The sequence below is a fragment of the Vipera ursinii genome (assembly GCF_947247035.1).
Source record: "Vipera ursinii genome assembly, chromosome: 8".
Lineage (NCBI taxonomy): Eukaryota > Metazoa > Chordata > Lepidosauria > Squamata > Viperidae > Vipera > Vipera ursinii.
In genome coordinates, this window is record NC_139519.1 from 4,969,521 (window position 1) to 5,040,692 (window position 71,172).

General features: G+C 46.6%; 2 protein-coding genes across 2 annotated transcripts in view; both read right to left on the reverse strand.

The window, feature by feature from the left end:
• Window positions 1-1,575: 1,575 nt before the first annotated feature.
• On the reverse strand, window positions 1,576-52,038 carry SNRNP200 (small nuclear ribonucleoprotein U5 subunit 200). The gene is made up of 45 exons (XM_083368322.1): window positions 51,842-52,038; window positions 50,099-50,262; window positions 46,274-46,445; window positions 44,181-44,373; window positions 43,526-43,581; window positions 42,514-42,612; window positions 41,778-41,930; window positions 39,527-39,626; window positions 37,778-37,914; window positions 37,161-37,244; window positions 36,868-37,041; window positions 36,640-36,777; window positions 36,214-36,369; window positions 35,633-35,803; window positions 35,093-35,286; window positions 31,780-31,903; window positions 31,450-31,599; window positions 29,232-29,342; window positions 28,364-28,495; window positions 28,020-28,208; window positions 25,730-25,927; window positions 24,462-24,614; window positions 23,650-23,730; window positions 22,508-22,591; window positions 21,977-22,083; window positions 19,602-19,720; window positions 18,859-19,013; window positions 18,483-18,672; window positions 16,845-17,018; window positions 15,481-15,641; window positions 14,311-14,535; window positions 12,399-12,590; window positions 11,492-11,670; window positions 11,178-11,329; window positions 9,498-9,606; window positions 8,546-8,654; window positions 7,643-7,832; window positions 7,330-7,494; window positions 7,102-7,223; window positions 6,525-6,668; window positions 6,199-6,375; window positions 5,292-5,452; window positions 3,778-3,859; window positions 3,558-3,650; window positions 1,576-2,062 (listed from the first exon to the last, which is right to left on the reverse strand). The coding sequence occupies exons 1-45, from the start codon at window positions 51,884-51,886 to the stop codon at window positions 1,919-1,921; spliced, it is 6,408 nt and encodes a 2,135-aa protein (XP_083224448.1). The 5' UTR covers window positions 51,887-52,038; the 3' UTR covers window positions 1,576-1,918.
• Window positions 52,039-63,237: 11,199 nt separating this feature from the next.
• The window catches only part of LOC310643783 (pituitary homeobox 3-like), an 18,042-nt gene continuing 10,107 nt past the window's right edge, over window positions 63,238-71,172 (reverse strand). The window contains exon 3 of the mRNA XM_083368354.1: window positions 63,238-63,877. Coding sequence (XP_083224480.1) covers window positions 63,371-63,877 — 507 coding nt within the window. The 3' untranslated portion in view covers window positions 63,238-63,370. The remainder of the gene's footprint in view (window positions 63,878-71,172) is intronic.

Consider the following 71,172-nt stretch of genomic DNA (forward strand, 5'->3'; position numbering starts at 1 on the left):
AGCTTGCTTCCCCAGGATCAGAATAATCATATAGCTTTTGTATGTTCCACACCTGACCTGAAGGGATGAGTTGGGAGTGCTTAAATGTGAAACAAATATGCTCCAGTGAAAGCTCTTGATGGAAAAACAACACGCTATGTGAATGTGGAGACGCAGAGCACAGTGGTTAGAGGGCAGTATTGCAGGCTAATTCACTACCCACTGCCAGGAGTTCGATTCTGACCGGCTCAAGGTTGACTCAACCTTCCGTCCTTCCGAGGTCAGTAAAATGACCCAGATTGTTGGGGACAACGTACTGACGTTGTAAACTGCTTAGAAAGGGCTGCAAAGCACTATGAAGCGTTATGCTAATGCTAGTGCTATCTGCTGGTTGTGTACTGATAATGACTTATCTTTGGCCACAGACAAAGCCAAAAGGGTGGCTTTATTCTGACAGTTTAAAGTTGGATCTAAACACAGAAGAAAAAGACGTGCCCAATAGCCTTGCTGTAACAATCAAGCAAAAGTAATTTAACGAAGTCCTCTTGAGTCTCTCAAATACCCATTTGCAGTTAGTTCTATGATCTTTTGTTCCCCTTAACACGTAGCATTTCTTCCACTGATGCCTGTTCCTTGTAGCAAGAAAAACTATTTGCACGATCAATTACTGCAGTGGCCGAGTAATCTGCACCTTCTCTGGCATCACCTTCCTTTGACATAAAGACATACATGAAGCGGTACCACTTCCTGAGCCACATAAGGTAGTTCCGTAAAGGCTGTTGACACTGTTAGCACTGAGTGTCTCCTCTCCTGGATCCTAAACAGTTCAATGATTATTCCACTTGTACCTTTATAGTTTCTCATCTGATAGCTGTTCAATTTCCTGACATGCTTTGCTTCCTAGAATTCATTAATAGAATTTTGCCACTTTCCAAGTATTATAAACAGCTTTTTTCAAACCCTAACAGCATCTGTTCACTCTCTTATTACTAAGGAGCTGTTAAGAGCAGGCATGTCAAACTGCCCGCCCGCGGGCCGGATGCGTCACACCAATGGGGAAACAGTCGCAATACGTTGCATGACGTCATCATGTGACGTCGCAAGTTTGACATGCCTGTGTCAGAGTCAGGCAAAAAACCAGGAAGAGAGCCAGCTTTCAGCAGCATTGTAAAGCCTGCCTATTTGGTTTACTTGAATTCTGCTAAAACTGATGTAGATAGAATGCTGAAGATATACAATCTCTTACAAAATCTGCAGAGAACTGTTTTTTTGCTAATGAAAAGCAGCAAGGGAATAATTTTGTTAAGATTTAAAAGTGGTGGCTGCAGCTTCTTTACTTAGACCTTCTTGCCGAGAGGAATACTTTACTCAGGAGGGCAAGACTATATTTAGTTTCCTGCAATTGAGATTCCCCCCCCCCAAAAAAAAAGGATTCTAACTTTACACCAGATAATGAATAGCAAAGATTACAGATGTTCAAGACAAATGCAAATCCATGTAGTACAGAGGGTTGGGAATATTGAAAAGACATCAACAGGTATGCTGAACAAATATAACCACCTTCGCTTGCTTACCCTCCCCAAAAGATGATCTGAGTTAATTACTGGAAGTTTTTATTTTGGAAAATTAGCAGGATCTCAAAACTACTATCAATTCAGCTCATTTACTCAAAACATTGTACATAAAGCTACTGTTTGTTTTGCTGAATTTAAAAAAAGAAAAAGGTCAAAATGCTGGAAGAAACACAAAACAAGGGAATCCCTTCTACGCCTGTCGGTTGAAGCTTAGACGATGCAGGAAACCAGAAGACAGAGAACATCTACAGCACACATACAAAAACACCTTCCCAACCACCTATGGTGGTCCATCTGCTCCAAGAGAGTCCACAATGGCTTTATGGGTCCATCACAGATGATGATGATGATGTTCAGCGTGTCACTCAGTCGGAGTCGCTGTCACTCTCTGCCTCCTTTACATCCACGCTGAACTTATATTCCTGGTCACAGCCCATGTAGGCATCGCTCATGAAGTAAAGTGTGTAGTTGTGCGTCCCAGTGGCCGGGGCCACAAAATCCAGTTTCACCTAAATAGCATAAGAATAGGGTTTTTAGAACAAGTCAGATCACAAGGGACTGATGTGGTGAGAGTTTGCCTGCAAAAAGCTCACAGTGCAAAAACAGCTCAAAGCGATTGGTGTCCCTTTGGGAAAAGCATGAAAAGCAGGCAGGTTGAATCAGCTAAGGGCTACAACAACATCAGGGGCACTTCGTGCTTTGTTTAACTTCTTAAGGTTTCACCTTGACATTTCAGTCCAGATGTTTTTAAAACCTACAAGCCCACAAGCAGGACAATGGACATTACAGAATGTGAGACAGGAAAAAGTGACACAGGGGACAGAATTCAGCTTCAAAGAATCTTGGTTTCAATAGAAGTGAATAGGTTGAACTGACGGGTCCTTGATGCTCTCTGAATTTGGTGGTTTTCTGGTGTGAATGTGTGTGTGCGCACGCGCACACACACACACACACACACACACAAACGTATTTGAAGTTAGTAAAGATAAAAACGATGCTGCTCTCTGAATTTGGTGGTGTACATAAACGTAAAGGTTCCCCCGCACATGCATGCTAGTCGTTTCCGACTCTAGGGGGCCGGTGCTCATCTCCGTTTCAAAGCCAAAGAGCCAGCGCTTGTCCGAGGACGTCTCCGTGGTCATGTGGCCGGCATGACTAGACGCCAAAGGCACACGGAACGCTGTTACCTTCCCACCATAGTGGTCCCTATTTTTTACGTGCTTTCGAACTGCTAGGTTGGCAGAAGCTGGGACGAGTAACAGGCGCTCACTCTGTTACGTGGCACTCGGGATTTGACCCGCAAAACTGCCGACCGCTGTTGACATCATCAGAGCAAGGGCTGAATGATAAGGGAGTCAATACACACACTTGTATGGCAGTTACAACGTTCGAATTGTGGAATGTGGGTGTGGCCTGTTCGTGACAAGCTCGTGTGTGTGTGTGTGTGTGTGTGTGTGTGTGTGTATGGCTGCACTGTCTGATAAGCCTGTGAATTTTAGCTTATCACTATCCAGCAAACCACTTCCAGAAGAAAAGGTCTGTAAATGTAAAGTCTAGCCCATCTTCTTCCTTCTTCCTCCACCGATTTCCTTCCCTGGTTTTCTACTGTTATTCCAAAGCATCAGCATTACTGAAAAAAGCACTGGAAAAAATTCCAATGGCCCTTGAGTAAGATTGGCCTTTCCCTGATCACAAGAATATATTGTTCAAAAAGCTTGCTTTTATAGTCAAGATTAGCCTTTAACATAAATACTGAAAATCCTGCCTAACGCTGGTCTTCAACTGCTCGGCCTCCTGACCACCAAGGCTCACCACTAACGTCCTATCACGCTCCCTAGAATGCCCTGGCTTTTAAGCTTACACCCGTGCAAGCCGTGTATCAAAAGAGTATCGAAAGGCTTTAAGGGAAGGAGAACGTAGCAAGGCGAAGAGAGAGATGCTGGTTCCCCACGTCTTCAAAGCGCCCCTGCCTTTTGCCCTCTCTGCAAGCACTGCTGGTCTCACCTTGGCCTTCTGCTGCAGCGTCAGTCGCTTGATGGAAATGAGGCTGTTGGATTTGGAGTCACCAATCACCACCCACCAGCCTTCCTCGCGTTTCTGCAGGAAAGAAGCAGCAAAGTGGGGCACGCAAAGTGTGTTCTCGGCCCCGACAGGCCCTCGGCCTCTTCCAGAAGCTGAATCGGCCGTAGGCTTCCCAGAATCTTTCTCCCAGGACTCTACTTACCTGTGGGAACAACGGGGCAATCACTGGCCCGGTCACTTCCTCCTCTCGCTCCAACTGCACCAGCACAACCACAGGTCCTCCACTGGAGAAACAAAGAGAGTAGACTCGCACGTTTCCACGGAACTGTTTAGCCTTTACTCCCTTCCCAGTCCACTACAGGCAAGAGGCTGAGGAATCCACAGAGTGTTCTGTTCCAGCCTACGACCGGTCCTGTTTGTGTGTCAGGGACAACCCCTTTTTTCTTTTAACAATCAACAGGCTGGAAAAAACCCAACCCAAATTTATTCCAAATAATAAAGTCTTTCAAACAAAAAAGCAGGAGAATATTTTCTTCAATAAATGATTCAAAGCATCAAACAAAAGTGAACAAACAAGAGTTAAACAGAAGTAGCAAGAACAGACCAGGATTCCCTTAGAAAGTCTCCAAACGGTTGCCTTCAGCAACCAGCCCCGCCCACACCTTCCCCTTTTATTATCAGTCCCAAGGCGTGGCTTCTCACTGCCTTCTCCTCCTCTCACTGAGTTGCCTCATTGATTTTCTCTGCCCTAGTGGATTGCCTTCTGCTTCTAGCGTCTCTGAACAGATTCAGCTGTGACTCCTCTGAGTCCGACACCTCGTACTCACATAGCTGAGCCTCATGAGGAACACGACTGGAGGGGCCAGGCTGAGAGTCCTGAAGTGCATCAGAGCCTCTCTCTGACACCGAAGGCTCTCCAAACCCCTCCTCCTCCTCCTCCTCCTCCTCCTCCTCCGATTCTTCAGACTCAGCTGCTGGGAGCATAGGCTGACACTGAATCACAACACAGAGTGCTAAAACCTTGGCGGTTTCCAGCATGGAATTCTGTCCCATAGATTTTTTTTTTGTTGGTGCCTTCAAGTCAGTCTTGACTCCCAGGGACTGCCTGGACATCCCTGCAGTTTTCTTGACAAGGTTTTCCAAAGTGGTTTGCTGTTACCTGCTTCCTAGGCTACCCAGCTGGCTTTGTGCCTAAGACAGAACTAGAACTCACAGTCTCCCAATTTCTAGCCTGATGCCTTAACCACTATACCAAACTAGCTCTCACAGAAAGTTTGTCAATTTGAAGGTAGACAAAGAGCCTCTGAATGCCCAACTTAATTTTGGGGGAAAAATGGAGAACCTGAAAAAATGCATGACTATTAGGGAGCATCTTAGAAAGTCCAAAGCATTTCGTGTTCTTCTAAAACTAAGTTTAAAAGTTCTATAATAGTTCCTCAGTACAAATTGCTGCAACGCTGGTTACCAAATTTGTCATTCTTTAGCTTGCACCACCCACTCACCCAATGACAAAGTAGCTCACTCTGTAACTGAAGAGCCAATCCCTTCCTTTAGCCTCAGGCCCTGTTCTCCCCTACCTGTCTCTCCTCACCAGCAGCAAAGCCCATTCAACAAGACTCGCCTCTATCCGTAAGCAACGAGAATAGAAAAAATGCAAACTGCTACTACAAGCTACATCACCAAAGTCCTCTTGCAGCCTTCCCCTGGCTGTCTTACCTGCGGATGCCGTCCTTTTCCACCACCTCATAGGAGAGTTCAATGTTGGGGTAGCGGTTGCAGAAGCGAGCCACGTCTGCAATCTGGGCGTCGGAGAGCTGAAGCAGGGCGTTGCGGTCCTCGTCTTCCATCTCCATAATGTCAAACACACTCTCCACTCCCTATGCAGAACGGCAGGTGGAGGATAAGCAGAGAATGGCAGCCCAAGGGGAAAAGCTGCCGGGTTACAGCGTCATTCCAAGAGCCCCCGACACCCACACCGCACTCAGGATCAGCTGACCCATGGATGAGGATCAGCTGGAGGCGCTGTTGAGGTCCCACCTGTGGGATGACTCTTAAGCCCACCTGTTTTTGGCAACGGCAGGGAGGGAAGAAAGCAGGGTGAACCACCCACCCACGCCTGTCATTCTAGGAGCAGTCAGGCAGTTTCTGAGAATAAATTCTCCAGGCTGCAAGAGGTTCATGGCACTTTGGGTAAAAGAGACCTCCTTCGGGGTCAGACCAAGCTAGAGCATCTTGAATTGCTGCCCTTTGGGAGGACCTGCTCCCCAAAACGCCCCCCCCACAAAGAGCTAGCAATGTTCCACAAATTGGGCTCCTCCCTGGCTCTCAATCCTTCCCCAGGAAAGACAAGAGGCAGCGGAAAGCTGCCTGCTAACTTCGGCACTGGAAAATAGACAGCTGGAGTCCAGAATGCTATTCAAGCAGGCCGGATATAAATCTTGTAAAGAAATGGGGCTGGTGAAAAATTCCTTTTTTTTTTTTTTAAACTCTCATTGCAACTGGGCCCTCCACTGTGAACCGTGTCCCGCTGTGCCCAGTCGGCGGGGCCTCTCCTGCCCTTTTTCTGGGCTGCTTCGCTGCTCTTCCTACCTCGCCAAAAGGGGGGGGGCGGGTCAGTCCTCACCTTCTCCGTGCAGCGCTTGATGTGTTCGGAGGTGAAGTGGGGCAGCTGCTTCAGGTAGGAGTCCTTCGACCACATGGCCTGTGTGACCATCTGGGCCAGCTCCATGGCAGCCAGGGCGGGGCTGAGCCAGCCGTTGCTGGAGAGGACGTCGACGCAGGCTTGGATCAGCCGGATGGCCTGGGCGGGGGCAGAATCGGCTTAGTGCCCCAGGTGCAGCAGGAAGAAGCCCCCGCTGGCTCCCCGGCTGGACAAGACTCCTGCCCCAGGGCACGTTTCCGTTCCCCCACCCCTCTTCCCCCCACCCGTCCTCCCCCACCGCTCTGCACCTTGCTCAGAATCTCCTCGGTGTCTGACTGGAGCTCTGCGCTTAACTGCATCCGTGACAGGTGTGCTTGCAAAAGGAGGTTGGTTTTGACGTGGGGGTCGTTGAACTTAGGGTTATTCAGCTTGTGGGGCACTTTCTGGGCCAGCTGGAAAAGGAAGGGAAGCGGGAGTCTTCTGAGTCATCAAACACAACTGTACACTGGCGCGAGCTGCCCTCCCCACGTGCTGCCCACCGATGCCCCTCTTACGAGGATGGAAGCTACTGAAATTGGGAGTTTAGATTAGGCAAAAAATACCCTGGGGGAAAAACAGGTGGGGTTCTGCAATAAATGCACAGCCACCTCTCTGTTGGTGAGCTTATCTGAGGTCTTAAATTTATAAGCTGCCCATCTCACCACCGAGCAGTAGAGAATTCCTCCTAAGGACCCCACCCCACCCCCAGGGCTTTCCTTGCTAGGGAAAGCCCCCCGTGGGCTGGCCATAAGAGGCGTAACGACTTAAGTAACTCACCAAGCAACCCCAGAAAACCTGTAAGGCAACCAGGAACTTCCCTTGGCACGGAGATCATTCTTCCCTTACCTGCCGCAAGAGATTGTCCTCGTGGTGCCTGATAGGAATATTCTCATATTCTGCAGCATTGGAGATAATTTCAATCAGACCTCTCACTTTGGTCTTGGCATTCAGGGACATGCTGAAGAGTTCTAGAGGGAAGAATTTGAGGAAGAGAAGTGGCCATCAGATGCCAAGCTGCAGGCTCAGGCTGAGGCAGCAAGGGACACGGGCCCCCCTCTTCCCCAGACTCCTTACCGATGGTGGTATAGTTGATGTAATAATAAGCGGCAATCATCCCAAGATTCAGAGGTGCCACGTCCATCTCGTCTTCGACACTGATGCACTTGGACTGTTCCAGATCACTCAGAGTTTGTTCCACTAACTCGGAAAGGTGATCAGAGAGATGCCGGTGGGACACACCTGGGCAGAGGACAAATCCAAGTCAGAAGCCGCATATTTGGGAAAGGCTGGGAAACTGTATGGGAGCTGCCCAGAGCGGGTCAGGGGAGACAGTCAGGAAAAAAAACCCAAAACCCCACAAATAGTATTGGGACACCGCCCCTTTCACCTTGCAGATTGTAATAGTTGGGGTTCTGGGTCATCCTGCGGTACAAGAAGGTCCAGGTGAGGTAGTCCACGGCGTCCTGCTTGTTCTCAATGGTCTTGGTGACAATTTCAGCATTGAAGTGATCATGCATGCAGTGGTCAAGGTGAGACTCCACGGGAAGAGGCTCGTAGAGGAACTTTTTGAAGAAATCCTTGAAGGGAAGAGCCAAAATGGTATTTAGCATGGGAAAAACAGCCCGCTTCTTAAGGTTCTGCTCCAGGGCAAAGGACTGCAGACTGGAAGAGAATCTGCTCCAAACAAATCAAGCCACTACGCATCCTGGAAAATCAATGAAGGATCCCAGGGGTGCAGGCTTTTGCAGCCAGTGTCAGTCAAGCAGCGATGAGTGTTCAGGCTGAATGACCACGATTTAGTTGTCTGATGTCCTAACATTAAGAGCTATTTAATCTTGAAGTGGCAAAAAAATAAATAAATTCTACAGCGGCATCAGAAAGAATATCTAGCACTATCCTATCTCAAAGACGAGCCAATCAGGAACCAGGTCTCTTGAGGTTCTCAAAAGCAGGTCAGTCAGAAATCTACCTATGTAAAGAACCAATCAACGGTCGGGTTAAAGGACGGCCCAATCAGGAACTGGTTCTCTTGGAATTTCCTCAAAACAGATCAATCGGAAGTCTATCTAGAGAAGGAAGCAAACTGCTTGGGCTCTGGGGACAAGGATCAATCAGAGATCGGCATGCTCCCTTCATATACAAGAGCTCGGTGTTGCCTACGAGCTGCTGGCAAAACATGAGGGCCCACCCAGACTAAAAGCTCTTCCCAGCAAGAAGGATCCCACGTTCTAGGAGCCCTACTGAGCTCCTAAGCAGCAGAGGAATCCACCTGCTTCCCACCTTTGCTCACCTTCTTGGACCCTTGGCACATAATAACACAGCGTCCCTCATCATCCTGCAATGGGCGGTTAGCACGGCCCACCATCTGAAGAACATCATAGATTGGATAGTCCACATACCTGGCACAAGGAGAACAATTAAGTCAGTTAAGAATCTCGTTAACTGTTTGGGGGAGGGACTGGAATCGAGCTGGATTGAAGGATGTTAATTAATGTCTTTGTACGTGACAAAGGTCAGCAGTAAACAGAGAAAGCGGCTGTGATTTCAACTAATTAATGAAAGCCCCACTTACATTCTGTGACCTCTTTGTGAACAGAGGAGATCATGCACCTTTAACTGCATTAACCCTGAATCCATGTTTTTACACATGTCTCACATACTCCAACGTGAATATTTTAAAGGTCAAATCGCATTTGCACCTAGAGGCAACTCTAAATCTTGCAGCAATCACTCTGGACATTATAATAAAGATGTAAAGCACAAGGGTCTGTATTTTAATCTTAATTAAGTGAACTGTCAACCTGAAGGGAGACCAACTTCCAGTTCACTGGACCAGTATTTCAGCAGCAAACTTTTAAGGATTCTTTGGGGGGGAAAAAGAGAGCCAGTTTGGAATAGTGGTTAAGGCAACAAGCTAGAAAGTTGGAGGCTGTGAGTTCTAGTTCTGCCTTAGCCATGAAAGCCAGCTGGGTGATTTTGATCCAGTCACTCTCTCTTAGCCCAACCCACCTTTTTGTTTTGGGAAAAATAAGGGGTGGAAGGTTTGTGGGCTATATTTGCCACCTTGAGTTACTTATAAAGATAATAAAGGCAGGATATTAAATAAATAAAAATTAAAAAATAAATTTAAAAAAATCACCAAGTGAATCCAATTAACTCCCTCTGAATTCCCCATCACACCCCAAACTGCAAACCGCTTAGTGGCAGCTTCAGACAACCCTTTTCCGGCACCCTTCACTCACGCGTGGATCTTCCCATTGTAGTACTGCGTGTCCATGATGATCACCAGGTGGGCTGCTAAATTCATTCCCCAACAGAGGCTCCGGGAAGCCACCACAACCTGGATGGCCCCTAAGAACAAACCACAAAGAGGGAACACTCCAGAGCTGAAACAACCACCATGGGACATATTCATTCAGCTGCCTGCAAAGAAAAGCCCCTAATAGCCAGAGTACAAATAAACTTCCATAGCTTGGAGGAAGTATGTCAAGTCTGCTACTACCTAGAGCAGGGCTTTTCAACCTTTTCACCCATTGTACCACTTTTAGGATATGGCAACATCCGAGTACCAACAGTCGCCTAGCAAGGTGTCAAAAACTTGGATGACCAAAAAAAAAAAAAGGAAAAAAGTACAGGTAGTTCTCGACTTACAAGAGTTTGCTTAGTGACTGTTTGACATTACAACGGCACTGAAAAAAGTGCCCCCCCCCAAGCCACAGCTGAGCAAGACGCCTGCCTGCCCGCCCGGCGACGCTCTTCCTCCTGTCCGAGGTTTTCATTGTTGTGAGCATTTCTGTTGAGGATTGGCAGCGGGGGCGGGGTGGGGTGGGGGGTGTTTGCAGCAGGTTTTGGTCACTTCACATGACCCTGGGACACTGTGACCATCATAAATACGAATCAGTTGCCAAGCATCTGAATGTAAATCACAAGACCCTGGAGATGCTGCAACATTCCAGCTGATGGGCGCTTCTTCTGGGCTCAACAAAGCGCCAGGATCAGCGCCAGCTGGATCCTGGCGTTGATCCTGGCCCTTCCGCTGAGCCCTGACAGCCCTGCAGCTCCAGCCATCTGGAGTGCTGGTGCGGTGCTGCCACCAGCTCATTCCCCTCCCCCGCTACCACTTTTCTAAGATGGTCACGTACCACCTACCAGGTGCCAATGTACCACAGGTGGTACCTGTACCACTGGTTGAAAAGCCCTGTTCTAGAGCAGCACCTTCATTTCTGTTACGGCTGACCAGAAGCATCTTCCAATATGTAACTGGTGTTCACCCACTGCACCTCACAGCTACCAAATCAGCAAGATACAGGTAATCCTCGACTTGCGACCACCAGTGACCCCCAAAGTTCTGTTGTTAAGTGAGACATTTGTTAAATGAGCTTTGCCCCATTTTACGACTTTTCTTGCCACAGTGAATCACTGCAGCTGCTAAGTTAGTAACAGGGTAGTTAAGTGAATCTGGCTTCCCCATTGACTTTGCTTGTCAGAAGGCCGCAAAAGGGGATCACGTGACCCCGGGACGCTGCGACCGTCATAAATATGAGTCAGTTGCCAAGCCCCCGAATTTTGATCATGTGACCATGGAGATGCTGCAACGGTCGTAAGTGTGAAAAAGGGTCATAGGTTTTCTCAGTGCCATTGTAACTTTGAACTGTCGCTAAACGAACTGTTGTTAAGTCAAGGACTAAATGTACACTTTTGATTATTTCTTCTCTGCAGATTGTTTATTTCCAGTGGAAACTTAAAAGCATACCCTCCTCGCGGCCTTTTCCTGCAACGTTAACAGTTTACTAGCTAATCTTTCCAGCAGAAGGGATTTGACATATTAAGTTGTTTCCCTGTGAATCTGATGGGTTGTGGTTTTTTATTCCAAGTAAGGCCTATTTGGGCCCAACTGGCTTTGCTTTTCCTTGACGGTTTACCTGAGCTAAACAGCTGCTCCACCACTCTTCGCTCCATTGAGGTCAGCCCCTCGTGCAGGTAGCCCACCCCGTTCACCACCGTCTCTTTCAAGGTATTGTCGTTCAGTTTGTCCACGTACGGAGCCACGTCCTTCTCAGTGCAGTGCAGAAACCTGTCGAGACAGGAAGCCAGGCAAATCAGATCAGATCAGATAAGCCAGATCTCAGCCAGCTTTTCCTTTGCAAAGGAGAACGTGGCTTTGTCGAGGGCCGGACTCTGCCAGGCAGAAGCAAGCAGGAACGGGAGTCGAGTTCGAAGCACACTCAAAGTCTACCTGTGTCTCTGGACATCTGAAGCGCAGGTGGTGAGGATGTCAATGGCCGTCAGCCGGGTCTGCTTGCGCGAGGGAACGAACACAATGACCGGCTTCTTCGGAGAGTGTTTCATGATCGCATGGTAAACCGGCTTCGCCATGGAGAGCAGGCGGGTCTGCGTGTGGCTGATGTTGAAGCCCTGAGCAAAAGAAAGGAAGGAAACCAAGGCAGGATGACAATCGCATCAAATCTACTGGCTGGGCAAACTTTAAAAGGAAGAACTGCAATTAAAGCCCACTGACAGCATGGAAGGGGAAGCTGAGGTTTGAGTAGCTCCAGAAAGGAACGGAAAGGGAATCTGTGTCAGGTCCACCAGCGTGTCCTGCCATTCTGTGGAAAGGTGGGGGTGGGGGGGAGGAATGTTTGCTGGCATCTTTCACATGCTTTCACTTTTGCTATAACCGCTTGGGAATTAGGGAGGGAGATTGTCTTCAGAGACGGAGCAGACTCTCTCCCAGCCAGTTCCAGCCTGGCTTCAAGGCCGCCAGGCCCTGAGGATGCCCTGTTATCTGCCTAGCACCTCAGCATTCTCAAAACAACCTTGCGGCATCACACTGGCTGCTGATAGACCGGTCAGGGGATGGATTTGGGGAAACGGAAGAACTGCTTTGAGCTTTGCGCGGGGCTCTCGGATTTCGCCTGACTTTTCTCCATCCACTTTCTCTCAGTAAAAGTTCTTGTGATTCAATTCGACAGAGCCAAGAGTTTTGCTTTCCTGAGGGACCAGCTGGGTAGCTCCTTACCCTTTGCTTTGCCTAATAAGATGCAAAGCATCTCTCAATCAACGAAGGTGGATGCAGAGGTAAACTGAGTAATGGACTGATTTTCAGGAGCTCCGTGTGGGTGGAGCTGGCCCACTGGACTTACTTGGATGTGCAGCTCCAGAGGTACAGGGCGCACATTGGGGTGGAAATTGAAGGTGGCTGTAGCACTGCAACCAAGCCAATGGGCCACATCCTTGGCATTGGACAAGGAGGAGCTGAGGGCCACAATTCGGATGGGCCGCTCGATCTGGGAGGAGATGTAGCGCATTCGGGAACAGATCACCTCCAGGACTGGCTGTGAAAAGAAACCAAAGAGAGATAAGTTACATCAGGGACACCCAATCTAGCAATTAGGGACAAGTGAGGAAGAAAGGCATGCGATGAAGTGCTGAACTTCACCCAACTTTCGCTGAAGAAATGAAGAAATCACCCAGAGCTCTATCAATGAGCAAGAACTGCATTAGGTCAGGGGGTGGAGGTCAACAATGGATTATCAGTCACAATCCCACACATCAGTGTTTCTCAATCTTGGCCCCTTGAAAATGGACTTCAATTCCCAGAATTCCCCAGCCAGCATAGCTGGCTGAGGAATTTTGGGAGTTGAAGTCCACCCCTCTTCAAGGGGCCAAGGTGGAAAACCATTGCCATACATATCTACACATTTTCAGTCTCTTAGGAAAACAAAAGAGGGATTCAAAATGGCAACTATTTAGGCCATCTACAATCCTGTCCCCGAAGGAACGAAGGGACTGCAGATGTGGTGAACTGGGTGAGATGAAACTCTCTGGCTGTTTTCTGGAAACTTAATTTACAAGGAGAGCTTGCTTTCTTAGTACTCAGATCTTTACTCATTTGAACCTATCTCCGACATAATACATTTTAAAAAGACTATATCAGATGTCCTTTTAATAACCTGGTTTACTGAACAGTGGATTTCATTCCCGCAGTAAGGAAGAATCAGTTGTCAGTATCCAGGTAGAGATGTGCTACCACAGATGTGCTACCACAATTTTAGACCAGAGATGACTACATCCTCAATCACATTATGCAAAGCCATTATCCTTGAGGAAGGTAAATGTGTCTTATTAAACAGCGTTCCCCAATGTTTCTGGCTTTGTAGACTTGGTGGTGGGTGGTGGTGGTGATGGGGAATGGTTCACGCAAGTGGCCAGCGTGTGCCTGGGTGGCTCCATTTGCACAAGCAGCTTTCACATGTGCCTGCCGCTCACGCAGAGCGTGTCTGCACACACTTGCTGGATGCTGGCACAAATGTATGCACGCGCACGCTCGCTGGCTGTTTCCACGGCCCAGTTGCAAACCCCTCAGGGCCCAACAGGTTGGAGACCCCTGGTTAAAAAAAGCCTGTTGCTGAAACACGCCACACACCTGGCAGCAAACCCCAATGGCTTCCTTTGCAAATTGCACTAACATCCAGAGGAGAGGTAGGAGTCCAGATGAGACAGATCCCTACGTGCCTGCTTTCCTCTTAAAAGAAGCAGTGGAAGTGTTTTTCAAGCAGGAAAAATAGGGTGGCTTGGAGCAAAAACACCCCCGTGTGCACCTCTCAGTAAACTGGGGTTGATGTCTTGCAGGTCATTACACGGCGTGAAGTACTGCCCCAGTTGGTTGGGGAGGAAAGAAGGGAAATTGCTCACCCGAAATTTCTAACACAAGCACTGAAAAAAACCTTTCACAGTCGGAGACCTGCCTTTCTCTACCACGCGAGGCAAAATTGTCCAACTAGGTTGGAGGGAAAGAACCAAAGCTTCAGGATACAGGCATCTTCTCCATGAAAGAATAGAGCAGGGCTCTTCAAACCTGGCCCTTTTATGGCTTGTGGACTTCAACTCCCAGAATTCCTCAGCCAGGCACGCGTGCCTGGCTGAGGAATTCTGGGAGTTGAAGTCCACAAGCCATAAAAGGGCCAGGTTTGAAGACCCCTGGAATAGAGCAAAAGGAAGCTGTGCCCAACACTCCCCCTCCAAACAGAGCGATTTTCTCGGCTGGAAACTCACCCCGTTCTCGCCTCCAATGAGGTGGACTTCGTCCACAATGAAGAGATTGACGTTCTGCACGTTTTTGCGCTGCTTCCATCGCCGGGACAGGATGTCCCACTTTTCCGGGGTGCTGATGATGATGTTGCCCTTGCCCAACAACTTCAAGTCAGTGCTGGTCTCCCCCGTCAACAAGACGACTTTGAGCAGCCGCTCTTGGAATTTCTCGTACCAATCCAGGAAGATCTGCCTCAGAGAAGGAAGGAAGGAAGGAAGAGGAAGATGAGAACATCTCAAGAGGTCCTCCAGGTCGAACCTCAGCTAGCTGGGCCCCTTCTAGTCTCGCCAAACCCCCACCCCACCCTTCCTCCTTTTCACATCTGCTGCCTACGAGACTCTCTGTAGAGCAGGGCTGGGGAACTGTGGCCCTTGTATGACTTGTGGACTTCAACTCCCAGAATTCCTGAGCCAGCCACGGGTCAAGAAGGGGCCAAAGTGTTTTCCATGCTGGCTAGGAATTCTGGAAGTTGAAGTCCACGAGTTATACAAGGGCCAATACGGTTCCCCAGCCTTCCTGCAGAGTGAGCAACCTCCATTGAGTGCTGATCTGTTCCCTTCCGTGTGTGTGTGTGTGTGTGTGTGTGTGTAAAAATAAATAAAAATGGGGAGAGCGGATACTTAATGTTACATGTATTGACAGCAGCGAGAATTATGTATGCCCAATATTGGAAAAATGAAAAGTTACCGACTGAAGAAGTATTAATGAAGAAAATATTGGATTGTGCAGAAATGGATAGATTAACCCTAGAGATTAAAGAGGAAGGACATTCAGTTTACTATAGAACTTGGAATAAATTCTATCAATGGCTAGATAAGGGAGTTAGAGAGAAAGGAATGTGACATGCAATTTTGAATGTATTTGAGTAAGAATAATACCATACATTGAAAACTTAGTACTGTTTATGATAATCTATTATGCCTATCATTGTTATTATTACTTTTATTTATATATATTTACCCAGACAATATGCTGTTTGCCAAATATTTAAAGTTACTGGGGGAAACCCCAACCCTCACCCCCAACCTTCCCTGTACCCTACCCCAAATTTCCATTCCCTTAGCCCTCTCTTTAACCTATAAAAACTAATAAAAAAAATTTCAAAAAAAAAAGGCTAGCCCAGAGCTCGGCACCTGTTCGGCAAGCGCCTCCATGGGAGTGATGTAGACGCAGCGTCCCTCCACGTTCTGCAGCAGCATCCTCAGGATGGCAAACTCCGCACAGATGGTCTTCCCACTGCCGGTTGGCGCGCCCACAAAGACGTTTTCGTCACTGTTGTAGACGGTGTTGAACACTAGACATGGAAAGAGCCGGACTGAACGCCTTGCAGGCATCACTGGGTGCTGCGGTTATGCCACAGGTGCAGCCAGGTGAGCGACAAGCACCAGATAGGGAAGCCATGCTCCTGTGCTATAAGGCAAGAGTTTTGACCATCTGCAATTCTGCAACGATGCGGTGGAATCCCCGGCTGACGGGGAGGGCCCTCTCTAGGGGGAGTAAGGAGACATTCCAGCTTGGAGTTGGTTCAGAGGAGGAAATGTATCAGTGATGGCGAACCTTTTGGAGACCGAGTGCCCAAACTGCAACCCAAAACCCACGTATGTATTGTTGGTGCCAGGTGGGTGTGGCCCATTGGGTGGGTGTGGCCCATTGGGTGGGCGTGGCTACGGTGGTAACAGTAGTCTGGGTGGGACTATAAACTTCACAATCAATTCCAACTTTGCGAGATCTTTTTTTTTCTGCAAGAAGCTGAAATTGATTCATTCTTTTTCTTTTTTCACACGGCAGCGGAGGCCTAAAGCGACAAGGTTTTCTCAAACCCAGCTGAAGGGCTAGGACTGAGGCGATGGTGCACGTGCCCACAGAGAGGGCTCTGCGTGCCACCTGTGCCATAGGTTCGCCACCACGGAAATATATCCCCAGGTCTACATCTGCTACTTCCCAAGGGACGGTGGACAATCTGGCAAGATTCTTGTAATATAGGTGATCAACAATGAAATATCCCCTTGAGCCTATTCGTGAGCTATTCTGCCTGCACACGCCCGACACAGAGGCAGACTTTGTGCCGGCTGTCATTTGAGTCTTCGCAACTTATGGAGGAAGCAGGAGGTGATTTAATGATACAAACCATGACCCTAATTTCCACTCCTTGTCAACGAAGGCATCCAGTCTTGGCTTAAGCCACTCACTTCACCGCTATACCCTCTGAGCTTGATTTTCATATTTCTCCAACCTTTTCTACCCCACCTTTTTTTTAAAAAAAAAAACACTTTGCCTGAGGAGAATCCCAATCATCTGCACACACTACGACCCGCTTTGCTTTGTCTTAATAAAGATATTACCCAGCAGTCAGTTTTGGGTATTAATGGCTTAAAATAGCTATTGGCTTTAAATAGCTATTGCTTATTTAGATATTCCTGTGCTGTCTACATTCATTCTCCAGGACGCTCTCCACGGCCAAGAAAATGCTTTTTTTTTTTTTTTTGGCAATGCCTACCTTGGGTCTGGATTGGATTGAAGAAGGGGAACTTGTCCTGGTAGAGGCTCTCAAAGGCGCTGTTCCGCAACGCAGAGACCGGCAGGGGCTGTAAGTCCAGCAGTTCGGTCGGAGGAGGGTACTTCTCTGGAAGGATTAAGTGCCGGAAGGAGACGGGCAGCTGCGTCTCGCAGGCTGGAATGAGCAAGCAGAGAAACCCAACTGAGCAGCAGGGACACTTGAAGAGCCCAGGCACCAAGAGGTGGAGGAGAAAACAAGCTCGCATCAGCTCTCCACGTTTCTCTCTTGCTAGGCCAGTCCCCTTTGGAGGAGAGACCCGGCAGTCAGTTTGAGAATCCTGAACCGTGTTTTAGTCTGGCTGCCAAGGCGTCTGCAGGGGAGCCCAGTGACGTCAAGCGTGTCATGAAGTTATCACACAGATTGCACTCTTCGCATCAGTCATGCAACAATGTCACTCGGGATGTCATTGAGGCTTGTGCCGGACACCCGACGGGCTGCCATTAGCCTTCAGGAGCCCAGCAGGATTAGCAACAACAAGGCAGACTGGACTGATATTTCTGTCTCCTTTACATTCACTCCTCATGGGCTCTGACTTGTAACTGTATATTAACTGTAAAATATTATTTTGCCATTTTTAGCTATAGGGCTCTTGAATTGGTGTTAAACTGGACTTTTTTTTTACCTTCTTGTCAGAACCCATTCCTATTTCATTTCATTTCTATCTACCCTCTCTGATCTAAGAATAAATCCCACCTTTTCCTGGGTTTTGCCATACTTCCAAGGGGCAGGGGGGAATATGCCTGCAAGGCTATTACTTTCACTTCCCCTATTCACTACAATGAAATCCTTTACTTTGTTTATTGGGTCTGTATCCTGTTTCCTGCCTTATCTCTTTTAAACTGTCAGTTAAGAACAAAGGAGGAAATAAGGAATGTATAACCTCAGTGCCTGGTTTATGTCTACGCTCTCCGAGAAAGGTGTAAAGAAGCCACGGGCATGTTGAGACGCCAAGATCTGAATTCCCCTCCCTTCAGCACCTAATGCCTGGCACAGTTCCCTCCTCCAATTAGCAGTCATGAATCACGTTCTCCAATTAGCAGGCTGAAGGGCAAAGCTTCCCTTCCGTTCTATAAAGGGCCATTTCTTATCTTATTAAAAACAACTGGGGTAGCATTCTCCTCCCCCCAGCTTCATCTAATTCTAAGAGCAAAACAATTTAAAGGAAGAGGCCGCCTCTTATATTGTCAAAGCAAAAACATCCAAGGTTTGCAGCGTTGGCATACTGCTTCACAGTGCTTTACGGCTCTAAGTGGTTTACAGAGTCAGCAAATTGTCCCCCCCCCCCAAAAAAAAACAAGCTGGGTCCTCATTTTACCAACCTCAGAAGGCTGGAAGGCTGAGCCGGCCTTGAGCTGGTGAGAATCAAAATGCTGGCAAATCGGCAGAGTCAGTCTGCAACACTGCATTCTAACCACTGCGCCCGGCTCTTGCAAAATCCAGGCTGGACTGACTTCTTGCAAGAAAATGCTTACGCGCAGATGGAATGCCTTCCTAACCTATCCCCCCAACACTGCTATTTCCATAAATAGAATAAACCTGTTTGGCAAAAGACCCCTACCCCCCTCTCCACGGACTTACAAAGCCAGCGATCCGAGACCACCCGAATGAAGTACTGTGGAGGAAGAGGCTCAAAAACCGGCACGAAGAAGGTGATGAGGTGCTCATCTTGGGCGTACTTGGCCTTCAGAAGGAAATACTCGTGATGGAGAATCACTTCGCTGTCCACGTCTTCCACCAAAATCCAGAAGGCCTCAGAGGAACCATGGACCTGCCCCCAAAAGGAGAGAGAGAGAGAGAGAGAGATGGGATCGTATCAAGGAAGCAAGAAGAGTCACCAGACCAAGACTGAAGAGATTTCTCCACCGTGAACTGCCCCATCCACAGGTGACCCTCAGATCCCAGCTCCTCAACATTACTGGAGGTTGTTCCTGCAGATTCCATATTGTCCGTTTACCTTTTCATCCCACTGGAAATCAGGAGTAATTGTTAGCTCCACTTTCAGAGTAGACCTAGTGATGGGCTGCAAGTGGACAGACAGCTCCAGTTTGGGGAAGAGGTGGACATACTTGTGGATCGTCTTTCCCATCTTGGGCATCCGAATAAGCTCTCCTGCAGGAGGACAGTATTGGTGAAGAGGAGGAGACAAGGATCTCCTCAGAAGCATTAGAATCAGGGCTGGGTATTCCCCATGGCTGGGTTCATACACCGTGGTAAGCTTTTGGCATGGTTCTGGTTAAGCGTTATCATGTGAATCCAGCTGTCGGATTTATAAATCCCGGTATATGACTTGCCATGTCATGTGAGCTAAGGCATTTGTAGTCTGCTCATTCTTCAATGTGAGGTCAATCTTTGTGTCACTTCAAACACAATCGAACAGAGATCTGTAATCGTGTATTCAAATAGTCTTCAGGAGTTTACTGTTTTAATTTAATTTACGTAGAAATATCAAATTCATTACAAATGGTATTTATTCTGGTGATTCACATAACGCCAGGTGACTTCTGTCTCAGCTTTTGGTGTCTTTAAATTCAGCCGTAATCTAAACATTTAATTCAGGATCAAAGATGTGCACTCAACTATGTTGTGAATCAAAACTGAGCAATGCGCACCTTTCAAAGGGATACAGTACCTTTGTCAGCCTACAGGAGGAGCCCTCCCCTACGCAACTCCCTCCTGTCTGCCGTCTCCCTCACTGACCTATTTCGTTGTGATTCAGGTCATACAGCCGCTCAAATGGGAAGTTTTTCTTCTCAATTTTCTTCACCACCTCTTCAGGCAATTTCCTGAACTGTCGGAGGGGGCACATGGACTGCCACCTGTAGGAACAAGAAGGATCCAGCAGATGCTTTCCTTCAATTGTCGCCATCTCCGGAAACAATGCGAATCAGTGCAGGGAACTGAGCTAACTCCAGTATTGCATCTCTCAAGATCCAATCCTCAACCCTGGCTAGAAAAGATGAAATACTAGAAAGCTACAGTTTAGTTCCTTTCATCTATTCAAGGAGAGAAGCAACCTGGAATTAAGGAGAAACTTCCTAACAGTGAGGACAATTAACCAGTGGAACAGCTTGCCATCAGAAGTTGTGGGTGCTCCATCACTGGAGGTTTTTAAGAAGAGACTGGAAAGCTTCCTGTCTGGAATGGTATAGGATTTCCTGCTTGAGCAGGGGGTTGGACTAGAAGACCTCCAATCATTTTAGGTGATAAAAATAAGTTACCAAGTACAAATAAATGGGCAGTGGCTGCAAGATGGAGCGCAGGAACGTCTGGATGCTTTTGAATGGTAGCCTTCCCTGTTTAGTTACTGAGTGGTCTCCATCAATAGATCATTTTTAAGAAGAGACTGGAAAGTCACTTATCTGAAATGGTATAGGTTCTCCTGCTTGAGCAGGGGGCTGGACTAGAAGACCTCCAAGGCCCCTTCCAGTTCTATTCTATTCTATTCTATTCTATTCTATTCTATTCTATTCTATTCTATTCTATTCTATTGAATCTTTTATTTTTATTGGCAAAAAAGTGGTCCTTTGCGAGGGCGGTGAGACCCAACTTTGCTCGTTCTCATTTACAAGACTCCCTAATTTTACTATCTTGGGGGTGTGCACATGTTCCTTATGTGTGTCTACATGTGCAAAATAGAACATTCTCTTCCCAACATCTAATGTGGGAATTCCGAAGCCTGCACTGCTGCAGTCACATTTCACGTTTTCTAACAAGACCTCTTGGGAAATAGAGGAACTTATTAGAATATTAAAAAGGTTTATAGAAGGTTCTGGTGGCAAGGACTGCTTTCAAGGTTGACTCAGCCTTCCATCCTTCCCAGGTAGGTAAAATGAGGACCCAGATTGTTGGGGGCAATAAGCTGACTTTGTAAAAATGCCGCTTGGGGGGGAAGCCCTAATAAGCAGGCATATACATAGAATGAAGGCTATTGCTAAGCACATTGATTTGTGCTTCTTAGATTGTAAGCCGCCCTGAGTCTTCGGAGAAGGGCGGGATATAAATGGGATTAAAAAAAAAATGCTGATCAAGGAATATGCCAGAACCCAGCATACTTAAGGATACAAGACACCCATGCTGCCATTTCCACAACGCAACTGCTTTCTCCCTGTTAACCCTACTTAACACTACTGACAAACTGTTAAAAACTTTTCCTTTAAAAAGTGTGTTCCTCCCCAGAGACAAAATTCAGAAGACCAGGACACAGATATCACAATAGCCAGTTGCATCATTTGAGGGAAACCAAAGTATGACCGTCTTTCACACCATCGTTGCAGCATCCCTGGGGGTCACATGATCAAAATTCAGACGCTTGGCAACTGACTCGTGTTTATGACGGTCGCAGCGCCCTGGGATCACGTGATGCCCTTTTGCAACCTTCTGACAAGCAAAGTCAAAGGGGAGGCTTCGTGGTATCCGTAGCAGAGCAACCAGATTCAACCACAGTTTCATTCCACACAGCATTAACCTTGTGAACTCTCAAGCTTCCTCCTTCCGTTATGTATTGAAGATGGACAGTATTTAATATTTTATTGTTACGTATATGTAGGGGTGTGGGTCTATAGATACGCTGTACGTGGTATGTTTTAGGTGTGTGTCATGTATGTGTTTCACTTTGAGAGCAGGCAACTAAATTTCATTTTTGATGTGTGCCGTTGTGCCCATAGTAAAAAAAATGACAATAAAGATTATCTATCTATCAGATTCACTTAACCACCGTGTTACTAACTTAACTGCAGTGACTCTCTTAACAACGGTGGCAAAAAAGCTGGCAAAATTCACTTAATGCCTGTCTTGCTTGGCGATGGAAATTCTGGACTCCGTTGTGGTCCTAAGTCAAGGACTACCTGTACATATATTTATTTTTGAAGTTGAACATACGTACATTCAACAGATCTGTCCCTCCCTATCTTAATCCTTAAGCCCTATTTCAAACCATTCTAGCAATATTCACATGGAACATTGCCGAGACTGAGCAACTGAGTTATTTCTCTGGCACGGAAACAAATGATATGATAGGCAGGTCAAATTAACAGACGGAAGCTACAAAAAAAAGTTAAGAGAAGCCGCCTTACATTCGCTTGTCAATCATCTTACAAAGGTTGAGGGTCTTGTCGGTGAGCTGTGCCCAGCCCCGGTTAAGGACTATCTCAAAGATGGCCCGCATGAGCCGCCCAGCAGACTGAGAAAACAAAAACAGAGCGACAATTTCAGTTCGCAACGGGTACCTAGGGGAAGAGGAAAAATAATGTGCATCCCACCTCAGGGAGCCTTTAATTTCCCATCTCAGAACCATCGCCTTCTGAATCCTAAACCATCTGGATCTGAGGTTCCCATTCCATCATACAGAGGAGGAGACCTCAGAGGCATTCCCCCTTGTCTGAGAGCCAAAGAAGCTTGGACAATCAAGAGATGGACCAAACTGGACTCTAGTCCACCGAAGGCTTTATGATTTTAAATTTCATGAAATAGTAAAAAAAAAAAACAAAAAAAAACAAATCTCCAGATTCCACAAAGATCCTGAAAACCTGGGATAGCCTTCTCCAGCATTAGGACAGCCACCCCCAGCTACAGAGGCATCCAATTATCTTGGAACTGTGACTCACCTGAGTGACGTAGACCATGTCCGCCATGAGGGCGAAGCCTTCCAGTTTCAGCTGAGAGATAAAGGCTTGGAGGAGCACGTTGATCTAGGAGAGAAAACGAACTTAGCCCTCTCCCAAGAACATGTCCTTCCTTCTGTCTCTAGAAGGGGAGATACTGTTTGGGGGGGGGGGGGGGGTTTAAGAGAATTTTCTTAATTTGGGACTCCAGCCTCACACTTAGGAAAGGCTGCCGCAAGCAAAACCAACTAGAACAGTGGTGGCGAACCTATGGCACGTGTGCCAGAGGCAGCACTCAGAGCCCCCTCTGTGGGCACATGCACCGCCGCCACTAGCAGCTCAGGCAGGTCCCTTAGGGCGCCACTGCCGCCGCCCGGAGCACCAGCCCCGCCCAGCACAAAGCAGGCAAAATGGCCAGCTAGCAACCTCATGTAGAAATGTTAGACTCGCAGGGGTGTCAAACTCAATTTCATTGAGGGCCGCATCAGCATTGCGGTTGCCCTCAGGGGGCCGGGTGGGTATGGCCTGGGTGGGCGTGGCCTACTGGGTGGGCGTGGCTAGAGTGCATATGGCCTCCTGGGTGGGTGTGGCCAGCTCTACATCATTTGCATCAAGGGTGCCGATGGGGGCCTGGGCAGGAGTGGGACAGATCTGGGGGTCTCTGGCAGAAGGAGGGTCTCTGGGCCAGAGCCAAGGCAGTGGGGGCCGTTCCCTCACTGTTTCCAGGATGGCTTCGCGGGCCGCATGAAACCACTTCGCGGGCCGGATCCGGCCCCCGGGCCTTGTGTTTGACATGTCTGTGTTAGAGTAACGGGGTGGCCATGCCTACCTGGCCACACCCACCCAGGCTGCTGTGACCACCCTGGCCATGCCCACCCACTGGGACGCACACCCCGCCCTCCCTGAGGGAACCGCAGCGCTGATGCAGCCCTGCAATAAATAAGTGGGTTTTGGGTTGCGGTTTGGGCCCTCGGTCTGTAAACGTTTCTCCATCACTGAACTAGAACATACTGCCTATTCATCTGAATCTCCCATTCAGTCTTCTAGGCACTTGGCAATATGTGTGTATGAACAGACCAAAAATAGACATGCACTGTAAAATATAAGCAAGTCCAGACTTTCCCACAGGACTTGGAAAAACGTACCTTAGCGCTTGGCTCCTCAATGCTCTCTTTGACTGGAATCGGGACCCTTTCAAGCAGCTTCTGAAGCTCCAGTTTCTCTTCCTGCAAAGATTAGGAGAGAGGGGGGAAAAGGGGGAAAGTGAATCACCCCTGTCAGGCTAAAGTGGACAGACCTTCAACAAGAAAAAAAAGTGTTTTATTTTTATTAGAGTTCCACCAACTGGAATCTGCTGTGTGAGACTCACTGCATAACAATAAAGAATGCTGAGTTCAGAATTTAGTTTCAAGGACTAGGATGGAGCTTTTCTGATCCCCTTTTTCCTTTCAGCACTACAATTTGGCTGTCATTCGGGAATCAACTGGCTAAGGTGATGGGTGAATTACTGCAAATCACCCCTACCTCTGCCCATCTTAAGTCAATCCATTTCCAAAGGTAAAACATGAGCAACAAAGGGCTACACTTGAAAGCAAAAATTGTGGCTAGATTCTGTAAAAAAAATAATATATAAATGAAAGGACTGTGAGGTTCTTGTGGAGGGACATCTAGAATGCCAGACATTTAGAAATGGGCACACTTATTTTCGTGAAGGGAGCTAAGCAACAATAGCTCTGTTAACATTCAAAACTATTTTAATCCCTGAAAGATGGAAAACAAGCGCCGAAAATAAGGCAGTAATATTATCCTCCTCCCCTGATAAAAGCAGGAGTTGGAGAAAGCTCTTGGAGAGATGCAAAAATACCGGAGGAGTTGCAGAATGTGACTGTCCCAGTATTAGCCCAATAGTGAAGATAACAAGATTGGCAGGAAGGAAACGTCACCTCTGACTTCATACCTCTCTCACGGTGATGTTCTTGAACTCGGAGGACAGAGAGAAGACGCGGAAGAGTTCAATCTCACTCAAGGTGGGCTTGAGCAGCTGATTGTAGGTTTGTATGGTGTCGTTGGTGATGTAGTAGTGGCTGGCAATGCGGCCCAGCTCGGTCACCTGCGGAGGGAGAAGAACGATTGGGGAAGGAGCAGCTAACATGGGGAGAAGGAAGCATCAACTGTACGCAGAGCTATGCATTGCAATGCTGTTGTTCTAAAGCCACTGAAGGTAGGGTGTGTGTGTGTGTGTGTCTCTCTCTCTCTCTGTGTGTGTCACAAGTTTTGCAGGCAAAAAGGTTTGTGTTAACTAAGCTTTGTGTGGAGCAGCGCTTCCTTATATCTTGAAGCTGCTGACAATCTGGATGACTTGCAAACTGGGCGACCTAGCTTTACAGGAAGATTTTTATTTTTATTGATTAGATTTGTTTGCCGCCCGTCTCATCACGTGGCAATGCTGCCGCGCCATGCTTTTCACAGGCTCGAACCTGTCGTAACTCCCTTGTTAAATTTCATTACAGCAACAGCACTGAGGCTGAACTGCACGAGTCTCACCGAGCAAATTTTTGTATATTTTGTGGTCTTGCCTGCCTTCTGGAACAGCATCCCACCAAAGTCCAGTCACAATGCTGCTGCAAACAGCAGCATTGCTGTTTGGCTCTTTTTGCAAACTCTAAAGACAGGATGACGGGTGGTGTCAGTTATTATTTTGCGAGCATGATGCAATTTTTAACTGTTGTATATTTTATCTTGGTTCTTTTCCCCCTCTCTGTAGTATTTGTCTTTTATTGTTGTGGTCTTTTTCAATTTTAGTAATTCTCTGTAAGCTGCCCACAATTGCAAGAGAGTGGGCAGCTTTAGAAATAAAATGAAATGGAAATGTACGAGATACTTTGGGCCTCGTACACGATAGCAACAGCACTTGGACTTATAAACCCATTTCACAGTGCTTTACAGCCCTCTCTAAGAGGTTTACAGAGTCAGCATGTTGCCCCCAACAATCTGGGTCCTCATTTTACCGACCTCAGAAGGATGGAAGGCCGAGTCAACTTTGAGCTGATCAGGATCGAACTCCTGAAGTGAGCTGTGACTTAATCTGCAACACTGCATGCTAGCCATCAGGTCACCAGGTCTCTTCGCCAATCACCAACACAAGTGATGATTTATGGCCAGACCCTTAACAGAGGCTGATGGAATTTGCTGAGGCAAAGTAACCTGAAACATCTCCGTACTAACCTGGAAATTCCCAGTCTTCTTATCATATTTGACTAAATTGTTTTTGTCCAGCATCAGGGCTGCCGTGTGCACCAAGTCCAGTCGGCGCTGGTCCAGCAACGGGTCTCCTTTCATGTCGTCGTGGGAGATGCCGTAGAGATTTGGAGATCTCAGCATTCGTATGTAGAGGTAAGTGTAGCCAAGCCAGTTCACTGCATCCTACAACAGCCCAAATAGGAAGCACACAGGGACTATCAATCTCTGAAATGCTACAAGGGACAGGGAATGAAATGGCATTGACGACTCCTGCTCCGAACACCAGTACGGTGTGGAAAGTAGGCTCATAGACTATACTAAAAGGAAAAAAAGTCAGAGAGCAGAGAGGATGTAAGGAATGGCCTTGAGCACGGGCTGGCAACCCGCGGCTCTGGAGCCGCATGTGGCTCTTTCAGCCTTCTCCTGCGGCTGCCAGTCGTCTTCCGCCATTTGGAGAGGGAGGAGAGGGAGGCACTTGCGCTTCCCTTCTCTCTCTCTCTGTCTCTCTCTCTCTCTGTGCGTGTGCGTGTGTGTGTGTGTGTAAAAAAGAGATTAGCCTCACGCTGTTCTAAAACAAGCTGACAAACTTATTGGGTGGGGCTCCTGCCTTTGCTGCGTCTCCGCAGGAGGCAGCAGAAAGCAGCAGCTCAGGAGAGCCAGTCCAATAAGGTGTGTCAGCTTGTCAGAGAACAGCGTGAAGCCAGCTTGCCAGGTGAGCAGAAGATCGGAGAGAGGAAGAGAGGAGGGAGGGAGGGAGGGAGGGAGGGAGAGAGAGAATTCATGCACAGCAGCCTCTATTTCTTTTTAATTAAATTCTTCAATCAAGCTCTACCCCCACCCCCCTCGCACGAGTGAGTTTTCTGGCTCCCAGTGTTTTCTTTTCTCTGGGAAAGGGGTCCGAGGGGCTCTTTGAGTGTTTAAGGTTGCCCACCCCTGGCCTTGAGGAACAGAAAGAAGAACACAACCAAGGCAACAGTCAGGTAAAAGAAATCTGAGTGTGGGACAGTCCCCTGGCACAAATGCTTTTATTTCTGCTTTTGCTTTTGCTTTTAACCCACTGAAAGCCACCCAGAGTTGCTTTCTTATTTTTATATTTAAATTTATGGCAGCTGTTCAACTCCATTAGACCCTTCATGAGAGGGTGGCCCCAGAAAGAAAACAAATGAGTAAAAGAGCATCGTGACAAGGTCAGAGGGGAGGCAGGGAAAGAGACAAAAGGGGGAGATTTTTATTTTATTTTTTGGTAACTGGAACAAACTAAATCTTTCTCAGTTGTAGGCTGATAGGCGCTACAATAAAACTGGGCACAAAGAAACATCTGCAAGAATTGGCAGTGATGCTCCAAGCCCTCCTGAGATAAATCTTCCTCGTCCTGATATCCTTGGATGGGCTGGAAATGTAACTCCCCAAATTCTATGCCAGCAGATCTCAAGACATTAGGAAGGCACCAGGGCTCAAAAAGCTTGCTGCAGATACTAAAAGCATTGAAGTAGGAACACACACGGAGGAAATCTACGCTAGGCAGAGACATCCGAGAGCAGGTCAGCGAGAGGGACATCTTACCAGCAGTTGGAATGCAGAATTCAAAATGCAAACAGGAACAAACAAAAGCAGAAATTGTCCTGTATGCTCTTCACCCAGGGTAAAAGACTGCAGTTGGAGAAGTGTTCGTAGCCCTGACTATATATTCTGTGGGGTCCTTGGTGCTCTCTGAGCTTGGTTGTTTTCTCGAGACATCTCGTTACCAAACTAGGAAGCATCATCAGCACTAGAAAGGAATGGCTTGCCTACCACTGTTGGAGGGAGTGTTGTTGTTTTTTTGCTTCTTCTGGATAGTTCCTCGATTGAGCTGTTTTTTTGCTGTTTGTCTGAGTTGGTAATCCCTTTACTTGGGTATTGTTTTACAACTTGATTGTTAGCTAACATAATCTCTTGATTGTTAGCTAACATAATCTCTGCTTATCTGGGGGTTGACTGCTGGCGATGAGTTGTTCTGGTCTTTTTGCTTCCACTTTGATCTCCTTTGAATGGTATGCAGATTCTGCTTATCTCTATGGGTCTGCTGATGGCTGTTCTGTACTGTTACTGAACTCCAACCTAACCATTTGTTTATTTTTTAAAACTGTAGCCTGCCGTTTGCTATTCCATACGGAATAGATTACAAAATGGCAGCCGAGTGCCAACTACCTTTTCTTATTTTCACGTACATCCTGTGCAAAGACTGCCAACCAAGGAACATTTCCAGAGCAGCCAGATATGGGCACCCCATCCTCACCTTTGCATTCTGGACGTTGCCCAGCACAACCTCTGCATTTAGCATATCTGGGAGCTTGGCCACCATCTGGCTCTCAATAGGAAGCTGCTGGTTGAGAAGAGATAGATAGTACTGCAGCTCGCCATGGGACGTGATGAGGATCCCCTCGCCCTTCGTGTCGTACTGAGGTCTTCCAGCACGACCCAACATCTAAACAAAACACACCACATCTTGAGACACACGCACAGGACCTGGTATAGGGTTTTAAGCATGCCAGACAAATTTCTTGTGATAGGAAAGAAAGGAGCTCTGAACATTTAAATGCACTGCATTCTGGAGCGTTCCAACTCGTGAGCAGGATTTACCTGCAAGATGTCCAGGGCACCCAGCTCAGTCCAGCGGCCTTTCTCGGGGCTGTAAATCTGCGTCCCTTTGATGATGACCGTGTGAGCAGGGAGGTTAACACCCCAAGCTAAGGTTGCCGTGGAGACCAGAACCTGTAAAGAGAAGAACGCCCAGGAGATGAACAAACTTTAGATCTAATACAGCTTCTAATCTCTGTGTAAAATGCAATATCAGTAAAAGCCCAGTTAAGAGATGTCTTTGCAATAATTAATTTTGATCACACATAATTTCATTTAATTTTTACGCAACTAATATAGGTAGTCAAGTTATAACTGACTACCTATAGTAGGTAGGGCACTCAAAAAATTGACTTACAATCAGGCCTCACACTTATGAATGGTTGCACGGTCACGTGATCAAAATTCAGGCACTCGGTGCCCGGCATATGAGGGTTCCAGTGTCCTGGGGTCACATGATTCCTTACAACCTTCCCAGTTGGTTTCCCACAAGCGAAGTCAATGGAGGAAGCCACTCACTCACTTAACAACATGATTCACTTAACAAATGCATTGATTTGCTCAACAACCACGGCAAAAAGGCCATAAAATTGGACATGACTGGCTTTAACAACGACCTTGCTTAGCAATGGAAATCCCAGCCCCCAACTGTAGTCATAAGTCAAGGACCACGCATCGTGGCAAAATACTCCTCATTCAGACTCATCCCCCGAGGGGAATAGAACAGCCCTTCACATCTAATCTTCCCTGAGAACAAAAATCTACAGTAGCCCCCAAATAATCCAAGTACATTCTGAGCCTTCTTTGCCTTTTAAGTATTTTAAGACATTCAACAACAGGGAATTCATTATTCCGCGAAGTGCTGCCATGCCTGAATGTGCTTGTCTGCAAACAAATCTTCCACCAGTGTCCGATCCACCCTGGTCATGCCCGCGTGGTGAATGGCAAATCCATAGGGCAGCAAGTCTTTAAGTTCCAAATTCTGTAAGGGAGAAAACAGCAAGGTTGTTAGAAAACAAAGAAGAAAATTCCTCCCAATTTAATGCCAATGATTGCAATGATTTGAAAAAAGCCAGAAAGTATTTTTTAGGTGCCCACCACCCCTTTAAGGCAGAGGTAGGCAACCTTGGCTCTTCAACTCCCAGAATCCCTGAGCCAGCATGGTGGAACTATGGCCCCCTCATGACTCGTGGACTTCAACTCCCAGAATTCCTGAACCAGCCTGGCTCAGCTTGGAAACCTCTCCCTGTCCCCTCAGTGTGGCTGGCTGAGGAATTCTGGGAGTTGAAGTCCACAAGTCATAAAAGAGCCAAGTTTTCCTACCCCTGCCTTAAAGGGCTGAGGGAGGCTTGCTGACTGTGCCAATCCAAGGGATACGATGACTTTGGCTAATAAGAAGAAACAAGTACAATTCTCTATTAAAAGTTTTTTTAAAAAGGGCAAAAGCTGCATCTTTTAGAAATACGGCTCTATCTTCTATCTTGGATGTTCTATAATACAGGTAGTCCTCGACCTACGACCACCACTGAGCCAAAATTTCTGTGGCTTAGCGAGATAGTTAAGTGAATTTTGCCCCATTTTACAGCATTTCTTGCCACAGTTGTTAAATGAACCACTGCAGTTGTTTAATCAGTAACACGGTCGTCAAGTGAATCTGGCTTCCCCACTGACTTTGCCTGTAAGGTCACAAAAGGGGATCACATGATCCTGGGACGCTGCAACCGTCATAAATACGAACCAGTTGCCAAGCGTCTGAATTTTGATCCCCCGACCCTGGGGATGCTGCAATGGTCACAAGTGTAAAAAATGGTTGTAAGTCACTTTTTCCAGTGCCGTTGCAACTTCGAGCAGTCACTAAGTGAACTGTGGTGAGTCAAGGACTATCTGTACTTTGCACATCATTGTTGAGATGGGCCTATCATTGCAGTATCCAACCTGGGTGGCTCACCAGGACCAGAGGCTTAAGTCTTCCGAGCTTTCGGAGTCGTGCCGGAGCCCGTCCTCGGGACACTTCTCTTTCTCCACGGACGGGCTGAGGGTGGGGAGGGAGAGATGTTTCCCAAGGACGGGCTCCGGCACAGGTCCAAAATGCTTGCAACAATAAACTTCTGGTCCCCGGTGACCGACTCAGATTGGATCCTGCAACATTATTGTCAGGGCTGCCATCCTGCTACTGTCACGGTTCGGACAAATGCAGTACTTCAAAGAACTTCAAGGCCTTGTTTACCTTAAAGAATCTTTTATTATACTCGCATAGCTTCCGCATGTATATATTAGAAGCCAAGATCTGAATTCTCCTCCCCTGAACACATCGTATGGTTCCCTCCCTTAATTTAAACGTCATAAATCACATTCTCCAATTAGTTTAAAATGCACTTTCCCTCCTGTTTAACAACCCGCCAAATTCTTCTCTTCTCTTATTACAGTCTTGAGATACATTCCCCCTACTCCCCCCAGCGTCCACTAATTCTAGCTCCAAAAATAATATACGAGTTAAAGGAAGGCTACATCTCCCTATGATGTCAAGCAAGAACATCCGATGTCAGCAGCATGGACAGCTACGCTATGCACTTCCTGCTGGCAGCCTGCCATGCTTGAAGGGCAGAGAGTTGTGGAGTGGGATGGGGGGTTAGTATGAGAGGAATTGAAACTAAGGATCGGACCCTCCCGCAAGAGCCGTTCCAAGGTCATACTGTGGAATGAAGAATCCAACCAGCCCGTGAAGACAAAGATTGTTACCCAAACAATTCGTTAACACCCAACTGGATACTCAGAGAAGAAGGGAAAAGTTAGCCATATGCCTTGAGCCCAAAAACGTTAGATCCAGCTTTACTTCTACTGTAACCACTTGGCTTTAGCAAAGTGTGTGTCAACTTCCATCTCAAGTACCCAAATGTAAGTCCAGGATTGTTTTCATTTTGGCAAACCGTGCCCTCGAAAGTCTCTCTTTTCTAACTGACCAAGCTGGGACGGTTGACAGTTATCCTGGGGCGCGTAGATTTGCCTTCATTCAGATTTATTGTTTTACAGGTGCTTTGTTCAAAGCCTCTCTTGAAATCAGCATGGAAAGTGTTGGGAGAATAAAATACCTTGCATTGCTCTGCCTCTGTCCTCAGGACCTCCGTGGAAGCAGAGCCCTCTCGCAGGAAGAGGCCTAGCGTGTCTTTCTCCAGACACATGTCTCTGATGGCTCGCGCTGTCTTCCCCGTCTCCTTTCTGGAGTGGACGAACACGAGCACCTGGTTTACAAGCATCAGAAGCAGAACGATTAATCAGAATCGCTCAGAGTGGCACTGAGCTTGCAATGAAAAACACTAGAGGGCGCCAAAGACAAATGACAATATATCTAGTTTTACAATCCCTTAATAGCAAAAAGGCTAAATATAAGGGGAAATGAAAGGAAGTCCAACCCATCGTACCTGGTTCTTCCCAGCATGCTCCATGATCTTCTCATACACGATTTCATTCATAATCTGAAAGCGCTTGATGGCTTTCTTCTCTGTAATTCCCACATAGGTCTGCTCCAGAGGAACTGGGCGAAAGCTACAAGGAGACGGGCAGAATTCAGAGAGATGAAGACGACAGCAGCTAGCCTTGTAAATCTTAAATTAGAGATGTAAAAAGGTGTTTCTATCCAAGACATACTTTGTACAATTCCTTGTTCTGTTTGACAAGAACATGGTAACCAATATTATATTTCTCTCTCTCAGGACTTACAGTGAGGGAAAGAATTATTTGATCCCCTGCTGATTTTGTACGTTTGCCCGCTGACAAAGAAATGATCAGCCTGTAATTTCAATGGTAGGTTTATTTTAACAGTGATAGTCAGAATAACAACCCAAAAAAATCCAGAAAAACACATTTCAAAAAAGTTATATAAATTGATTTGCATTTTAATGAGTGAAATAAGTATTTGACCCTTTCGCAAAACATGACTTAATACTTGGTGGCAAAACCCTTGTTGGCAACCACAGAGGTCAGACGTTTCTTGTAGTTGGCCACCAGTTTTGCACACAGCTCAGGAGGGATTTCGTCCCACTGTTCTTTGTAGATCCTCTCCAAGTCATTAAGGTCTCGAGGCTGACATTTGGCAGCTCAAACCTTTAGCTCCCTCCGCAGATTTTCTGTGGGATTAAGGTCTGGAGACTGGCTAGGCCACTTCAGGACCTTAATGTGCTTCTTCTTCAGCCACTCTTTTGTTGCTTTGGCCGTGTGTTTTGGGTCACGCTGGAAGACCCATCCACGACCCATTTTTAATGCCCTGGCTAAGGGAAAGAGGTCCTCACCCAAGATTTGATGGTACATGGCCCCTTCCATCATCCCTTTGATGCGGTGAAGTTGTCCTGTCCCCTTAGCAGAACTGCCCCCCCAAAGCATAATGTTTCTATCTCCATGTTTGACGGTGGGGATGATATTCTTGGGGCCACAGGCAGAATTCCTCCTTCTCCTAATGCTAAAGTTGAGTTGATGCCAAAGTGTTCGATTTTGCTCTCCCCTGACCACAACTTTCAGCCAGTTCTCCTCTGAATCATTCAGATGTTCATTGGCAAACTTCAGACAGGCCTATACATGGGCTTTCTTGAGCAAAGGGACCTTGCAGGTGCTGCAGGATTTCAGTCCTTCACGGTGGTGTGTTACCAATTGTTTTCTTGGTGACTATGGTCCCAGCTGCCTTCAGATCATTGACAAAGTCCTCCGAGGAAGTTCTGGGATGATTCCTCACCTTTCTCACGATCCCTGAAACTCCACAAGGTGAGATCTTGCATATAGCCCCAGACCGAGGGAGATTGACAGTTATTTTGTGTTTCTTCCATTTGCGAAATATCGCACCAACTGTTGTCACCTTCTCACCAAGCTGCTTGGCGACAGTCTTGTAGCCCATTCCAGCCTTGTGTAGGTCTACAATCTTGTGCCTGACATCCTTGGACAGCTCTTTGGTCTTGGCCATGGTGGAGAGTTTGGAATCTTGTTTGATTGCTTCTGTGGACAGGTGTCTTTTATACAGTTTAACAAGCTAAGATTGGGAACGCTCCCTTTATGAGAATGCTCCTAATCGCAGCTCATTACCTGTATAAAAGGCACCTGGGAGCCAGAAATCTTGATGATTGATAGGGGATCAAATACTTATTTCACTCATTAAAATGCAATTTTTTTTCTGAAATGCATTTTTCTGGATGTTGTTGTTGTTGTTCTGTCTCTCACTGTTAAAATAAATCTACCATTAAAATTATAGACTGATCATTTGTCTGTCAGTGGGCAAACGTACAAAATCAGCAGGGGATCAAATAATTTTCCCCCTCACTCTACTACCTTGCTAATCCACTTCGTAGGTTTGTTCTAAATTGTTGTCCACATCATAAAAAAAATCAGTTAGCAGTTTAAGGCACCAAGCTAAAAACCAGGAGACTGTGAGTTCTAGTCCTGCCTTAGCCATGAAAGTCAGCTGGGTGACCTTGGGCCAGTCATGCTCTGTCTCAGCCCAACCCACCTCACAGAGTTGTTGTTGTTGTTGTTGTAGGGGAAAATGAGAGGAGGGAGGTGTGTCGAATACACTCACTGCCTTGAGTCATTTGCAAAAATAATAAAGGTGGGATAGATAGATAGATAGATAGATAGATAGATAGATAGATAGATAGATAGATAGATAGATAGAGAGACAGAGATAGAGACAGAGATAGACAGACATATAGATAGATATAGATAGATAGATAGATAGATAGATAGATAGATAGATAGATAGATAGATAGATAGATGATAGATACAGAGATACATATAGACATAGATACAGACAGATACATAGACACATAGATATAGAGACAGACATCGATAGACACAGACATAGATACATAGACATAGATACATAGATATAGAGAAAGACATAGATAGATAGATAGATAGATAGATAGATAGATAGATAGATAGATAGATAGATAGATAGATGTCATGATGGACTCATAGATAGAAATATATACATACACATTATATTAAATAGTAGTTCTTGATTTACAACCATAGCTGAGCCCAATATTTCCTTGCTAAGCAAAAGAACTGTTCTGCCTCATTTTACCACTTTTCTTGCCACAGTTGTTAAGCAAAATCATTGCAGCTGTTAATTTAGTAACACGGCTGTTAAGCGAATCTGGCTTCTCCGTTTGACTTTGCTTGTCAGGTCACAAAAGGGGATCACGTGACCCCAGGATAAATACATGCTGGCTGCCAAGTATCTGAATTTTGATCACATCTCCCTGGGGATGCTGCAACCGTTGTACGAAAAACAGTCTTAAGTCACTTTATTCAGTGCCGTGGTAACTTTGAATGGTCACTAAACAAATGGTTGTAAGTCGAGGACTGCCTGCAATTTTTAGTTTCAAACAGGATCCAGGAGTAAATATCTTACCTCTGCGCCAGCCAACCAGCCCCTTTCCAAATTGACTCCCAGCCTTGAAAAGATGATTATTACAACCTCCCTTCCCTTCTCTTTAATTTAGTGGATGAAAATAGCTGTAGGCCTGTTTTTGCTGGCGGGGGAGGCAGTTTAGCTGCTGTTCCCTCCAGGAGGCAGGATCCACTGGGCTTCATTGTTGATTGCAAAGCTTTTGTGGGTCAAGCTACTCAGAACTGTCTGCAAACTGGGCAGTTTAGAGATCGGCTAGACAGCCCGGTGTCACCAGTTACGCCCTGCATAATACCCAGTAACCGTTCAGCGTAACTCCCCGCCTTCTGCCACATACCTGTTGTCAAAGTAGAACAGTCCTTTGGTGGGCTCCACCCTCAGGAAGGTAGCCACATCCTCGTAGTTTGGCAGGGTGGCACTGAGCCCAACCAGCCGGACGTCCTCCTGAGTCATCTCGATGTTGCGGATGGTTCTGGCCACCAAGGCTTCCAGAACCGGCCCCCGGTCGTCATGGAGAAGGTGGATCTCATCCTGCCCAGAGGAGAAAGTGTGACCTTTATGCATAGCAAGCCAAGAGAAGTAGAGTTGCCAAGAGCAAGGGTGGCACAGTGGTTAGAAGGCAGTATTGCAGGCTGACTCTGCCCTACTGCCAGGAGTTTGATCCTGACCAGGTTGACTCAGCCTTCCATCTTTCCAAGGTGGGTAAATGAGGCCCCCGATGGTTGGGGCAAGAGGATGACTCAGTAAAGCAAAGAGAGGGCTGTAGGGAACTGTGAAGTGGCACAGAAGTCTAAATGCTACTGCTAGTGCTGTTCCAATGGATCACACAACCAGGGCTGCTGTCTGGTCCTGGCCAGAGGCTCGAGGACCAACTCACCAAGATAATGAGGCGCACCAACTGGGTGTAGGTGCGCTCCCCTCCTTTGCGCGTGATGATGTCCCATTTCTCCGGGGTGCAGACGATGATCTGGGTGGCATTGATTTCTTCCTTGCACAACTGGTGGTCACCAGTCAGCTCAGCCACAGTGATGCCGTAAGTGGCCAAGCGCTACGAGGAGGAAGAGAACTGACATTTAGTAACAAACGGCCCACACTTTTAAAGAAGACATTTTTGAAACAATTCCACATTCGTTTCAAAAACAGATCAGATGAAGTTCACCTCCTTGCCTAAAGCAGCACTGCTCCAGCAGCTATTCTGGCCCCAACCAAGTGATGTACCAGGGATTTTGAGTGTTCATTTCTGCCTTTTGATGTTGGCTTTAGTGCATTTTTTGGGGACTATTTAGGCCAACTAAAGTCCATTAAAATTTGGGCGAGCCATCAATATCATAAAATAATGAAGTAAACATAAAATATAGCTGGTTTTAGCACAACCGGTGGCCTCCCCTCATCCCAGCTGTGCCCCACTTGTGCTGACCCGTGCGCATGTCTTCTGCAAACTCAGAAATAGCTCCTTACCTTTCCAAAGCTGCCCACCATCTCCTGCACTAAGGACCTCATGGGTGCGATGTAGATAATTTTGAAGTCATCGATGTTGATTGTCCCGTCAAGATTGATGTGCTTTCCGATCTCACGCAGCATGCACATCAAAGCCACGTTCGTCTTCCCTGCACCCTGGATTGTGAGAGGGAGTCAGGGCAGCAAACCCTCATTCTGGCTGACCACCCCCCAGCCCCTTCCCCACAGACCGCCCTCTAACAAAATACTCAGAAACAAAGCAGAGAGCAGCCTTTGCTTTCCAGGTGTTCTGGACTACAACTCGCACCAGAATTACTCTAGGGTAGGGATGAGAGAGTGGGGGGGGGGAAGAGCTTCTAACTCAGCCCACCGAAGGGCATCTCGGTGGGGAAAACTCAGGTGGAGGAAGAGAAAGGCGACACTTGCCGTGGGCGCACAGAGTAGCAGATTCAAGTCCGTCTCGAGCGCAGCGCGGTAGAGCTTGCTCTGAATCCTGTTGAGGGTTTTGAACCCTTCGAATCCAGCCTGGGCGTATTTGGGGAGCTTCTCCACGGGAACTAGTTGCTGAGGAAGAGGATGGAGGGAGAAGAGAAACGACCGTGAGGCCAAGTTCACAAAACAGAGTCCCAGAAGGGAAATGAGAGGGTGACTCACCTCTTCCGATCCAAAGGGCTTGGGCTTAAGGGCAGGGACGTGAACTTCCTCGTAGCCTTTGCGCTGCTTGCGGAAAGAACCATCCGGCAGTTGGCATCGCTTGTTGGCCATGAAGTGGCTTCCTTGGGCAAACACGAGGTCCTCCAGGTCCAACACTTGCCGAGGAGCCAGCGCCTGGGATTGAAGAAGACAACCGGGGCAAATCTCACTGGAAGAGGACTTTAGATAGGGACAGAAAATTGAGGCACCAGCCGGCCTGCAGCTCCCTCAAACCACTACACTCTCCAAATTACCTCTCCTCCTTGGTCCAGATCCATGGTCTCTAGGTCAGTGTCCATGCGGGACTGACGGACGCGCTCCCTGCGACAGCGTTCTTCCTAAAAGAGGAAGACAAAGACAAGTTGGTTTAATCTTCATTCTAACAAGGAATGCCAGAAAGATCTTTTTTAAAAAAAAAAAAACCTAAACAGCATTCTCATCTGAAGGGGGATTTTTTTGGTGATGGGTGAGTGGGGGTCTCGGAAGCTTCTGTTTTGCCAATAGCAAATATTTGTGACTTTCAATCAGTTAAGGCTATAATCTTAAATATCCTTCCCAAGGAATAAGCCCCAGTGAACTATCGGGGTCATTTTACAATTACAGCAGACAACTGCATAGTCACTCAATGTGTAGGGATGCAGAAACAAATGAGAGAAAAATGGTAGAGGTTAGAAGGCTGCAATATTAAATGAATAGTCATTTGTTTTGTAAGTAAGTAAATCCTGCAAGTTTCTTAATGTAGCGATGCTATACACAGAAACTATAAGTTACGCAGCGCAGCTGTAAAGTCAATACTGGTTCTGGATTAACCTGCCTTGATGCAACCATACTTTTCACAAGATTCCTCCACTCGTTACTATAAATTTCTTACCCGGATCAAATCTTCCTTCTCGGTTTCATGCAGCTGATACAGGAATTTGGACAATTCAGGGTCTGACTCCATCTTTCCCATAATCCTCTCCTTCTCAGCTTCGCTCTGAGCACTTGCCAGGAGACTACAGTAGAGGACTAGCAAGAAAGCAAAGCAAAGCATCAGCTGCACGTGGCACAGCCAGAAAGAATGTTACCCAGGCAACACACTGTTTACTAATTATCGAGTGATTTATGCTGTGTTAAAAAATCAATTATACACACATACACACACACACACACAAATAAAAATAAATGCTCACACAGGGAATATGCAACATGCAGGCTAGTATTAATGCAAATAGGCCTCAACATATGACCAGTCACTAAGCAACCATTCAAAGTTACGATAGACCTGTAAGGAGGGGGGGCGGAGGGCGGGGACCTATGATCTGGATTCCAATAGCTGGGGGAGGGGGATGTCACTGTATTCACTTGATGACCCCCACAAAAAAGTTCATAAAATCAGGTCAGACACGTGAGCGGCCCTCTTTACAACCCTTACGATTTACGATCGGGTTGGGCAGGCTCACAACATGATCTTAATTCACAAACTAGCTGTATGAATTTTTTTTGCATATATTTTCCAAAGCTAAGAGTTTTTCCAAGCCTTTTGGGAACACAACCATATTTTTAAAATTCCTATACTGTCTTCCTCAATAGCGCCTAGTATTCCTGGCAATAAAGATTCATTTTTAAATACGACAATCCCTTCAAAGGGGGGAGGGACCCTTCCAAGGGCACCAATGAACTATCTCCAACTCCCGGTTTAATTTCTAATTAAACTGAAAATTATATCTTCCTCTGGTAGGAACCATCTACTCCTGTTTTACTATTTGCTGTTTGAATGAGAGAGAAAAGTATGAAGAGAGGACGTCTGCATGAGGAACAGAAGGGTGCGTCATAAGGAGAGGTGGTCTGCTCCACGCCCAGAAATCAGTGCATGGGCGTGTCCACACGTGCACAATGAGGAGGTGAGATTCACAACAGAGGCAATATATTGCCAGCCAGCTTTGAATCTCATCTAACCTGCCCTGAAGAGCTTTCCTGCCCTGGACAGGATGCATCGTTCTGTTTTCAATCATTCTGCATTTGCAGAATGTTCGGCGGGGAAGAGAGAAGCAGTGAGATCTCATCGGTGAGAACTGGAGACTAAAACATACGAGGAACGGTTGCAGGAATTGGGAATGGCTAGTCTAGAGAAAGAAGGACCAGGGGTGACATGGCAGCCGTATTTCAGTATTTTGAGGGGCTGCCACAAAAAGAGAGGGGGTCAAGTTATTCTCCAAAGCACCAGAGGGCAGGACAAGAAACAATGGTTGGAAACTCATCAAAGAGAGAAGCAACCTGGAATTAAGGAGAAACTTCCTAACAGTGAGGACAATTAACCAGTGGAACAGCTTGCCTCCAGAAGCTGTGGGCGCTCCATCCCTGGAGGCTTTTAAGAAGAGGCTGGACAGCCACTTGTCTCAAATTCTATAAGGTCTCCTGCTTGAGCAGGGGGTTCGACTAGAAGACCTCCAAGGTCCCTTCCAGCTCTATTCTGATTGATTGTTTTCAGAAGAGCAAAACAGATTCTTGAAAACTGAGCTGGGTGGGAAAACCCAACTCTCCTCGGCTACGTATCTCAAACGGCCTTTTGTGAGAAGAAGTCCATTCTTTCAAGTCCCAGAAAGTAACATTCCACATTCCAACAACAAGAAATACTCACTCATCATTCTGTGTTGTCTCAGGACTTTAATAAAGTCGAATGTGTTAAAACCCAAGAGCAGGACCAGCTGATTCTCACATTCTCGGTCATCGCTGGCCGTCTGGGGGAGGAAGCGAGGAAAACGGAGAGAGCTTGCTGTCTGTTTGTAACGATTTCATCTTATCTGGAGAATTGAAACCATAGCAGGCCGGACAGAGCCACTCGGCAGTCAGCGAACAGAAACACAAGGCGCTGCCATTGACATTTGCATTGACTGGCAGGTGCCCTTCAGGTGTTTGAGGCAATTTCACCAGCCCTCTTTGGAGGCCCCACTAGTTGCATGCAAACACAATGATTTACGGGGCTTCCCTGCCTAAACAAATGTCTGTGGAGCTGGCAGAAGAGAATATTTGTAGCTCAGGGTTGAAAGGAGGGGTCCTTCGTGCTCTCTGAGCTTGGCTGCTTTCTTGCAGGCGTTTCACTACCAAACTAGGTAACCTTATCAGTGCTAGAAGGGAGTAGGCTTTGCTCTTGGTTCCTTGAATACTCCCACCAATCCTGGCAGGGCAAGCCACTGGTATAGAAACAGAAGACAAACCCCACTCCCTTCTAGCACTGATGATGTTTATTTATTTATTTATGGGATTTATAAGACCCACTTATTCGAACAAGCTGGCCTGGCCTGATGGGGAGTTAATTTAGGGTTTTAAATATTTGTATATTTTATTGTTTTATTTTGGGCATTAATTTAATTCTATTTTAACTTTTGTATTTTTGTATTTTTATTATATGCCCTGTTCACCGCCCTGAGTCCTTCGGGAGAAGGGCGGTATAAAAATTTAATAAAACATAAACAAACATAAACATATCCCGCCCTATCTCCCGAAGGACTCAGGGCGGCTAACAACAAAACATATAATAAGTACAGAAATTAAGATAAAAATAAAATTAAAATCATCTGTGCAATAAATTAAAATTAAAAACTAAAAATAAATTAAAAACTGTAAATATAATTAATTAAAATGCCTGTCAGTCCAGGTCAGCCTGGTGGAATAGGAGTGTTTTGAGGCCGCGGCGAAAGGATTGGAGGTTTTGGGCCAGCCGAAGCTCAGGGGGGAGCTGGTTCCACAGGGCTGGCGCTCCCACAGAGAAGGCCCTCCCCCTGGGGGTCGCCAGCCGACATTGCCTAGCCAACGGTACCCTGAGGAGGCCTTCTCTGTGTGAGCGCACCGGGCAATGGGAAGTCGTCCCCGGTAGCAGACGGTCCTGCAAGTATCCCGGGCCTAAGCCATGTAGGGCTTTAAAGGTAAGTACCAGCACCTTAAATCTCACCCGGAGGGCAACCGGTAGCCAATGCAGCTCACGCAGGAGGGGTGTAATATGGGAGTATCGGGGTGCTCCCATCACTACCCGTGCAGCTGCACTCTGCACCAGCTGAAGCCTCCGGGTGGTCTTCAAGGGCAGCCCCATGTAGAGAGCATTACAGTAGTCTATACGGGAGGTAACGAGTGCGTGGGTGACTGTACGTAGGGCATGTTCTCTAGTTTGGTAATGAAACGCCTGCAAGTAAACAACCAAGCTCAAGAGAGCATCAAGGACCTCAACAGGTCTATGGAGGCCAGCAATACAAGATGGGAAGAAGAAGAAGAATGAAGGGGAAGAATCGTGACTGGGAAGCCAAAAGACAAGGTTTCCCGATTCCCATTACAGGCACCGGAAATTGGTGGTGTACTTCAGCGAAAGAACAGGGACAATGTCCTTCGCCCTTTTGAATCGAGGGTTGAAAGAAATGGGATATTTTACATATGCGCATTTGCCAAGGTGTGTCAGATGGTATTAATATACATAATTTATTTTATCAAATTTATCTGCCATCAGTTCAGCCACAGGCAACTCCAGGCAGCTTCCAGACATTGAAATGCCGCATAAAACATTAGAACAGTAAATAAAGGTCTTAAAAGTTGACAACCATTAAACTAAGCAGGAGGGAGCAAAATGCGCAGAGAGAGAAGGTGGGGTGTTCTCTACTCGATCAGCCACCTCTGACATGCCACACCCTCACTGGGATCCCCCCCCCAGCCGGTTGGCACAGCCGTGTCTGCAAGGTCTTTCAGAAGGCCAAGAGGGCGAGGGCCGAACTGACCGGGAGGGGGGGGTTATAGAGAGTGGGAGCCATGGCAGGGAACACACTTTTTCTTGAGCCGTAAATATTAAGCCAACTCCCCCCACGCAAAAGCAGGATCAGACCACCAGGGTCCGGCAAGCAGCGCACCTTCAAAATTTCCAGCACTTCGTCTGCCTTTTTTTGGGAGACGATGGCGTCGTCGTAGAAACGGCTCAGCTGGCGTTGGAGCCAGAAGGCGTCGATGTCCCTGGGGTGCAGGTCTTTCTTCTTGGAGCTCATCAGCTCACCGGAAGCCACCAGCTGGGGGGAAACACAGCGTTACTTGCGGCAGGAGCTTTGCTGAAAGCACAAATCCAAAGCCCGAATGGGACACCAATAGTAAGACCAGAGCCTCTCCAGTTCTCCCTGAACTAGACAGCACTGCAGGGAGTCCTCAACTTACAAGCTTTGCTTAGTGACTGCCGTAGCAACCCTGTCGTTGCGGGATCAAAATTCAACCACGTTGGCAACGAGCATGCATTTATGACGGCTGCAGCGTACCGGGGGGTCACACCATCCCCTTTTGCAACCGTCCGGCGAGCAAAGTCAGTGGGGAAGCCAGATTCACTTAAGAATTGTGTTGCCAACAAGTGTGGGGATTCCCTTAAAACCGTGGCCAGAAAGACTGAAAAAGGGGGCGAAACTCACTAAACAACTGTCTTGCTTAGCAGTGGAAATTTAGCACTCCATCGTGGGCGTAAGTCAAGGACTACCTGTATCTACTTTCATAGGAACAACGGGTTCTCAAGTTATTTAGACCTTTCCCCGCTGTCAGGGAAAAGCTACGGGTGGCCAGTCTCCGATTTGATCAAACGGAAGAAAGCCGGTTTTCCCAGGGACTCACGTTGGCTGAGAGGGTGCAGCGGACAACCGCTTCGTCGCCTTCCAGGTCTTCATCAGAAGCTTCATCCCGAACTTCGCCATAGACGTCCTCATCGCCCTCCTGTCGGTTCAGAATGGCTCTTACTTAATGGTCCCTTCCAGAGCAAGTCCTCTTTCTCCCAGGGAGGGGACAAGCTTTGGAGAGGCCACTGACAAACGGGGGCATCACTCAGGTAGCAGGAAACAGCACAATCCCAACGGGCAATCAAGGGTTTACGTGATGCTGAATCCTAGCTAGAATGGAGTAGGTTTCCCTAACCCAGGGGTAGGCAACCTTGGCTCTTTTGTGACTCGTGGACTTCAACTCCCAGAATTCCTGAGCCAGCCATGCTGAGGGGAAAGGGAGAGGTTTCCAAGTTAAGCCATGCTGGCTGAGGAATTCTGGGAGTTGAAGTCCGCAAGTCATGAAGGGGCCATAGATCCCCCACGCTGGCTGAGGAATTCTGGGAGTTGACGTCCACAAGTCACAAAAGAGCCAAGGTTGCCTACCCCTGGCCTAACCCAAAAGTTCAGAAAGCACTCATCCCAATTGCCTTTAATAAAAGGAAGTGTGGAAATTATACTGGCTTGTAGGTAAATCACATCACCCCAGATTGTAGACAACAGGCATTTCAAACAGTGAGATAGAGAGGTTGCACATTGGAAAAGTAGACGGCAAGGATGTTATGACGGATGTGAACTCCGAAAGCTGAAATTTACCCAGCCCTTAAGGTCACTGTATAATTTTGGATCAGCCAGTCTCTTTCTTAGTCTGATTCAGCTGATAGGATTGTGGGATGGGTAAACTGGAAACGGGTGATAGAAAGGCATACGCTGCCTTGTGCTCCTTGGGGGGAAAAGAGAGAACAACAATGCAGCCCATAAGCTCACTGATCCTTTAACAAGAAGAAATAAGCAACTATGCAACCTCAAACGAGGCCACACGCATAAATGTTAGGGGCCTCCTGGCATTCTGCAGCAGTCTCCGTGCTCACCTCTTCGTCAGACTCAAACTGTACATTCACGCCATACGTCTCGTCAATGTTGTCGTCTGCAAAGGAGAGCAAAAAGGTTTCGGTAAGGAGAAGCAGGTTGCAAGTAGCCCTTGACTTAGAACCACTCATTTAGTGACTGTTCAAAGTTACAATGGCATTGAAAAAAGCAACTTGATCGTTTTTCAATTTATATACCGCCCTTTTCCCGAAGGACTCAGAGTGGTTTACAGGGCAAAATTAAAACAATGCAGTATAAAAATTTAAATAAAATTAAATCAATAGCCCCAAAATTTAAAATTAGAATTTAAAAACCTTAAAACCCCTCAGTCCAGGCCAGCTAACTCAAAAAACCAGATTTTTAGGTTCCGGCGAAACGAACGAAGGTCGGGGGCCACCGGCAATTGATTCCATAGGGCAGGCGCGCCCAGAGAACGCCCTCCCCCTGGGGATCGCCCGCCGGCATTCCCTGACCGGCGGGACCCTGAGGAGGCCTTCCCTGTGGGAGCGCACAGGACGATGGGAAGTGGATGCTGGCAGCAGGTGCTCCCCGAGATAATCCGAACCCATGCCATTTAGGGCTTTATAGGTCATCACCAGCACCTTGAATCTCACACGGAGACCAAAAGCTAAAAGGAAGCGAGGCTGCAGATTATACCCATATTCTGGATCTCCTTGTCTCCCCCATAATCTGTGATCTTCTTGCCCAGATTAACTAGTACATGGTAACGGGTGTCATCTGTCTGCCCCAGCAAGAGGTCGATTTCTTTTCGCCGTTCCTTGTCTCGCAGTTTCTCATTTTTCAGGACAGCCAGCACCTCATCGGCAGCTCCACAGAGAATGTCTCGAGGCTGCCAAAAAAAAATTGATACCATTCCCCGTGCCCAGTTTAAGTGATGAAATCTTGAGAAAATTGACCCTACACCAGGGGTAGGCAACCTCGGCTCTTTTATGACTCGCGGACTTCAACTCCCAGAATTCCTAAACCAGCTGTGCTGAGGGGAAAGAGAGAGGTTTCCAAGCTGAGCCAAGCTGGCTCAGGAATTCTAGGAGTTGAAGTCCACGAGTCATAAAGGAGCCGAGGTTGCCTACCTCTGCCCTACACCATAGGACTCATTTGTGGGACTCCATGGCTATTTGCCCACCTTACATGCTCCAACACGAGGGGGCACACGTAGAAACACAATTAAGAGCTGGCTGCTTTCTTGGGCCTTTGATATCATATAGCACACTTCAGTTGTCGTGCCTCCGTCGGACCCTGAATCTGCGGAGGAAAGTGAGCTGGAAGGGGACCCTATGAAGGTCGAGGGAGAGGTGCCTGTGGCTTCAGAGGGATGTGGGGAAGAGCTGGCCAGGGCCCTTCAGGATTGGGACAGGAGGAACAGGAGAGACGGAGCTCAGGCGATGAGCAAGGGCCACCCCCTCCTGATCCTAGAGCATGGAGAGAAGGAGGGAACAACGCAGGCAGGCAGGCTCAACTACTCGGGAGGAGAGCACCCCGCCCCTCTCCACAGGGAACATCTGGAGACTGAGAGTTAAGGAGACGCTGTGGGGAGGGGCATCTGTCGGGAACAAAAGCTGATTTCTTGGAGTTTTGTGTGCTGTTGCTGACCTTGGAAGCAACTCTCTGATCTCTTGCTCGGTGTTGTGACTTCTGCTTGGAAACCCTGAAACTCTGACCACTGGACTGGCTGACAAACTTGATTTGGTGTTCAAAGACCTCGGATTGAATTTTGGGTTCTCTTCTGAAACTGGTCAGGCAAGCTCGTATTTCCACAGACTCATTAGAGTATGGATGTACATTTCATTCCTTGTTATCTACGTGGCCTTGAGTAAATGACTCTTCTAATCTAACTGTATGTGAAACTACTTGCAGCCAGAGGCTGCTGAAGGTGTGTGTGTCTTATTTGGTTCTGGGGCTTGCCAGAAACGCGGGAACATTTGGGGAAAATTTGGAGCAATTAAAGGGTGATTTGAATTGCCAACTGACTGCATTGCCTCTGTGCCATGCCCTCGGTCATCACATTAATTCTGTTTGTTAGTTTATTATCTTAGTTCATTTTTAATAGTATGTTTTAATGTGGTAATTGTATTATTTTTGTATGCCACGTTGTCTGAATTAGGGAGCCGTAAACATGTTTCAGAAAGTGATAAGCATTTGTGGAAATACAACATAATTGGAAGCAATTCTTTAATAATACTTCAGCTACACCCCTGAACGACCATGGTTAACAAAAATCCAAATAGAGTTCAAACACTAGGAATCGTATCTAAACATGCCTATAGAAAAAGACTTGATTAGGTTATCCATAAAAAGATAATAATAATGAGGCACCAGATTATTTTCTTTAGTATAGCAAGTGAATATTCAACATCTCAGGAAAAAGTGGATCTCCCAAAGACTGAAATAGCTTCGTTTTCACATTGCACCAAATGATATGTTCATTTCACTCAGCTGACAGAAACAGCAAAAAAAATAAAACGGTTGATCATTTTAAAGTGTCACTGTATCTCTTATTTATTTAAAATAATTTTTATTTTATATTTATTTAAAAATTTATTGGCCATTCAACTCCAGTGGACGCTGCAGTAATGGTAAAGAACTTCACAAACTGATCCGACTGTATTTCTACCCAAGAGCTCAGTCATGGTCTCCTATAATTTCTGTCCGAAAGTGCAAAATACTGGATGCAAAGTAGGGCAACTATGAAAGCTCACAAAGGACAAATGCAGCACCTGCTTTTCACTCACCTGATCCCCAAGAGCTGCCTGAATGAAGCTCAGTAAAACTTCATAGGTCTCCCGAGTCTCCTTCGTTTTGGGTTTATAGATAATTCCTACCATCTCATCAATACCCTCGGAAAGCAGAGTGTAGCCTTTCATCTTGTTTATGTCGTGCCTGTCTTCGTCACGTTTGCGCCTCCTAGAAAACCAGGAGGATTAGCTAGCAGTCAGAAAAGACCCAAGAAAATCTAACGTACAGTAAAGAAAGCTCATTCTGAGGTTTCGTGTTATACACAAATGTGCATTTTCTCTCTGTCCCAATCATATTCTGATATGAACAGTATTTTAATTACTCTGAATTCAGTCCAGGATCCTCCTTCAGAACTGACCTGTAACTAGAAATCCATCTCTTTAAACATCCTTCCTATTCCCCTCCCCCTCTCCAATCCTTTTTAACAATATTCTTATGACAAGTTATTGAGAAGTCTGTCCCCACTTTTGTATAAATTAAATTATCCTGATAAAAGTATCATCCAGCTATGTTTTATGACAAAAATGTATAGAGTTTGTTCATTAACCAATCTGTGATTTTTTAAATACACATTCTTTACTGCTGACGGGGTAGCTGGTATCCCTATAATTCTATTTAGAAGCTATATCTGGTCAGTGTATTTTAAAATTATGAAGTCCTATCTCCCGGAGATCACCAAACCTAACCTTACCCCTTATCATCTCAAAGCACAACAACAATCTTCTTTTCCTATGTACTGAGGAACATTCTCATTAGTTCTTTATCTCAGTTTGAAATTTCCTCTGCCCCAGTCCTCAACTTCTATTAATTCATATTGCCTAATCAGAATTGTTTCTTCAATGTCAGAAACCTCTAGCTGAACTTTGGAGAGTGAGGTTTTAGTGCATGCCAAAGCAGAGTTTTGCAGACTCTCTCAGAAGATGATCTTGAAATGTTTATAATTCTCATCAGCTGAAAATGCTATGCTGGCACACCAGCTTGCAACAGAAACCTCAGTATCATAAGCAGAAGATGCGATGAACTTGGTCCTGGGGCGCAGTTGGGCTTGCTGCTGGTGTACATTTCGCCTAGTCTCACAGCGGCAGCCCTGCCCGAGCTGCTCGATATCCTCTCGGGTTTGGTGGTTGAGTTTCCCAAACTTATAGTTTTGGGAGACTTCAATCTACCATCTCTGGGAGGTTCATCTGAGCTAGCTCGGGAGTTCATGGCTTCCATGGCGGCCATGGACCTGACGCAAGTAATTTCAGAGCCAACTCATGAGGGAGGCCACACCCTTGACCTGATTTTTTTATCTAGACGGTGGTTGGATGATCTAGGTGGGGGCTCTCCATTTATTATGCCCCTGTCATGGACCGATCATCATCTCCTGCGGCTGGTCTTCCGCTTTGCCACCCCCCGCCGTGGGGGTACGGAGCCAATTAGATGGTACCGCCCCAGACGCTTAATGGATCCTGACAGATTCCAAGCGGCGCTGGGGTCCCCACCTGCCTCCACTGCTCACTGCTCGGCTGATGCCTTAGTGGAAGCCTGGGGAAGGGCAGCCACTGAGGCACTTGACCGGGTTGTACCCTTGCGGCCCCTGACCCGGCGCAGATCCCAGCGAGCTCCATGGTTTTCCGCGGAGCTCCGGGAGATGAAGCGCCGGAAACGGGGCCTAGAGAGCTGCTGGAGGTCTAGCCGATCCGAACCCGACCGATTGCGGTTAAGAACCTATATTAGGTCTTATCTCGCAGCGATGAGGGTGGCGAGGTGTAATTACTTCTCCACCCTCATCGCGTCCGCAGATAATCGCCCGGCCGCCTTGTTTAGGGTGACTCGCTCACTTCTCAATCAGGAGGTGAGAGAGGATCCCTTGCAAGGTCGTGCCGAGGAATTTAGTCATCATCTGTCGGATAAAATCGCTCGGATTCGGACCGGTTTGGACTCCAGCTGGGCAGAGTCAGGCGATCAGGACACGGGCGGTCTTGTCAATGTTATCTGGGAAGAGTTTGATTCTGTGACCCCTGATGAAGTGGACAGGATTATGTGGAGGCTGAGCTCCTCCACATGTTTGTTGGACCCGTGCCCTTCCTGGCTGGTTTATGCAGCTAGGGAGAGGACACGAGGCTGGTTCCAGGCGGTTATATCTGCTTCTTTGAGTGAGGGTTATTTTCCCGCCGTCTTGAAGGAGGCGGTGGTGAGACCTCTCCTCAAGAAGCCTGTCCTGGACCCAGCCGTTTTGAACAACTTTCGTCCAGTCTCCAACCTTCGCTTTCTTGCGAAGGTTGTTGAGAGTGTGGTGGCGCATCAGCTCCCTCTGGTCCTGGATGAAGCGGATTATCTGGACCCCTACCAATCGGGTTTCAGGCCCGGGTACAGCACGGAGACGGCATTGGTCGCTCTGGTGAATGATCTCTGGAGGGCGCGGGATAGGGGACATTCCTCTATCCTAGTCCTATTAGACCTCTCAGCGGCTTTCGATACCATCGACCATGGTATCTTGCTGCGGCGTCTCAGGGGATTGGGAGTGGGAGGCACAGTTCCTCAGTGGTTCTCCTCCTATCTCCTGGGACGCTCGGAGTCGGTGTTGGCAGGGGGGCAGAGATCGGCCCCTAGGTCTCTCGTTTGTGGAGTTCCTCAGGGGTCGGTTCTCTCGCCTCTCCTGTTCAACATCTATATGAAACCGCTGGGTGAGATCATTCGTGGTTTTGGAGTTGGGTATCATCAGTATGCCGATGATACCCAACTTTTCTTTTCGACCCCAAACCACCCCAGTGATGCCCTCGCCGTGATGTCCCGTTGCCTGGAGGCGGTTCGGGTCTGGATGGGGAGGAACAGACTTCAGCTCAACCCTGACAAGACTGAGTGGCTGTGCATTCCGGCATCCCGGGACATTCCAAATGTTCCATCTCTTTCTATGGGGGGTGAGCTCTTACCCCCCGTGGATAGGGCTCGCAACTTGGGAGTCCTTCTAGATTCGCGGCTTACTTTGGAAGAGCATATAGTGGCCGTGACTAGGGGGGCTTTCGCCCAGGTTCGCCTGGTGCGCCAGTTGCGGCCCTATCTAAACCGGGATGCCCTGTGTACAGTCACTCATGCGCTCGTGACCTCTCGCCTTGACTACTGTAATGCTCTCTACATGGGGCTTCCCTTGAAGACCACCCGGAGGCTCCAACTGGTACAGAATGCGGCCGCGAGAGTTGTCTTGGGAGTTTCCCGGTACTCCCATGTTACACCTTTGCTCCGCGAGCTGCATTGGTTACCAGTTGTCTTTCGGGTGAGGTTCAAGGTGTTGGTTACGATCTTTAAGGCCCTACATGGCATGGGTCCGGGTTACCTCAGGGACCACCTGCTGCCGGCATCGACTCCCCTCCGCCCTGTGCGTTCCCACAGAGAGGGCCTCCTCAGGGTGCCGCCAGTCAGGGAATGTCGACTGGTGGCCCCCAGGGGGAGGGCCTTCTCTGTGGGGGCCCCGGCTTTATGGAATCAGTTGCCGGTGGAGCTCCGGATGGCACCAGACCTTCGAACTTTCCGTCGGGGCCTGAAGACCCATCTGTTCGAATTAGCTGGTCTGGCCTGATGGGGATTATGGGTTTTTTAATTGTTTTTAATCTGTATTACTGTTTTATTGGGCAAGGGTTTAATTCTTTTTAATTTTTGTATAGTGTTTTTGTTTTTTATATGTGCCCTGTGAACCGCCCTGAGTCCTACCAAGGAGAAGGGCGGTATATAAATCAAATAAATAATAATAAATAATAATAATAATAAAATGCATCTCATTCTAGAATTCAGTCAACTAAGTATGATATTAATGGGCAACAAATACACAATTCTTTGCTTACTTTGCTCGTCTCTCTTCCTGCATCTGGGGTTTGGTCCTTTGGGCCTTATCACCCATGCGGGTGCCCTCCAGCTTCCCAACCAATGACAAGACCTCTCCTGTAGGCTCATCACGTCTGGTCCGATCAATCAGAGACCGGTCAGCTTGAAGCACAAGATTAGAGTTCTGAAAGAATTGCAGCAGAGACAGACAAGAGAAAGAGGAAAGAGGGAGATCAGAAAGATGGTGAGTGATATACAACAATTTATCTCAAACATTTCCTTCTAACATTTGCAGTCAGGCAGTGCCTAAATTGATTACATTATAATTAAATTAAAGGCATTTTCTACTGTTGCCCTGAAATTAGCCAATCACCACCGAATCAGAAAAGCTGGTAGTGGGTTATGACAGGGTTTTTCAAACCTGGCAATTTTAAGTGAGGGTTGAAGTTTCAAAAACCTCGGCTAAGACGACTGAATTGCACCTCGCGCTTGGCGGAAGAATCCACACCTAAGTTTCCCAATTGAGGGCTGAAGACATCCATCCCATTTATTATTGGTTTTTTTTACTTATTGTGTTATTAATGTGCACTAGTTTTAATGTTTCCGAGCTGTCCAGAGTTGTCTCTGAGAGGATGGGTGGCAGATAAATTTAATAAATAAGTACAGGTAGTCCTCGACTTACAAACACAACCGAGTCCAAAGATTTCTATGGCTAAGCGAGCCAAAGTGAGTTTTGCCCCATTTTACCAACTTTCTTGCCAGAGTTGTTGGGTGAATCCCTGAAGCTGCGAGGTTAGCGCTACGGTCGTTAAGTGGCTGCTGGAACAAAAACTGCCGTTGCAAAAGGGGATCCCGTGACCCCAGGGACACTGCAGCCGTCATAAATTCAAGGTGCTGGTGATGACCTATAAAGCCCTAAATGTTACCTGAGGTAACACCTGCTGCCGGCATCAAGTTCCCTTCACCCAGTGCGCTCCCACAGGGAGGGTCTGCTCAGGGTCCCGCCGGTAAGAGACTGCCGGCAGGTAACACCCAGGGATAGGGCCTTCTCAGTGGGGGCGCCTGCCCTTTGGAACCAGCTGCCGGTGGAGCTGAGGACTGCCCCCGACCTCCGTTCGTTCCCCGGGACCTGAAGACCTGGCTCTTGGAGCGCTCTTGCCCAGGCTGAGAATTTTTTAATTTTAATTGGGTTTTTTACTGTTCTCAGGGTTTTATTTAATCTTTTTAAATTTGTTTTAACATTTGTATTGACTCTCTTTTAAATGCCCTGTAAACCGCCCTGAGTCCTTCGGGAAAGGGCGGAATATAAATATAAATATAAATATAAATATAAATATAAATAAATATAAATATAAATCAATCAATCAATAAAATACGAACCAATTGCCAAGCGCCCGAATTTCGGTCGCGTGACCACCGGGACGCTGCAACGGTCGTAAGTGTGAAAAACAGCCACGATCCCCTTTTTTCCCCCTCCCCACTACCGTCGTAACCTCGGTCACTAAACGAGTGGTCGTTAAGGCGAGGACTACCTGCCAAGCCTAGGGAAGCTGCCTCCCGACTTCCAGGCTGCCCTGAGGAGAGGCCGCTTTCCCGTCACGACGCCAGCCTTGCCCTCCCTTCCCGGCCTTCCCTTCCCCGCGCTGGGCTCGGCCGGCTCCCTCGACGTCACCCTCGCGGGGCCCAGGAGGAGACCCCAGCCCGGCGGCTTTCGCCGCCTGCTCGGCCGGCCCGAGGAGTCCCGCGGCCGGCCCCGAACTCACCGCCTTGTACTCGTACTGCAGGCTCCGGGCGGTCACGTCCGCCATGGCGGCTGGGCGGAGGCCTCCCCGGCTCGGCTGGCCCTTCTCCGCGGCCGCTCGCTCGCCTTCTCCGGCCCACCCGGCTCTCTCTCTCTCCCTTCCCGAGCGACGCTCCCCGCACGCAGAGGGAGAAAGCAGAAACCTTTCGGATCTTCCGGTTCCGGGTCAGCTCCGGAAGTCCTTCCTCTCTTTCCAAAAAAAAAAAAAAAGGCTCTTTCCGGAAGAGGGAGCGTGACGGGCGGATCCTAGAGGGGACGTGCTTTTGCGAGCGCACCGGACGTGCGGGTTCTTTTCGACGACTCCGCTTTCCCCCCTCTGAAAAGGGACAGCGGTGATAACAAAATAGCAGAGTCGGGAGGGACCTTGGAGGTCGTCTAGTCCAGCGTTTCCCAACCTTAGGAACTTGAAGATGCGTGGACTTCAATTCCCAGAATTCCCCAGCCAGCATAGCTGGCTGGGGAATTCTGGGAGTTGAAGTCCACGCATCTTCAAGTTCCTAAGGTTGGGAAACGCTGGTCTAGTCCAACCTCCGGCTCAGGCAGGAAAAAACTATCTCATTTCGGACAAGACTCTTCTTCAAAGCCTCCAGAGATGGAGCACCCACAACTTCTGGAGGCCAGCCCTTCCACTGGTTAATTGTTCTTCTTCCTAAATGAATAAGGGTAATGAATCGGGTTGCCTTTGCGGCACAAAGTGAGACACGGGGGGCAACGGGCAACCGAGCCCCCCTCACCCAGGCATCCTCCTCGGGGAGAGAAGTGGAATTGTTCAGCAGACCGATAAAATCTGTGCCCTACGCACAGTCACCCATGCGCTCGTGACCTCCCGGATAGACTACTGCAACGCTCTCTACATGGGGCTGCCCTTGAGGACCACTTGGAGGCTTCAGCTGGTGCAGAATGCAGCTGCGCGAGTGGTGGTGGGGGCTTCCCGATACTCCCAGGTAACACCTCTGCTCCACGAGCTGCATTGGCTTCCGGTTGCCCTCCGGGTGAGATTCAAGGTGCTGGTGATGACCTATAAAGCCCTAAATGGCTTGGGTCCGGGATATTTGAGGGATCACCTGCTACCGGCATCAAGCTCCCTTTGTCCTGTGCGCTCCCACAGGGAGGGCCTTCTCAGGGTACCACCGGTAAGAGATTGCCGGCGGACAATACCCAGGGGGAGGGCCTTCTCAGTGGGGGCATCTGCCCTTTGGAACCAGCTGCCCGCGGAGCTTAGGACTGCCCCTGACCTCCGTTCATTCCGCTGGGACCTGAAGACCTGGCTCTTTGAGCTATCTGGTCTGGACTGGGGGGTTTAATGTTTTTAAATTGCGATTTAATTTTTGTGGCTAGACTTAATTTATTTTAATTTTATATTGGATTGTTTTTAAATTTTGCCTTGTAAACCGCCCTGAGTCCTTTGGGAATAGGGCGGTATATAAACCGAATGAATGAATGAATGAATGAATAAATAAATAAATAACAGAAAATTCCTCCTTATTTCTAGGATGGATCTCTCCTTGATTAGTTCCCACCCGTTACTTCTTGTCTGCTTTTGGGTGCTTTGGAGAAAAGGTTCACCCCCTCTTCTACATAACCAAAGAAGAGGAGGTCAACTTATTTCCCAAAGCACCAGAGGGCAGGATAAGAAACAACGCCTGGAAATTAATCAAGGAGAGAAGCAACCTGGAATTAAGGAGAAACTTCCTAACAGTGAGGACAATTAGCCAGTGGAACAGCTTGCCACCAGAAATCGTGGGTGCTCCATCACTGGAGGCTTTTAAGAAGAGACTAGACAGTCACTTGTCTCAATCTGTATAGGGTCTCCTGCTTGAGCAGAGGGGGTTCAACTAGAAGACCTCCCAAATCCCTTCCAGCTGTATTCTGATTCTTTGTGACAGCCCCTCAAATATTGGAACACTGCTATCATGTCACCCCTAGTTCTTTTCACTACCTACCAGTTCCTACTACAAAAACATTCATTGTATGTAGCCTCCAGTTCCCTAATCATCTTTGTTGCTCTTCTCTGCATTCTTTCTAGATGAGTTGATGATGCCTAGTTTGGTAATGAAATGTTTGCAAAACAATAACAGCAACCAAGCTCAGAGAGCAGCAAGGACCTTATATTGTGACCAAAATTGAATGCAATATTCCATCCAAGCTGAAATCTTCTCCAGCTTGAAAATAGGAGCGCTCTTCCAGTGATTCTTCCCAGCCCTGCTTTGCTTTCGCTTAATGAATTAAGTGTCCATAGCTCTGATTTGTGTTCTTCATGTACATATTTCTTTCCTTGTAAGGATTGGGTGGAACAACCCAGGTGGCCAAAAAGGCCCAACAGAGGCTTCACTTTCTCAGGGTCTTGCGGAAGAACAGGGTAGAACAACAGCTAAATGACCCTCTTTTACCGGTCTACTATAGAGAGCATCCTCTCTTATGGTATTGTGGTTTGGTATGCTGGTCTGACAGCCACGGATAGGAAAGTATTACAGAGGGTGGTGAGCACAGCATAAAACATCGTGGGCTGTCCCCTGACACCACTGGATGACCTCGCCAGGGCTCGTTGCCTTGGAAGAGTGAGGAAGATTCTCAGGGATCACACCCTGGACGGTATCTCTTTACTCTCCTACCATCGGGTAGGAGATATAGGAGTATAGCCAGCCGTACCAACAGGCTGAAGAACAGCTTTTATCCATGGGCTGTTAGGCTCTTGAACGGGAAATAATTTTATAAACTTTATGCATGATTGACTTGCGAGGCCGGTGTGTTGTGCAATTAGCTCAGATGGTGTAATAAGATGGAGGGTTTGTTGTCACTGTGAGTTGGGGGTGGGGGCATGAATGGAGCCTCAGCCAATCTCAATGTATACATGGTTGTACTTTGACAATAAAAGGTTCATTCAACAACCTAACCACTCAATCATGAAAAGATGGGAAAGCTGTTAACGTTACCTAGGTCTCAGCAATAAATGTCTCTTTGGAAGGAGTAGGAAAGGGCAAGAACAAGGCTCAGTTCAACCACTTGTAAATGCAAGAACTAAAAGAAAGAGGAACCGGACCTGCAGAATAAGACAATCCAACCAGCTTAACTCTCCTGCCTTTCCCCGCCATCCTTGCATGGTAAAAGACTCCTGGCCTTGGATGTGGAGGGTCCCAGTAATACAGGTGAGATTTGGAAATTTAAAAAAAAATCTGAGAAGAATCAGAGCAAACTGTTCCCATAGCGTTGCAAAAACAAGCAAGCAAGTAAACAACTCCTAAAATCTTCTCTGGATGTGACAGCATAGTTGCTGGGATTGATGGGATCAGCTCTGACTCTTGAAGCCCAAGGATGTGGACAAAAGGTTTGTGGTTATGTGCTTATTTGCTATTTTATCTCATCCCTTTCCTGGCTGATTCTATCTAGCTTGAAGTTCAGATACGTTCAGTATATGTCAATACATATTCCTTGTAGAAGGGGCAATGTGAAAAAGGTGTGCCTCAACCTTACAAAAACCAGATGCTTGGTTTGAAATAATTGCCCATTTATCCACATCCTCTTTCTAAAGAAGGTATTCGAGATAATAATGGCTGTAGAACTGCAGATGCATCTGGAAGAAACATCTTGGGTTTAGGTCTAGTTATTGTCTTAATTAGGGACGCGGTGGCTCAGTGGGTTAGGACGCTGAGCTTGTCGATCAGAAGGTCGGCAGTCTGGCGGGTCGAATCCCGAGTGCCGCGTAGCAGAGTGAGCGCCTGTTACTCGTCCCAGCTTCTGCCAACCTAGCAGTTCGAAAGCACGTAAAAATGCAAGTAGGAAAATAGGGACCACTCCGGTGGGAAGGTGACAGCGTTCCGTGCGCCTTTGGCGTCCAGTCATGCTGGCCACATGACCACGGAGACGTCCTCGGACAAGCGCTGGCTCTTCGGCTTTGAAACGGCCCCTAGAGTTGGAAACGACTAGCACGCATGTGCAGGGGAACCTTTACCTTTATTGCCTTCATTGGCCTTGATCGGCTAATGAATAATCTTCATAAGAAAGAAGTTTCCATTCTCCTTGATTTTTCAGCAGCTTTGATCCCGTTTACCAAGAGATCCTTCTATACCAGCTCCCTATCAGTTCTCATGGGGATGCTTTTTGGAGGATGCCACATGATCAGCCAGGTGGTAACCCAAATTTGTTAAGTTGTGACCTGATAGAGCATATTCCTAATAATAATTCTCCACTTATAGAAGCATTTCACTGTTCCATTAGGCTGGATCTACACCTCTAGCTAACTAGTCCCACTATTGCTCTGCCTTTGTTTTTAGATGTTTAATTATTCATTTTAATGACAAGCTTTTCATTCATTTTAGCTGAACTTCCACTTCCACTTGGCCAAAAAAGCTATTTTGATCTGTTCTGGGGGGAAAAAAGAAAGAAAGAGCAGGTTGCAAATGTTGTAAATAGAAAATAAGGAACTGAATCTTCTGAGAAAATCCATTAATGAACTTAAAAGTGTGTCCATCATTGAGAGGGGCCGTGGTCCGACTCTGCAAGCCACGGGTTATCTGATCCTCTGTGTACTTGCTCAGATGCTATGTTTGATTATCCCAGTTGGGCAACCAAGCATGGAGAAGATAGGAATCTTAATGAAGCAGAGTTCTTTGAGGACATGTCACACTGACCTCTTCCAAGTGGGCAAGGTCTGTTTGTGTGTGTGTTCCACGGTACCATCACTTCCTTTGTAGTGGGACTGAAATACACTCCTAACATTCTGTCAGAGACTCTGTTCCAGGAGGCTGATGACTTGTTTACAGCAGATATATTTTTAGACGTAACCAAAAGGCCTCAATTCACCAGTAGCTAGTATGTCAGAAGAACTAAGACCCTTTGTTGCATTGTAATATTACAACAAATGCCATTGACCTAGAAAACTTACAACCAAGACCATAGCCAAAGTAGTCGTAGTCTTATACTCAGAAAAGTCAAATTGGGAACTTATGCAAAAGAATAAAGTGGGTTCTTCTTTGTCTTCCTTCCCCATTAATTTGTTCAGCTATATAAGGGGTCTCCAAACTTGGCAACTTTAAGACTTGTGGACTTCAACTCCTCCTGGCTGGGGAATTCTGGGAGCTGAAGTCCACAAGTTTTAAAGTTTCCACATCTAGAGACCCCCTGAGCTACATGGATCTTTCTGCAAGACTTAAGTTGTGTTGGCAAGCATATATCTGTATGGTGAGTCTATCTTTGAGGGCATTTGAAGGTGAGATACAATGAGCAGGAATGATCACTCCTAACGCTCCTCCTCTGGACCAATTTCCCAGCCCAAATCTTGTAATTCTCAACTTTTTTCTCCCCAGAGACACACAATAAGAATTGCTTGTTTGCTGTTCTTTCCTCAAAGGGACTGCTGGTGAGGAGATTCCAATCAAAAATAAAACATCCCTAACTCCCCCCCCCCTGTTGATTCACCGTGGGAAATTCCAAATGTCTGCAGGCACATTTTATTATTATTATTTTTTTAAAAAAAATCCTTCTATGACCCTAAATGGCTCTGGTTACAGTAAAAATATTATATAGTTAAAATATTATAATAGATGATAGATGATGCTGCAGATGATAGGTGATATATAGAAGATAGATAGATAGATGATTGATAGATAGATAGATAGATAGATAGATAGATAGATAGATAGATAGATGATAAATAGATAAAGATAGATGATAGATAGATAATGATAGATGATAGATAGATATATAGATAATGATAGATGATAGATAATGATAGATGATAGATAGATAGATAATGATAGATGATAGATAGATAGATAGATAGATAGATAGATAGATAGTGTGTCAGTCACATACATTATAGATAGATAGATAGATAGATAGATAGATAGCAGAGAGTGAAGTAATGCAAATCCTAAAACATAGTAGTAAACATTTAAAGAAAATAACTAACTATGGGCTTATAGTTGGAGTAGAGCGTGTTTCAACTTCAGTGGAGGCAAAGACTGTTTTCTGCTATTGTGAATTCCACTCTCTGGCAACACGCTGAGTGAAGAAGTATCTGCTTTTATTAGTTCTAAATTTATCAACTGTACTTCAAGATGGATAAGGCAAAAAGGACATGATTAAAGGTCTCCAGATAGTTTTCAAGGACGTTCTTAATTTGGAAGGGTAGCAGAATTAGTAGGCAGCCTAGTTGTGGGCAGACCAAGATATCTAGCATAGGGGGCACCTGGAGGGGAAGGATGGATTACGGGGATTAAAAAATAGGGCTACCATCTGACACGTTCATCTGCACGGAAGGAGAACGTTCTGAAATTTGTGCGCCTGATAGAAGAGAAAGGAGAAAATGCTCTGGTTGGCTTTTACGTTATTTGCAATAGATGGCAAAAGATAACTCAATTTTAGAATGACTCTTGAGCTGATAAATTACAGGCAGTCCTCGACTTACAACAGCTCACTTAGTGACCGTTCAAAGTTGCAACAGCACTGAAAAAATGTACCTTAGGTGTCAGAATCCATTTATATCATATTCATAAATGTATGTTTAAAATATTATCCCCCCCATGGATTCTGCCATCTCCCAAGGAAGGAGGAGCGCATGTGGATTCAGCCTGCCTTAGGTTATTTCAAAGATCAAGGGAAACCTTTTGAACTGGGGGGATCAAAAGGGAGGGTTAGGGAAGAGGGCATCTGGCTTGTGTCTTCCTTTTAATTCTGGAGAGGAAGAAGGCAATAACCATAAAGATTCGAAGTTCCTTTTTTTCCCCACGAAAGGGATGACACGAAGTAGAAGGATGGGGGCTGACCAAATGGGGTTGAGGGAAGGGGGGTTGAACCGGGAACCCTTTACAAAATTTCAATTTGTAAAACAATACTAAGTCCTGTCTTGTATTTCCACATCCAAGCATGTCCTAGTAAAAATTCCTTTTGGACTAGAACTGACTCCAAGAGTTTTTGTTTTCCTAAGACGTGGATTGGGGTGGGTCCTGACATTAGGAGTGTTACAACCATTTTTCACATTTATGATTGTTGCCGCATTACCCCCATGTTCACGTGATCAAAATTCAGATGCTTGACAGCTGACTCATATTTATTGATCAGTGTCTCGGGGTCACACGGTCCCATTTTGCGACCTTCTCACAAGCAAAGTCAAGGGGGAAGCCAGATTCACTTAACAACCGTGTTCCTAACTTATCAACTGTAGTGATTCACTTAACAACTGTGGCAAGAAAGGTTGTAAAATGGGGCAAAGCTCGCTTAACAACTGTCTCGCTTAGCCACAGAAATTTTGGGCTCAATTGTGGTCATAAGTTGAGGACTACTTGTATTTCCCTCCCATACACTCACACACACACACACACACACACACATACACGGTGCAATCCAAGGATAGGACGAGAGTTGTTCAATATTCTCTTACATCACTAGCTACATCTGGTTTTATCAAAACATTAACGTGAGAAAGTCTTGTGTGTTATCATAGATGTCCATTATGGAAGACTTTAAATTGTTATGTAAATTCTTCCAAATAGTCTTCCAAGCTTTGAGCACAAGCTAAGAAGCTTAGTGCCCATGAAAACACCTATAGATTCCACATGCGTAGGCATACATTAATACTGAATTTTTTTAAAAAAAATGTGATAGGATGTCAGAAAGAATGCACTCCTAAATTAACATCTGCCTTCCAATGCAGTCCTTGATCTCAAGATGGCAAAACAGTTAAGCTCTCTCTCTCTCTCTCTCTCTCTCTCTCTCTCTCTCTCTCTCTCTCTCTCTCTCTCTCTCTCTCTCTCTGTGTGTGTGTGTGTGTGTGTGTGTGTCTAAAGTATTTTTTTAAGTCTTCGTGTTATTTCCAAGTTTGTATCTAGAACAGGGATGGCCATCCTTGGTAAGTTTGAGACTGGTAGACTTTGAGATTGTGATGTGGCTGACTGAAGAATTCTGTGAGTTGGTCCACAGGTCTTAAAATTGCCAAGGTTGGACACCCCTGATCTAGAGGGTAACCAGGTAGCCAGTACTATCCTTGAAACCAGTGCCTTTTGCTTGCCACCCATCAATAGGGGAGGCATGACAGCAGTATTCCAGTATCTGAGGGGCTGCCACAAAGAAGAGGGGGTCAGTTTGTTCACCAGAGGGAAGGACGAGAAACAATGGTTGGAAACTGATCAGAGAGAGAAGCAACCTAGAATTAAGAAGAAACTTCCTGACAGTGACGACAATCAACCAGTGGAACAGCTTGCCTCCAAAAATGTGGATGCTCCATCACTGGAGATTTTTAAGAAAAGACTAGACAATCACCTGTCTGAGATGCTATAGGGTCTCTTCTTGAGCAGGGGGCTGGACTAGAAGACCTCCAAGGTCCCTTCCAGCTTATTCTATTCTATACACCTTCTCCTTTCATAATCCTTCACTAATGATTTTCTAAAGATGAAAGGATGGCCAATAATGTATTCCCATAACAACCATGTCCTTTTAAAGCTGAATGTTCAGTTTTGATGTTCTTGAAAACAAAATTCTTTATTTTTAGTAGGAGAGGACATTTTTAGCCAGTACTCTAGCGCTTTCTACCTTACTGGTGAAGTGGACAACAGAAACATTTTCAGAGAGAATGGAAACAGAAGGGGCAAAATGATTTGATAATTATTTGAGGAGCTGTCATGGATAAAAAGGGGTCAACCTATTCTCCAAAGCACCTGAGACCAGGACGAGAAGTAACAGATGGAAGCTTAACCTAGAACTAAGGAGAAATTTCCTGACAGTGAGAACAATTAACCAGTGGAACGGCTTGCCTCCAGAAGTTGTGGGGGCTCCATCACTGGAGGCTTTTAAGAAGAGATAGGCAGCCATCTGTCCAAAATGGTATAGGGTTTCCTGCTCAAGTAGTGGGTTGGACTAGAAGACCTCCAAGGTCCCTTCCTACTCTATTATTCCGTATTCTTAAAAAGTTACGGTAATAGAACTTTTTTAAAGCCTCGTGTGAAATAAGGTAGAGAATACAAATAAGATGCCACTTCTTAGAAACTCCTTTTCAGAATCCCCAAGTTGATTAAAGTAGCCAACAGTTATTTACTAGAGAGTATAAAATGAGGCTCTCTCTTGGTGAAGCTCAGCTTGTCCAGGTATAGATCACTGATCCTTCTAGGGTGGTGTAAGAGAGTAAGGAAGATGACCTGGATGGAGATACACAGGAACTGTCACCTTGCGCTAAAGCATCTTTTGAGATTTCATTCAACAGCAACTCGGGGAGTTGCCCCCCCTAAGTCAACGGAGTATAAGAAGGGGGAGACGAGGCAGAACAACCAGACTGGCAAGATTTGGTTATTGTAGCCAATTTCAATCAAAGTCAACTTTGTAAATCTTTTACTCCCTTTCAAAATAGGCAGAAGGTCTTGTCTTTGTTGGCGGAGACGCCTTCCAACTCTCACAGTGCACCACTGTCCGTTGAAAACAGAGTTGTTATCTTGCTGCAACACCAACCGCAGGCGGATTCGTCATATGTTCTATCAATCATTGCATGGATGGGAGATGCCCCCTACCACTTACAGGCTCCTTCTCTGTCGCCCCCTCCATTTATACTGGTAAAAGTATGAAGTAGAGTCTCTTCTGGGCTCTGGATGCCAGGGGAAACATTTGGGATATCCAGTCTGGTGGAAGGGCCCCACCCAGAATCAAAGAGACTGTGGGAGAATGCAGCAGACGTGGAGGTCCCCACAACTGCTTTACCACTTTCATCTGCAGTGCTGAAAGTCTGTCCGCAGGAACTGCCACTGCTATAAGGGACTCGCACATCTCAGGATAAATAGGATTGTACGTTTTCTGAAACGGAGGAGGCCACAGAGCAGACAAGGGAAAGGAGAGGCTGTCTTGGCCTCCTCTACTTTGGAGCTGCAGAATTGATGATGTAGGATGCAGAAAGGCTCTGAAAGCGATGATGAAACTCCAGACTGAGCAGCAGGATAACAGAGTAAGAGAGTTAGGAGGGACCTTGGAGGTCTTCTAGCCCAGCCCCCCGCTTGAGCAGGAGACCCTATACCATTTCAGAGAAGTGACTGTCCAATCTCTTCTTGAAAGTCTCCCACAACTTTGGAAGGCAAGCTGTTCCACTGGTTAAGGAAAGTTTCTCCTTAATTCCAGGTTGCTTCTCTCCTTGACTAGTTTTCATCCATTCTTTCTTGTCTTCCCTTCTGGTGCTTTGGAAAATGGGTTGGCCCCTTCTTCTTTGCAGCAGCCCCTCAAATATTGGAACCCTGCTATCATGTCACCTTGAGTCCTTTTTTTCACTAGACTAAAAGGTAAAGGTAAAGTTTCCCCCGCACGTGCGTGCTAGTCGTTTCCGACTCTAGGGGCCGGTGCTCATCTCCGTTTCAAAGCCGAAGAGCCAGCGCTTGTCCCAGGACGTCTCCGTGGTCATGTGGCCGGCATGACTAGACGCCAAAGGCGCACGGAAAGCTGTTACCTTCCCACCGTAGTGGTCCCTATTTTTCTACCTGCATTTTTACGTGTTTTCGAACTGCTAGGTTGGCAGAAGCTGGGACGAGTAACAGGCGCTCCCTCTGCTATGCGGCACTCGGGATTTGACCCGCCAAACTGCCGACCTTCTGATCGACAGGCTCAGCGTCCTAAGACACTGAGCCACCGCGTCCCTTTTTCACTAGGCTAGACATACCCAATCCCTGCAATTGTTCCTAGTATGTTTTAGCCTCCAGCCCCCTAGAAAAAAAGGAGGGGGAAGCAAAGCGCTCATTTGTAAAGCTGAATTACAGGATCTGTCTAGCGATCTAGGGAAGTGGGCCAGCACAAGAAGAGAGCAGGGGATCTAGTTCATTTTCATGGCCCTGACCTGGAATTTTCTGGGCATCCAGGAGGGGAAAGTGAAATTAAGAGGGAAAGTGGGGTAGAGATTAAAGTTGGCCTCGATGAAAAGGGCTCCAATTACCTGCCTCGTTAGACCTGTTCTCCAACTCGGCCTTCCTGTACGTGCTGCTGACAACCTGAAGTGAACTTAGACTGTTATGGCCATGCTGGCTGAGGATGAGAGGAATTGTAATCCAACACCCCTGGGGGTGGCCAAGTTGAAGAAAATGGCCTTGGTAGAGAGGAGGTTTGGTGGGGGGGGGGGGTTTTCCTCCTCCTTTTTTTGAGAGCTTCTGCTCTGATGATTAAAAACAGGTGCGTTTTTTTTCTTCTCTCTGTCTGCTCCAAACATCTGCAAATTCATCTTTCCAGGATCATTATTCATTAATTAATTCCCACCATCTCGGGTATCTGAGCCTGAATGGTTCAGATGAAATTAAGACTATGGTTGGCTGCTTATAGCCTTCAACTAAAGCAAGATCTGGGCTAAGAAAATACTCGAAGCTGACATGGTCTTCAGAAAGGAAAAAAAGCATGACAAAAAAACTATTTGGGAACCCTAATTTTTCCCCACACAGGATTTGAACAGGCACTTTTTTATTATTATTTTTATGGAGGCCACTGGTAAGATTCTTAATGGGATACAAATTCTGATCATCTTTTGACCTACAACCGAGGGTCAGACTGGCCTGTCCAGATGATACTGGCTGGAGCTGGGGCCGATACCCGTGTTTTGCGGAGCACCGTAATTGAGAGCAGAGGGTGGCTGTTTTGCTCTGAGTCTCAGTCCAGCCAGGCTTGAGTTGCAGGGGTCCCTGTACATGTAGGGTGAAGGGGCACCAGCTCCATACATTGAACCCGAGTGCCCAGGAGGACTTGCCAGGCTGTTGAAGTTTTCCAGAGATGGGACTCCAGATAGAGACGCACCCGCAGCTGCTGGGAACACATTCTGGGGTGCAAAAGAATTGAGGTTAATGGAGTTGAAGAGCTGGAAGCCTTTGCCATGGATAGGGCTGCTGTGTAGCCCCTTGGGAGTCCAGGTGTTATAGGCGTAGGTTGGGTAAAGGTCGTCATAAGGGTTTCCGGTCAAAGCATTAAGCTGTGAGCCAAAGGCTCCTTTGCAAAGCTCTGTCTGCTGGTGGCGTTCCTTTTTCCGCCACTTGGCTCTTCGGTTCTTGAACCAAACCTGGAAAGAAAAAGAAAGAGGTAGGGAGGAAAAAAAAAAAGTACTCGCTTATGCAAGGCTGAGGAACAATTCCCAAACTAGTTGTGCTAAACTGTTGCCACGTGACAGTGATGGTCCTCCACGTATTGTTCTGGTCCTCTTTTAAAAGAGAATAAGAACTATTCATGGAAGACTTTCAAGAGCTACTGGTCTTGGTCTTAGCTGGGAAACTGCGGAGAGCATTCTTTTTTTTTATTGAAAAGTTTTACAATACATTTTTTAACAAAGCAGAACCCCTCCCCACCCCCTCCCCTCTCCCCAACCCTCCCCAACACCTCCCTCCCTTCCCCCTCCCCCCTCCCCGACTTCCCAGAGCTCAATACAGGGTATAAAAATACAAACAATCATAGTCTACCTTATGCAAACAACAATAAACTATTAAATCTATCGCACTTTGACTCTTATAAAATAACTACAAGCAATATAAATATCACATCAATACTTATTCAAATGCTAGGTGAAACTTTTTAGTCCCATATTTATTCTGGATATAATCAATCCATCTTCTCCACTCCACAATATATCTCTGTTGCGAATGGTCTTTCAAATACGCTGAGATCTTTGCCATTTCCGCCAGGTTGGAAACTTTTAAAGTCCATTCTTCTATAGTCGGCAGTTCTTCCTTCTTCCAATATTGCCCTACTAAAAGTCTCACTGCCATAATTAAATTCAAGATCAACTTAGTGTCCACAACAGTTTTATCAGTAATAATGCCCAGTAAAAACAGTTGCGGACAAAACTTTATCCTTTTCTTAAATATCTTTTGCATATTCCACCAAATTTTAATCCAAAAAGCTTTAACCTTTTTACAGGTCCACCATATATGAAAATACGTTGCATCCTCACTACCACACCTCCAACATTTGGGCTGGCAGTTCTTTTAAAAGAGAATAAGAACTATTCATGGAAGACTTTCAAGAGCTACTGGTCTTGGTCTTAGCTGGGAAACTGTGGAGAGCATTCTTGAAATGCCAGCTGCGGTGGTCAAAAGTGGAGGAAGACTATCCAGCCCTTGTCCATTTGTGGGCTTCCTACCTGCGCATGGTGGAGACTACGTGACTGTTCTCCTGTTAATTAAAGACCAGCATGCTGAGGGAACTCAGGAACCCAGTCCCTTCTGGATTGGGATCCAATTCTAAAAGCACACCAGAAAGTCCTGGGTTAGTTTTAGCTTACAGGTAGTCCTCAACTTACAACAATTCATTTAGTGACCGCTCAAAGGTACAGTGGCACTGAAAAATGTGACTTACGACCGGTTTTCACTTGTACAACCGTTGCGACATCCCTGTGGACACGTGATCAACATTCGGATGCTTGGCAACTGGCATGTACCTATGACGGTTGCAGGGTCCCGGGGGGGTGTCACATGATCCCCTTTTGCAACCTTCTGACGAGCAAAGTCAATGTGGGAAGCCAGACTCAGTTAACAGCCATGTTCCTAACTTAACAACTGCAGTAATTCACTTAACAACTGTGGCAAGAAAGGTTGTAAAATGCGGCCAAACTCACTTAACAAATGTCTCACTTAGCCACATAAATTTTGGGCTCAACTGTGGTCATAACCTCAAGGACTACCTGTACTTGCTCTAAGCAGATCAGCTGTCCTCATGTAAACCCAAGAAAAGGCAGTTAACGGAGCGTTGGTCCTGCCTTCTGGCCATCTGTGCCTAGACAGGAGCCTGGAGCTGCCTTTAAAGAATGAGATCTCTCTATGGCCTGTGTTTCTTCCTCCTCCTCCTCCTCCTCCTCCTCCTCCTCCTCCTCCTCCTCCTCCTCCTCCTCCTCCTCCTCTTACCTCTCTGAGAGAGCCAGAGGGGCAAAATGGGTATTTGAAAGGGCTATGAGAAGGCTTAAATCGTTACTGGCCTATCCATGGTGATTCCAACTCCAATCAAGCCACCATAGCTTTTTTCCCCTTTGGGAGATGAACTCTCAAGATAGGGGAAGACCATTTCCCTCCAGCCTTTACAAAGGAGATTGTCTTACAGGCCAAGATGTAACTGACCTATGCAGATTTACATGCCGTTAGCATTTGACACTGCATTCCTTTATAAGTAATTTAAGGGGTAGTGGAAGATTGCAGGAAGAGCCATGTTTCTCAACATTGGCAACTTGAAGATGTGTGGATTTCAGCTCCCAGAATTCCCCATGCAGCATGCTGCCCAGAGGCTTCTGAGAGTTGAAGTCCAGCTATCTTGAAGCTGCTATGTTTGCGAAAGCACTGAGGTAGAGAATATGGAAATTTGAGTCGGAGGTGCCTTTTGTCTAATCCTACAGAGCTTTTCTTATGTCATTAGGTAAAGGTAAAGGTTTCCCCGCACACGCGTGCTACTTGTTTCCAACTCTAGGGGCCGGTCCTCATCTCCGTTTCAAAGCCGAAGAGCCAGCGCTTGTCCGAGGACGTCTCCATGGTCATGTGGCCAGTATGACTAGATGCCAAAGGCGCACGGAACGCTGTTACCTTCCCACCGTAGTGGTCCCTATTTTTCTACTTGCATTTTTATGTGCTTTCAAACTGCTAGGTTGGCAGAAGCTGGGACGAGTAACAGGCGCTCACTCTGTTACGCGGCACTCGGGATTCGACCCGCCAGGCTGCCAACCTTCTGATCGACAAGCTCAGCGTCCTAACCCACTGAGCCACCGCGTCCCTTAGCACAGAACAATTTTCCATGAGCGTTGAAACTAACCCAGTCGGGGCGCTGTCGAATCTGAATTGAGCAAGAAAGGCTTATTTCGAATGAAACACAGTCTGGGATCTCAGCACAATTCTGGTTTCAGATGTTCCAAGCTGCTGCTCTTCCAATTCCTATACCAGGACTTTAAAGACAATAGTTCTCAGCCTTCGAACCTTTTGGCTCGGTTCATCCAATCAGACAAAACCATATGCCAAGAAGAAATTGGGCTACTACTGGAGGGTCTATGTCACAGGGGTAGGCAACCTTGGCTCTTGTATGACTTGTGGACTTCAACTCCCAGATTGAATTCTGGGAGTTGAAGTCCACGAGTCATACAAGAGCCAAGGTTGCCTACCCCTGGTCTATGACAACTCGCCATGGCCAACTTGCCACAGGACAACTCGCTGCAGCACAAGAGTTACACCAATATCAAAGAAATGGGAGAACAGAATCATTCAAGAAAGGATGCAAGAGGAGGGATGGAATGAAATGTTAAGGATAAAAATTGAATTTTTGTAATCTATTATAAATCATTAAATTGAATTTTTAAATTGCCCTGTGGAAAGTTGTCCCACGGAGACTGTGGAAGCACCTTTCTAAATACCACGGAGAACCACCACTAATCCTTAAGGCCATAAAAAAGAAATGGTGGATGGACTCAAGTCACAGCAGCAAGGAATGCACCATTTCAGGGAGACTCGAAAGACCAAGTTAGGGACAGACTGTCACGGAGAAAATATATTTATGGAGTCGATAAGATAATAACTTGATGGCGCAAAACTGATTAATCAGGATAATTGGAGAGCCAGTTGGCACAGTGAAAAACAAGAGAATATGAATTCTAGTCCTGCTTTAGGCACAAAGTTAGCTGGGTGACGTTGAGCTAGTCCCTCTCCTTCAGCCATAGGAGGTAGGTGACAAGGACAAACCGCTTCAAAAAACGCTGCCTAGAAAACCACAGGGACTAGTGTAGACAGTCACCAGGACTCAATGCTTAGTTGCAGACACCAAAAGACAAAACAAAAAAAGAATAGAATAGAATAACAGAGTTGGAAGGGACCTTGGAGGTCTTCTAGTCCAACCCCCGGCTCAGGCAGGAAATCTTATATCATCTCAGACAAATGGTTGTCCAAACTCTTCTTATAAACTTCCAGTGTTGGAGCATTCACAACTTCTGGAGGCAGGTTGTCCCACTGGTTAATTGTTCTAACTGTCAGGAAGTTTCTCCTTAGTTCTAGGTTGCTTCTCTCCTTGATCAGTTTCCATCCATTGCTTCTTGTCCTGCTTTCAGGTGCTTTGGAGAATAGGTTGACCCCACTCTTCTGTGATGCAGCCCCTCAAATATCATGTCAGCACTAGTCCTTCTTTTCATTAAACTAGACATACCCAATTCCAGCAACCATTCTTTATATGTCTTAGCCTCCAGTCTCCTGATCATCTTTGTTGCTCTTCTCTGCACTCTTTCTAGAGCACAGGTGTCAAACTCGCCACGTCACATTATGTGTCGTGGCGTATCGTGACTTTTTTTGCATTGCTGGAGCTGGGGTGGGCACAGTCTCCGCAGGCTCCCATGGGCCAGCAGTTTGACACCCCTCTTCTAGAGTCTCAACTTTTTTTTCATTATGGTAAAAAAGGATAATAACCAGACTGTATCTAATGTGATTTCCTACAATCATTTTGTACTGGACATCACTCCTCCAAAAACCAGACCATGTTCATCTATAATGTCCTGGAGAACTAGAAAAGTCAGGATCACTTCTTGGAATGGAGCTCCCACAGCCATAATTGAAATAAGAAATGTTGAGACATGACAAAATTACCCCTTCTCAAAGACTGAAACATAATTTGAATATCTTGATCCAAATTGTCCCTGCCACACAGGTCCTATAAAATATGTCTGTGAACACATTTTGAATAAGGACATGCATTCATTCTTTCACAACTAATATGATTGTTGGCCAAGCAGGGACAAAAATAGCCAGAGAAATTATTTAAGTTTGGAAAACGAGCCCTTTTTCAGTCAATAGGAGTACTGATTTACCACCAGCCTACCAGGTAAGTTAGGAGCCAAGGGTGCAGCGGCACAAAGAAACAACAATTAATGACTTAATAGCTGGTCATCAACACCGTAATTAACAACTAAAAGCCCACACCACCAGGCACCATGTAAATACAACATGTAGAACAGCCTAGTGCTCACATTCTAGAGAGAGAAGTACCCTGAGGATGGGCTCCAACAAGAATCTGAAGTGTCGGAAGAATAAATCTGACTCAGATTGGACCCTGCAACACTATCCTGGGACACATATATTTACTTACATTTGCAAAATGCATCTGTGAATGCTTTCAGTTTATACCATTCTCCATGCTTTCCTAGAGGAATGCGTGAACAATCACAGGATTCTGTGTTTTAACAGAAAAGAAACTCAAAGTGTTGCCGCAACATTACTTAAGCCAGCCTGCAAACCTCAAATCAGACATCTCATCCCATCACTTTGCTACCATTTACACAAGTTTTCGTTCCCCTCTTTCCCTTGCTGCTGTCTTCCAGATGCGCTGTCACTAAATGCCCCCCTCCCCTAATTTCCAACCAGAATGTAGACTTAACACAACTGTGATTGGAATGTGTAACAGACCCTGGAAAAGCAGAGGAAGAAAAAAGTGCACTGCAAAAGAGGTGTCTCAGAGCAGGAGTGTGCGAAAGTTTCAAACTTACTAGGTAGACTAGACCAAGAAATCAACTCCACAGAACATCCCAAAGGTGTTTTTTTTTTTTCAAGAGGCCACTGGACTTTCTTATTTTTCTTTGAAGACGCTTCTCATCCAAGAAGCGTCTTCAGCTCTGACTGGATGGTGGGGAATGGAAGGATTCAGTGCTTTTTTTGTGGGGGGAAAAAAGGTGCCGGAACTCACACACATCATACAACCCGCTTTGCCTAGCCTACAAGGTTTACCTTTGTAGTTGGGGAAAAAAACTCTTCAATTTTTAGTATATCTAAAAGACAAGGATTTTGTTCAAGGTAAGTTAATACTAGTATTAATGTTACCATGCACTGTGTGGCTTTAAATTACAAGAAGGCATTTTATCAATCTTTTGGGACATTTACCACTGGTTTAATGAGTGGAAATGTCAGCTTTCTGTGTGGAATGAAATTGTCCCAATAAAACAAAATTTGGTTGCTTGTAAAAGATTGAATTATTTTAAAGAAGTTGTCAAACAAGGTGGAAAAATTTACATTTGGAGTTTAATATGGATATTGACTTGAAACAAATTAAAGTTTAAACTTTGTCAGTGAACAGATTACTTTTAATTTACCTTTAAGTTAAACCCAGTTTAATAAATAAATCTGATTAAACCTCATACTGTAGGTCTACCTTTAAAAAGGTAAAGGTTCCCCCGCACATGCGTGCTAGTCATTTCCGACTCTAGGGGCCAGTGCTCATCTCCGTTTCAAAGACGAAGAGCCAGCGCTTGTCCGAGGACGTCTCCGTGGTCATGTGGCCGGCATGACTAGACGCCAAAGGCGCACGGAACGCTGTTACCTTCCCACCGTAGTGGTCCCTATTTTTCTACTTGCATTTTTACATGCTTTCGAACTGCTAGGTGGGCAGAAGCTGGGACGAGTAACAGGCGCTCACTCTGTTACGCGGCACTCGGGATTTGATCCACCAAATTGCCGACCTTCTGATCGACAAGCTCAGTGTCCTAACCCACTGAGCCACCGCGTCCCTTCAGGTCTACCTTTACAGATACATAATTAATATATATTATTATTAATAGTAAATCCTCCAAATCACAAGACATTGGCTTTATTCTTATTCTTCCCCTCCGCAGTTTGAATATAAAGTACAAAAGACTAAAAAGAGATTTTCGTAGGCATCCCAGCCTTTGAACTACCCAAGGAGCCGAAACAGCAAAGTTTCGCTGTCGGGCGAGCTTCCACGCCAGCCGCCTTTCTTTCCTCTCGCTTCGCCTCTTTTTAACCTCACACCCCGCCTTCTGTGAGGGAAGGCAAAAGGCTCGTGAAAGAGGGCCTCCATGTTTATGGGTCTCCCACCGCCACCATCGGCTTCCACACCATGTGGTCCGACCCAGCCGATCAAGCCACGCTCTGGCTGTGGTGCTCCGGCGCCTCATGGCTCCTCCTGGAGGAGGCAAACAGCGCCGGAGGGGACCCCGCTCGCACCGTAGCGCCAGCGGGGCATTTTCAAAAACAAATGAGGCTAGGAAGGGCAACCATAGGAAAAGAACACAACTCTGGAAAATCCATTGAAAAAAGGTGCCAGAACTCTGTTCCGGTGCGTTCTATGACAAAAAAAAGCCCTGGAAGGATTTATACTCCTTGCAGACAGCTGTTCCACTTGCATTCTGATCTCTGGCGGGCTCGGGACAGGGGGTTGTTCCTCTGTCCTAGTCCTATTAGATCTCTCAGCGGCTTTCGATACCATCGACCATGGTATCCTACTACGGCATCTCAGGGGGTTGGGAGTGGGAGGCACTGTTTTGCGGTGGTTCTCCTCCTATCTCCTGGGCCGCTCACAGTCGGTGTTGATGGGAGGGCAGAGGTCCGCCCCGAGGCC

Excerpts from the sequence above, each read along its gene's own strand:
- SNRNP200 (XM_083368322.1), bottom strand. The coding sequence starts at position 51,886 with ATGGCGGACGTGACCGCCCGGAGCCTGCAGTACGAGTACAAGGCG. Across the intron at positions 24,615-25,729 it reads AGAAGACTGGGAATTTCCAG|GTGACCGAGCTGGGCCGCAT; the intron begins GTTAGTACGGAG and ends CTCCCTCCGCAG. Across the intron at positions 6,376-6,524 it reads CCGAGGAGATTCTGAGCAAG|GCCATCCGGCTGATCCAAGC; the intron begins GTGCAGAGCGGT and ends GCCCCCGCCCAG.